Source organism: Bubalus kerabau, chromosome 8, assembly GCF_029407905.1.
Source record: "Bubalus kerabau isolate K-KA32 ecotype Philippines breed swamp buffalo chromosome 8, PCC_UOA_SB_1v2, whole genome shotgun sequence".
Classification (NCBI taxonomy): Eukaryota; Metazoa; Chordata; class Mammalia; order Artiodactyla; family Bovidae; genus Bubalus; species Bubalus kerabau.
This window is the reverse complement of record NC_073631.1, coordinates 13,197,787-13,269,875: the sequence shown is the minus strand read 5'-3', so window position 1 is coordinate 13,269,875 and position 72,089 is coordinate 13,197,787. Positions and strand designations below refer to the sequence as shown.

At 40.6% G+C, this 72,089-nt stretch overlaps 1 long non-coding RNA gene across 1 annotated transcript; it reads left to right on the top strand.

The window, feature by feature from the left end:
• Positions 1–14,467: 14,467 nt before the first annotated feature.
• Positions 14,468–48,448, top strand: LOC129658883 (uncharacterized). Its single transcript, XR_008717557.1, has 2 exons — positions 14,468–14,708; positions 47,681–48,448. It is a non-coding gene; the product is annotated as an uncharacterized LOC129658883 (long non-coding RNA).
• Positions 48,449–72,089: the final 23,641 nt, after the last annotated feature.

Here is a 72,089-nt window from a genome sequence, read left to right as displayed (position 1 = left end):
TGCCCTCTCTGCTGGGTCACTGACCTTTATAAGTGCACAGTCATGGCCACCGCCTGACAGGCATGAAAAGAAGACAGACAATGGGCGAGAAGGAGACATGCACAGAGCGGGGAAAATGCACTCATTCAAGGGATTTACTGGTCAGGGGTGTCATGTCCTATGTCTAACTCCAGAATGTAAGCGATGGTGTTTAAACCATGCATATCAAACTGAATAAATATAAGGAATGATTATTATCCACATAAAAAATATCCCTGAGAATTGTGATCAGTTTTATGGCAGCACAGAACAACGTAGAAAGTTGCTCTTCGCTATGAAAATTTTCATCAAGTTCTAAAAGCTTTACATCATTAACATTGATTAGAGCATCCTACAGCCTGATTTCAAAGGCATTCCAGACTTCAGAGACAGCATCATATAGCAGCTTCAAGTGGGGGGAAAATAATTGAATTTGGATCCTGAATTCATCGCAAAGTAGCTGTGTAACCTTGAACTACTTGCTACAAACCACCATTCTTCATCTGTATATCAAGTAGGTGTTCTTCTAGTAGAATGATCCATTTCCCTGGTATCTTAGGATATCTGTGTTTACTGTCCGCTTGCAGTCTCAGATGATTCATACAGCTTCTTGTTCAGGAAGTTTAAAAATCATGTTAACCCAGTGATTTTCAAAACAAGTTCCTGGAACCCTAAATGCTTCCTCAGTTCAATAATATGCCCTAGTATTATTTTACATATTAGAATTGCATGTAGGCTTGTATTTATTTTTATTTTTAAAAAGGTCCATTAGTAGGAGGAAAAAGCATTTGAAAATCCATTCTCAAGGATGTTTCTTCTACTTCCAAAGGCCTGTAATTTTTGTAATGAAAAAGGAAGGCATAAATGTGTACCTCTTACTGATAAACTTTTTTCAGAGGCTTCTATCAGTCACATTAAATGACACATTACTCCTATTGATTCTTGACCAAAATACCAAAATACTCTTCTGACAGAGAAATAATGTACTACAGATACATATGGAAAGACACACGTGTTCTGAGAGGCATGATCTAGAATGGGGACACTGTCCTAGCTTGCACGCACACCCTCCCCACTAAAGAGACAGTCCCGTAGAGCGGTGGTGGCGAACGCTGGCTCTGACTGCATTTCATGGCCTCTCAGTGCTACTGCCCTTATCTGAAAATTACATCAACCTACAGGGGCTCAGCAGAAAGAATTCTACAGGTAAAGAATTCGCCTGCAAGGCACCAGAAGTGGGTTTGATTCCTGGGTCAAGAAGATCCCCTGGAGAAGGAAATGGCAACCCACTCCAGTATTCTTGCCTGGGAAATCCCATGGACAGAGAGTAGCCTGGCGGGCTATAGGGCATGGGGTCTCAAAAGAGTCAGACACAACTTAGCAACTCAACAACAACAAATCTAACTTTAACATTAACTGAACCTGAACATAATTACATGCAAAAATTTGCAGAAAGAATAAGTGTATGATGCATTTCAAAGCCAAATAAAAATGATTTCTACTATTGATCACTGAGAAGTAATCTTTCTCACTGCTACCTTCTATAAATACAAGGCAACTAAAGAGGTGTTAAAGTGAAAGTGTTAGTCATTCAGTTGTGTCTGACCTTTTGTGATCCCACGGACTGTAGCCCGCCAAGCTCCTCTGTCCAAGGAATTCTCTCAGGCAAGAAGTAGCCTGGAGCCACTAGCAAGTAGCAAGGGTAGCCATTCCCTTCTTCAAGAGATCTTCCCAACCCAGGAATTGAACCTGAGTCTTCTGCATTACAAATGGATTCTATACCATCTGTGCCACCAAGGAAGCCCAACTAAAGACGTTAATGTGTGTGAATAACCTGCAAGTGGGTTCCTAACTACAAAATATATATTCAATATTTACAGGAGCTTTCCCTTCCAGAACCTACTCCCTCCTGTGGTAACAATTCTACTCCCTCTTTGCAAAAGTAAAGAAAGGAGAGAATGACATCAAGGTTCATTTTAATAGTCAGGATAATTGTCCTTGACTGCTGAAGACCTGAGCTCTCTGAGAGAACAAAGTGTCTGATTAGGTATTAAGGCGAAAGCCTTGTCCATCTTCTGGAAGAAGAGGGTGATACTTCCTGTGAGTCTCTAAGCCTTTGTGGTTGAAATAACTGTTCCAGGGGCTTCATGAGAAACACTAGAGGAGCAATCATTGTGTTTATTATATTTATCCATGCCACCAAATGCAAAGGTGCTGGAACACCCTCTAGGAGTCTTAATTTTGTTGAGTAAAGACTCACGAATCATTCCCATAGCCTAAAATATCATAGATGCTGAACAGTACTCAGTTAGATTTTTAGATGTCTTTTTAGTTCTTTATTTCTCTATTCCTTCATAAAAGGTTTTCTTGCTAGAGGGTGGAAGGGGGCCCATTTAAATGTAACAGCGACGACTGTTAGAATTCTGAGGGAAGTTGAGTGTGGTCACCCCACCCATTTCATCCCATTTCTTCCCGTGTGAGGTAGGATTTGAGTCATATTAATTTGCCCCAGACCACACCAAAATTAAGCTGTTCACGTCCGAAACATTCCATGAATTCAGTTGCGAGGAGGAATTTGTTCAGCCATGTTATGGATTCATATTTCCCTTCTCTTCCAAGAAGGTCTGGGTGTCCTTATAAGGGAGAACGCCTCTGTTTCCCACAGTGTGGAGAGCTAAATAAATACTCTCTCACAGTCAATGCAGAGGTAACTTTTTTTTTTTAATGGATTAAAAAAAAAAAAAGCAGTTCTGAGAGTCCATCACTGTTTCAGCATCCCCATTCAGAGAGGGGGCTTTTGTCTCTCTCTCAGTGGGAGCTGCCATTTTAATGGGGCCTCCAGCAGGGCCTAGTTTGATCATGTGAAGTAGGCCTGCAAGAATTGAGGAATTTTTTTAAATTTAGATTTTGGTTAATATAACCATACTGGCTTTCAAATGAATTGCAATTTTAAAAGGTGAATCCATGGTAAATGTCTCTGAGAAGTTGCTACAAGAGAATTTCAGCAGTTTCTCATTTAGGAAACTTTTTCACGTGAAAACCAATCCCTCGAAGTCCTAATAAATATCACCTCCCCCCTCCCAATAGTCCCCATCTGTGTGCAAAGATGAAAATGGGAGGAGAATTCATTCTTTAAATTATGCCTATATTTACACACACATAAAGTGGGCACAGGCATGCACTTCTAAGTGCTAAATGAAAGCATCTTCCAAAAATTGCTTTTAGCTGATTGGTGACACCAAGTCAGGATTGGGGTGGCTTGGTGGTAATTCTGGGGTTTCCCTTTGGCCTGAGTCGGGAGCACAAAGGTACAGGGAGTACTCCCCCCCACCCCCATACCTCCACTCCAGTTCCAAAGTTCCTCTCCACCCCACAGGGATGCCAACCTCCCAAAGCACACTTTCTAGATACAACTGTTGCTCTCAGTAATCAGGATGAGGCTGCAGAGCCAAACTGGCCCACGGGCCGCTTTGCACAGACCTGCTCTGCCCCTGCCCTGCGGCCCCACGGCCACACACTGGCTGCGTCTGGCAGCTGCGAGCCCAGATGCCAACCGCTGGAATGTGTTTCATGTTCCCAAGTCTCTGCCTGGCGGCCTCGGGGAAGGCGGCTCCCTGGCCTTGCTGGGCTGGGCCAGCAGGGGAGCTGCTGTTAGATCCCTTTACAGATGAGCCTTCAGCCCTCCGCGAAGGGTTTGTCTGCACCAAATCCATGCAGGACGTACACTGAGCTCCTCTGAAGGGCTGACTGCATGGGCCTACTGCACCCTCTGAGCTCCCAGGTATTCCTGTGTGCGTGTGGGTATGTGAGCTCATATTCTTACATAGAGGCACTCACTTGTTGCAGAAACAAATGAATAGGTGAACGAGTGAATGAGGTTTTTAAAAAAGCATGGAAAAAGGGATGTATTTCTGAAAAAAAAAAAAAGCAAATATCTGAGAAAGAACCACAGGCCTGTATATGTTGTCACGTGTATCTATCTTTGATTCCACTATTGGGGAGTTTACATAAAGATGTCTTACAGTCAGTAAGTAAGTAAAGTCGCTCAGTCATGTCCGACTCTTTGCAACCCCGTGGATGGTAGCCTACCAGGTTCTTCCATCCATGGGATTTTCTAGGCAAGAGTACTGGAATGGGTTGCCATTTCCTTCTCCAGGGGATCTTCCTGACCCACGGATCGAACCCAGGTCTGCGGCATTGCAGGTAGACGCTTTACCACCTGAGCCACCAGAGAAGTCCTAATAAAATGAAAAAGTAACCAGCAAACAAGAAAAGCACTCCTTGATGAAAGTGGAGGGGCACGGAATTGTCCCCACAAAATAATTTTAAATTCAGCTTAAATTGTTCCATAATGAACTTCTTTTTACTCAAAAGTATCTATCACGGACAACCCTGCATGCCAATATATACATTCTTTCTTTTTTTTTCCAGTATATTCTTTTTAGAGGTCTGTAATATTTCAGAATACCAATATATGGTGGTGTATTTAGTCCTTCCAAAATGATTTATGGTCATTTAAGTTGTCCCCAAGTTTTCAGTGATACAAATAATGCTGCCATAAATATCCTTACATGTACACCATAAATTTTAAGCATATTGTATTTACTATAATCTCTTTATTTTTTGCCACGCAGCTTGCAGAATCTTAGTTCCCCTGCATGCGTACACGCTAAGTCACTTCATTCGTGTCCCAATTCTTTGAGACCCTATGGACTGCAGCCCACCAGGCTCCTCTGTCCATGGGATTCTCCAGGAAAGAATACTGGAGTGGGTTGCCATGCCCTCCATCTTCTGGATTCAGGGATCGAACCTGCATCTCTATGTCTCGTGCACCGGCAGGTGGGTTCTTTACCACTAGTGCTACCTGGGAAGCCCCTTGGAATTCCCCTTGGGAATCCCCTACCCAGGATTAAACCCGGGCCCCAGACCACCAGGGAATTCAAGCATGTCTTATTTAGATTCAGTTGCCTGAAGCTATTGATCGAGCAGACAGAGGCAGCAGGTGAAGCACAGGTGTTGTATCAAGTGTGAGGCTGCGAGTTGCAAAGCAGTGAGTTACAAGTGGCTTAGAGAAACAGAGTACGCTCATCAGCAGTTGCCCTAGGGTTTGAAAGGTATGATTTTTCACAGTCATGAGACTATTTTCGTAAACTCTCCTTTCATATATCACACCTGTAGATATATGAAACTCTGTCTCCAACTTTGTAGCTATAGTGGGTATGGAATCCCATCTGCCATAATAATCATGAGGACAAGAATAGTTGTAAGGTTCTCTGTAGCTAAAATGACTTTAGAGGTTACTGCAACCTATAGCCATTTTCCCCTTATTTCTCAAGGCCTGAAATTAAACATTAAAATTTATTTTTCCTTCAGTTTGATCTCCTCTCTATTGTACAGTTTCTTTTATATATTTTTAAGATTCCCCCCCACATCTGTATTGAGTCTAGATTCATTCCTTTATCCATTCAATTATTGATATAGATTAGAATATAATAGAGCTCAATAATCTTCGGTGTTCCAGGACAAAGTCATCACAACTTAACCAGCTGGGCCAATGAGTCCTTTTTATTCATTTATGTTTTATATTTTTAAGTCATTTTATGAATTATTTCTAGAAATAACAGGATAGTTAAAATGATTTTGTTAGAAGTGATAAGAACTTAAACATAATAAATTCAAATTTACATTCCATACTTTCCTGGTTTTGAAGGTGTCTATGCCCAAAATTGAAGAAAGTAGGGAAAACCACTAGACCATTCAGGTATGACCTAAATCAAATCCCTTATGATTATACAGTGGAAGTGAGAAATAGATTTAAGGGACTAGATCTGACAGACAGACTGCCTGATGAACTATGGACTGAAGTTTGTGACACTGTACAGGAGACAGGGATCAAAACCATCCCCATGGAAAAGAAATGCAAAAAAGCAAAATGGCTGACTGGGGAGGCCCTACAAATAGTTGTGAAAAGAAGAGAAGCAAAAAGCAAAGGAGAAAAGGAAAGATATAAGCATCTGAATGCAGAGTTCCAAAGAATAGCAAGAAGAGATAAGAAAGCCTTCCTCAGCGATCAGTGCAAAGAAATAGAGGAAAACAACAGAATGGGAAAGACTAGAGATCTCTTCAAGAAAATTAGAGATACCAAGGGAACATTTCATGCAAAGATGGGCTCGATAAAGGTCAGAAATGGTAGGGACCTAACAGAAGCAGAAGATATTAAGAAGAGGTGGCAAGAATACACAGAAGAACTGTACAAAAAAGATCTTCACGACCAAGATAATCTCGATGGTATGATCACTCACCTAGAGCCAGACATTCTGGAATGTGAAGTCAAGTGGGCCTTAGAAAGCATCACTACGAACAAAACTAGTGGAGGTGATGGAATTCCAGTTGAGCTATTTCAAATCCTGAAGGATGATGCTGTGAAAGTGCTGCACTCAGTATGCCAGCAAGTTTGGAGAACTCAGCAGTGGCCACAGGACTGGAAAAGGTCAGTTTTCATTCCAATCCCAAAGAAAGGCAATGCCAAAGATTGCTCAAACTACTGCACGATTGCACTCATCTCACACGCTAGTAAAGTAATGCTCAAAATTCTCCATGTCAGGATTCAGCAATATGTGAACCGTGAACTTCCAGATGTTCAAGCTGGTTTTAGAAAAGGCAGAGGAACCAGAGATCAAATTGCTGACATCTGCTGTATCATGGAAAAGGCAAGAGAGTTCCAGAAAAACATCTACTTCTGCTTTATTGACTATGCCAAAGCCTTTGACTGTGTGGATCACAATAAACTGTGGAAAATTCTGAAAGAGATGGGAATACCAGATCACTGGACCTGCCTCTTGAGAAACCTGTATGCAGGCCAGGAAGCAACAGTTAGAACTGGACATGGAACAACAGACTGGTTCCAAATAGGAAAAGGAGTATGTCAAGGCTGTATATTGTCACCCTGCTGATTTAACTTCTATGCAGAGTACATCATGAGAAATGCTGGGCTGGAAGAAGCACAAGCTGGAATCAAGATTGCCGGGAGAAATATCAATAACCTCAGATATGCAGATGACACGACCCTTATGGCAGAAAGTGAAGAGGAACTAAAAAGCCTCTTGATGAAGGTGAAAGAGGAGAGTGAAATAGTTGGTTTAAAGCTCAACACTCAGAAAACGAAGATCATGGCATCTGGTCCCATCACTTCATGGGAAATAGATGGGGAAACAGTGGAAACAGTGTCAGACTTTATTTTTTTGGGCTCCAAAATCACTGCAGATGGTGACTGCAGCCATGAAATTAAAAGACGCTTACTCCTTGGAAGAAAAGTTATGACCAACCTAGATAGCATATTGAAAAGCAGAGACATTACTTTGCCAACAAAGGTCCGTTTAGTCAAGGCTATGGTTTTTCCAGTGTTCATGTATGGATGCGAGAGTTGGACTGTGAAGAAAGCTGAGCACCAAAGAATTGATGCTTTTGAACTGTGGTGTTGGAGAAGACTCTTGAGAGTCCCTTGGACTGCAAGGAGATCCAACCAGTCCATTCTGAAGGAGATCACCCCTGGGTGTTCTTTGGAAGGAATGATGCTAAAGCTGAAACCCCAGTACTTTGGCCACCTCATGCAAAGAGTTGACTCATTGGAAAAGACTCTGATGCTGGGAGGGATTGGGGGCGGGAGGAGAAGGGGATGACAGAGGATGAGATGGCTGGATGGCATCACCAACTCGAAAGATGTGAGTCTAAGTGAACTCCGGGAGATGGTGATGGACAGGGAGGCCTGGCGTGCTGCGATTCATGGGATCGCAGAGAGTCGGACACGACGGAGCGACTGAACTGAACTGAACTTAACTGATGCTCAAAATGGGCACTGTGTTTAAAATTCGACACTCCATTGCTTGTTATGTGGGAGCCTGGATCATATCTACACTGTAAATACTTATTCCAGATTTCAAATACCTCTTTTATAAGTTTTAATGTATCATTATTCCTGGTTCTTATTGAGTCTGGCATTATCAAAATGCAATTCAGGTCTGGAACATATAGCTAAGATAAAACTGGCCCATCACAATACTTTGCAGAAAGCACTGAATAGAAATGGAAATTAACAAATTGTTGTCTGCTATGCATGCATGCTCAGTTGCTTCAGTTGTGTCTGACTCTTTGCAACCCATAGACTAGACTGTAACCCGCCAGGCTCCCCTGTCCATGTGATTCTCCTGGCAAGAATACTGGAGTGGGTTGCCATGCCCTCCTCCAGGGGATCTTCCTGACCCAGGAATTGAACCCATGTCAGAAGCATGGCAGAAGCATGGTGACCAGAGGCAGGGCTTTGGGGTCAGCAAACTGTTTGAAAGCTTAGCCTTGCCACTGATTAGCTGCATGATCTTGCAGCAGTTCCTTAAAGTCTATAAGCCTCAGATTCTTTATCTGTCAAATGGAAATAACCTCTTTATCTAGTGTTGGTGTGAAGGTTAAATGTCTATCCTGTAGTTAGGACTCAGTGAAGTCATTATTATTATTGGATTTCCCTTGTATGATTATCCTTCCCAAAATGCCCTGTGTCCCCAAAGCACATCCCCAGAGATAAGCTTTCCTTTCCCCCTGATCTCAGAAGAACATCAGAAAAATTATTTTCTAAAAACCATAACTGCTAAGTGCATTTTGCAGAGGTGACTAGTATGGTTTTGGCGTATAGCATCCATCTAAATATTTTGAGTCAATTTTAGCAATTGATATTACTACAAGTATCTGCCCTATTAAATCATAAGAAAAAAATATTTCATTCATTCAACAATTATGGAGCACTCATACTGAGTTTCAGGCACTGTGCTAGATACTTGTTACATGTATAGTAGTATTCCAAGCTGATAATGTACTACATTTGTAGAACTTTGACTCTAACAAACCAGAACATAAGTAATAGCTGGATTTCAAATACTGGTGACTGTGTAAGGTGGGAAGTAAATTTCAGGCATCCTCCTAATCACAACCCACTATATTTTATTTTATAGTTTAGTGAGCATGATGGAGAAGAGAGTTTTAGGGGCATTAGGAGATGAAGAAGAATGACGGGGAATAATAAATTAAATGAACAATTTAAATTCCAAGAAAAAGGTCATTTTACCAGGTGAAAATAATCACACAAGCAGCCCTAATTTCAAACGGTTTCTTGACTGAGATCCAACATGGCAGACTTCGTTGCTGTTGCTCAGTTGTGTCCAACTCATTGGGACCCCATGTACTGCAGTACACCAGGCTTCCCTTATTAAACTATTTATAGTTTATAATGGTGCACGTATAGTTTATTCTCTGACTTACAATCTACAAAGGATGTGGATTGAGTTATTCCATGGAAGCAAGTAGTCTGGCCCTGAAGGGACTTGGCATCACCTTTTGGTACAGGAGCAAGGAACAGGAGACTCTGATTCTTTCTCATCAGGAACTTGCAAATGAATGAGGGAGAGACGCATGCTCAGTCCCACACATCTTAATACTGAGAATGCTCCTAGTGTGGTGGTGGTTGTTCAGTCATTCAGTCATGTCTGACTCTTTGTGACCCTGTAGACTTCAGCCCGGAGAAGGCAATGGCACCCCACTCCAGTACTCTTGCCGGGAAAATCCCATGGATGGAGGAGCCTGGTAGGCTGCAGTCCATGGGGTCGCTAAGAGTCAGACATGACTGAGCGACTTCACTTTCACTTATCACTTTCATGCATTGGAGAAGGAAATGGTAACCCACTCCAGTGTTCTTGCCTGGAGAATCCCAGGGATGCAGGAGCCTGGTGGGCTGCCGTCTATGGGGTCGCACAGAGTCCGACACGACTGAAGCGACTTAGCAGCAGCAGACTTCAGCCCGCCAGGTTCCTCTGTTCATAGGATGCTCCAGGCAAGAATACTGGAGTGAATTGCCATTTCCTTCTTCAGGGGATCTTCTTGACTCAGGGATTGAACCCATGTTTCCTGTGTCTCCTGCATTGCAGGGGAATTCTTTACCACTGAGCCACTGGGGAAGTCCAAGTAATACTCATAGAGTTTAATCATCCAACTTTACTCCTTCCAACTGAAAGTCCCTTGGGACAACCCAGGATGTTAGACAACATGTTCATCTTTGGAGGCTCATAACTAAACCCTGGAATATGTGCAGGAAATGCCACAGATCCTGAGATGTAGAACTGTCTTAGCAAACACATATCACTCATAGTATGAGACTCATAATGTTCCCTACCTCCAAAGTTAACTGGGGCTGCTTACCTCGGCTGCTTCCCCATCTTCTGAGAAAGCAACGGCAGGTGCTAGTAAGCTACTTGTGCATAGGACAGTGAGTGCAAGGTGTTCCATGCTTCAGCACAAATTCTGAGGCTTCAAACCAAGCCAACCAATGTCTACATAGGGGAGGGAACCTCAGCAGCAGAGGTGTGACCTTCTGCTCCATGGGATGCAGCCATACCAGGCACGTTCAGTGAACCAAGGGAGCTGGTCCTAGCACTGGTTTGTAAGAGGGTTTGTGTCTGAAGAACCAGAGGAGAGAGCAGGCTTTCAGGTGAAGGAGATCGCAGAGAATGATGTACTCTGGGTTACAGGTTCTGGTTCCTCACCTCAGCCCCATGGCCTCATGTCTGAGCCCTGTGGAGACAGAAACTGAAGGAAGAGTTTTCCTGAGGAACTCTGTGAGGCAGGAAATATGAACCTCACTGCTTAGGGCCTGGAGACCAGGTACAACAGCCAGATAGCAAGAACTGTGGTCCCCATGCTGGCGTTGGACGCAGCAGCATTCTCACCAGGGCTCAGGGGGACGCTGCCCTGTCCAGCATGGTAAGGACATGCACTTCAGAAGGCATCATGGGACCTTTATCCCAGACAAGAGCATCCATGGGATGGTGGTACCATTTAATGCCGTCAGGGGTGGCTGAAACCAAGAGAGAAGCTGTAGCAAAAATCACTTGAGGACATTGGGTGGGAGTTTCCTTTAGAAACCCAAGGTCTCCTGTGAATCAACAGGTAAGATTCCAAGCCTGTGCTAGCTTCTGTGTTTGGAGGTAGTCAGAAGAACAAGATGCTTTGAATAGTTTCTTAAAATGTGACCCACAAAGGCTTTCATTGTCCAGAAAATGGAATTTCATATCTCTAAAATTGAGTTCTGAGAATCCCAGACCCACTCGTGGAGCAATGGCTTGGACCCTCTCAATTCTTTCTTAGCTTTCTTGTCAGCTCCTGCCTACTCGTATCATCCTGGCCTTTCTTCTTGTTCCTGGCTATCCACACTGCATTTTCTCTGATGATGGATGCATTGGGCTTCTCCTGACCTGACCTTCTCTTTCCTGAACACTGCTTACTGTGGGTTACCCCACCCCTCCCCAACGTAGGGCCTTCTCAGGAGGAAACTCATTCGTCCGCCCAGCTTTGCCATGCCTCTCACAAGTGTAGTCAAATACATAGAGAAAAACTCTTTGCACACTATGGGTTTAGTGAAAGCAGACACCAAGTAATCGAGACCCTCCACATAACAAAAAAATAGACATCTGTAGTTTACAGGATACATGCTTCTAGGTTAAAGGACAATATATTACAAACATAAATGACACTTTCAGGGAAGCATATTGTATATATTATAATTCCTAACATTGTAAAACAAGAATGTCAGAAGTCCCCTAAAGAAAGAAGAGAACATCTGTGGGTTTATGACATGAAGCAGATGGACCAGCATCTGAGAGGTGCTTAACCGTTTCTCTTCCTGATGTTGTCATCAATTCAGTTACAACTGGAATAGTCTGAGAAGGGTATTTCCAAATCCCAAACTGACACAGTTTGTAGGCGGCACTGTAGAAATGATGGGGTGCCCCAGAATTCACCCCAGTGATTAAGCATCCACTATGTTCCTGGCATACATTGATACATCATGTCATCAAATGTAACTCTGTACCCTACCAAGAGAAAAACAGCTGTGAAAACCACACTTTTTCTTTTCTTTCCTGATTTCTCCCTGATGTCACTAGTCCCATTACTGTCTAGCACAAGACTGCCTTAAAAGTTTTGCATAGCATTTCAAGGTCTTCAAATGGAAAAAATCAAATAAAGGGAACAAATAACCTCACCCTTTTATTAAAAGAGACTTTGGCTCTATAATGCAAGCTGCGGTTGTCTCAAAGCACAACAGTCAACCGTACGCCCCCTGAGTGAGAGCCCCAGGGGGGCCTTGGAACCTGCATTTTAATATACTCTATAGGTACTTTTGGGGCTTCCCAGGTGGTGCTAGGGGTAAAGAACCCACCTGCCAATGCATAAGAGACGCAGATTCAATCCCTGGCTGGGGAAGATGCCCTGGAGGAGGGCTTGGCAACCCAGTCCCGTATTCTGGTCTAGAGAATCCCACAGACAGAGGAGCCTGGTGAGCTACAGTCCAGAGGGTAGCAGAGTCTGACATGACTGAAGCGACTTAGCATGCAGGTATCTTTTGCACACTGAAATTGGAGAACTAACCCAGAATATTCTAGTTTGCTCTAAAACTATGAGAAAATGCTCCACATACACTATGTCATGTTCTCCAGGTACTCTCAGAAGCCAAAATGAATAAAATCAGGATGTTTGTTGTTTTGTTTGTGACGTTTTGCTTAAAAGGAATGAAAGATATGCAAATAGTTCAAGAGGAAAGCATGCATGATAAAGATTTAAGGAAATGAATTATACATATCTCCCAAAGGGGAATTAAGACAGTACAACCTATGCATTTTTACAACCTGGGTTAAGCCTGTTCTATGGCATCATACAATTAGAATTTGTGAGAGAAGGATTACTTTGCTGGGAAATCAAAGCAAAACAGCTTCCCAAATATCATATGTCTTTTCTCACAGACATAAAGCACAAAAAAACTATTTAGGCAAATTCACCCGGTGGACCCTGTTTATTACAACATACTTTTAGTAAAGCCTCTTTGGACTAGATCAGCTCATAGCAGCTTGAAGTGGAATGCCCCAACACTGGAACAGCTGCTCTTTAAGTAAAATATCTTGTTACAGCTTCATTAACCAACCAACTTTTCAGAATGTGTTATCAGTGCTATCACACAAACATACACAGCGCTGTAAAACTATCCAAAATCTACTAAAATCCAATGAACAAGAATGGATAGTTCTCCAAAGACAGTTCACATTCAGTCAGAAAGCCCTTCCCAACATCCTTTGTTCAGGTTTGCAGAGTAAATTAGCTAATTTATTTTACCGTGGGCTACAGCTAGCTTCAGATGCCTCTTGAAGCTCTTGTGATGGCCTGTCCTATCCCTGGATCTGCCAGGCCTCAGAGCGGCATCTGATTTCTCCCTCACCAAATGGTCTCACCAGCCCAATACCAAATCGAGAAAATTTAGGTTGCTTTCCTGGGAGCTTCCTGGAAATACATGTGACTAGCCAGGAAACCCAGCCTTGTTCTAAACTTCTCTAAGAAAAAGACTGAATACAGAGCCAAGCTAGATTTAGTGCCTTCTTTTCTACATTTTGAAGTAATTGTAACCAAACACAGAAATCCTTAACAAGGGTTCCCTGGTCGGACTTCCCTGATTCCATAAAATGAGGTAGTCTGTAAGGATTTCCTGTGTAAATGTGTATGTGCATTTCCCTAAAGAGTTTGTCTACAGCATCCTCCGGTTTCTCAAAAGGGTCTGTGACGTTTAAAGGTATGCCAGTCACATCTAAAGGCTGAATGTAATAGAGGTGGGTTGGAAGCTACCTCTAGTGTTTACTATGACTTACTTTACTATTTGAGCAGCCCCTTCTTTGTGTCATGAGGACTACCCACGTACTGAGAAAAAAGTAAGCAGCTTGCCTTCTGCATCTGTTCGGAATTGGCTTTGCCTGCTGGTAACACAGACCCTGTCACAGTGGCTTAAACAAACTAGAGATTTTCTTGTAAAAGAAATCCGGGAAAGGAAATCCAGAGTCTTTATGCAGCCAACAAGATGCCATTAGAGACACCCGCTCCTTCCATCTTTCCATTTTGACATCCTCAGTCCCTAGCTTTGCATTTTACGACAACAAGAGAGCTGCCATCTGTCTATTTTTCAAGGACCTTTCCTGTATGTTTCCCCAAATAAAATTTACTTTACATACTACTGGCCAGAACTTAGCAACAAGGGAGACTGCGACATAAAAGCCTAGATAGGCAACTTACCTCCCACAGCCCCCGTCCTCAAATTAGGTTTTTGTTAGGAAAGAAGAAATGGAAAACATATTCGGTAGGCAACTAGCAGTCCTTTCTATCTTTTATGAAAACAAGTATTAATGACGTTATCTTCTGCCTATGGGTCCTTGGGCAGACGTTCTTTGTAACAGCTACTCCTTCAACAAATCAGAAGCAAGTCTATGAAGCACACTGCTCTGCAAGTGAGTGGATCTTGCGAACGCACGCGCACGTGCACGCATGCGCCCTCCCGGCCAGCACACGTGAAAGTCCTTAAAGGAGCCGCTGACCGACTCTGGCCTGGCGGCCGTGTTCACCTGTCCCATGCTTCCTCGCGTCACGCGGCATCTACCTGGTGGCGCACATACCTGGGAGAGAACAAGGGGGACCCTCCTCTTCCCACTGCTCTATTTCTCTCTCCGTCTTTGAGAAGAATGAGCAAAGAACCTGTCTCTCCATCCAGAACTCCTTTGCTTTTCTCCCCATGCCGTGGCTGCGCGCTGCCCTTCCGGGGATCTACCTGAGCCTTTCTGGTGAGTCGGGTTCTCTTTATTCGAGTCCAGTTCACTGTTTGTAGAGTGGAGGTCGGAATCCCGAGCTCTGGATCCTTGTCCATATTCTACCTCCCTTCCTGTGATTTACACGATGAGCCCGACGGGCAGCTTTCCTCTCTGACGTGAAAAAAACACCCAGAACCGCATTTGTCTTTCTTTCCTGAAAAGGATTCTGACTTATTACCCAGCATGAATTCTCAGAGGGACCTCAGCAGGTCCACCGGAGCCGTGTGCCTGTGTCCTCCCGTGGTCAGATGGAATAGGAGTGTTCTAAGGCAGTCGTCCCCAGCCTCTTCGGCACCAGAGACCAATTTCATGGAAGACAGTTTTTCCCCGGACAGGGGGGTGGCCTGGGGGAGTGGATTGTTCGGTTCCCCGCTCACCACCTGCAGTGCCGGCCGGTTCATAACAGGCCACGGACCAGTACCAGTCCCTGGCCCCTGCGGGGGCGGGGTTGGGACCCCTGTTCTAAGGCCAGGTCTTTCTGTGTCGTTGCCCCAGTAACTTCTGCTCACTAAACCTGCGTGGTCACCGAAGTCAAATGGCAGTGACTGTGACTTCCTCAGACTTGGACAGACAAGCTCTTTCACCTGAAAGGTAGTGCTTTCGCCAGTGATTTTGCCCTCCTAACTCCTTCAGCACCGAGAGAACATCCCTATTTGAGTGCTAGCCGCCTGCGGTGCTAATATTTGCACTGCAGAGTTTCACTTCCGGTCCCTGGAAGTGAGCGGGGCTCAGGGTCCTGCGGGGGGAACCGGGGAGTGGCCAGACCCCGCTCCGCTGAGCAAAGGACCGACAGCGTTCTGAGCTCTGTGGATGGTCTGGCGCATCCTTTCAGTCAAGAAAAGCTGATGGCTGCAGGATGAGCCCGGAACTCCAGGAGAGGTGCTGGTGGGGAAGGAAATGGGCTCCCCCCCGCCCTCCACAGGAGCTGATGCGGTCATCCTTAGGACTAGCTAGGGGACGGCTCTCGTCCAGAATGGTTTCTCTGTTTGGTTTTCCTGCCTTGAGAACTGTATGTGTTATAGGGTCACAAATGCTGTGTGGAAGGGGGCTCTTTAAAAACAATTAAACTGAGAAGCCCTGGCTGCTGCTGGCTGAGCAGTCTCCCTCCTCTGCCTGCCAGAGACTACAAGCCCTGCCTGACTTCCTGTGAAGCTAGTCAGGGCAGAACATCTTTTCTCCGGATCCTCTTCTCAGCAGCAGCCACTGCAGTAAATCTTCAGAGAGGCCTCATTAGGCAAGTTCCTTTTCGAACTCCCTCCACCCACAGACCTCTCGAAATCACCACCGCCATTCTGGCATGTTATTATTTTTTCCTCCTCAGCTTGCCGTTTTCCTCGCTCCTGGCACTCAGGCCTCCCGCCACCGCTCTCACTTTCCTTAACGGACTCTTCTCTAGCTGGAATCTCTCCAAAGGGTGTGTTCGTGCAATCAGAAACTTCCCTTTTTGTTTTATCGCATCACTGAACAGGCCAGATAAGGCCCAGCTGAGGGAGAGAGGGAGGGAAGCAGGGGTCTCGACAGGGTTGGGCTGGTAGGGGAGTGGGGGGCAGGTGAAGGGGGCAGATGAAACCTTCCCACCAGTTCTTAGAAATGTATAGGAACAGCAAACACAGGCACATGGATATACGGTATAGCTGGTCCCCATTGGAGCCCAGCTGCCTTTCAGGAAGCCGCGCAGCCGCATTCAAACCTATAGCAAATGACCATCCACGACTTGAAAAGAGCATCATATAGAGCAAACCAGACCCAAGACACCGTGAGCCCCGGAGACCAGGGCATTAAATAGTTAATTTTTAGCAAACCCAAATTGCATTTCCATCATGTGCAAGCAGTCAGCTGCTATTGTAGGTCACCAAGATACAACGCATTATTTCTACAGTTTGTGGAAAACATTAGGCAGCTGTAATAAAGTCGATGGTATTTCCTTCCTTACTGAAACATGACTTCAGTAAATCCCTGTTTAAATTTTTTCCCCTTTCTAAACATTTCTCTCCATCTGCACGATAAGTCAATAAAAGAAATTAAAAGTTAAAATGCCTAATGAAATTTTATCAGGCATGAAATGGCATTTAAACCAGAGTTGCCACTCGGGCTTCGATGCATGAAAACTGACCCGAACTTCAGGGGTTATAAAAAGCAGGGGGAGGGTAACGGCAAGATTTCAGTGGCCTTTATGTATCGCAGCCACTGGGGGGGAAAAAGATCATTCCAAAGAGGCATTCCATGAAACCGAGAGTCTCTGAGCAGTTAAGATTTTTACAGGAGGTACATCATTTCTGTAAACCTCTGCATTCTTTTAGGCCACCATTCTTTTTTCTTTATTCACTTCTTTGCACTGACATGCTTGTTTTGAACTCAGCCTTCATCTGTGTACATCTGCCATGATCTCAGGCAAAATGACAGGAAGAAAGCCTGAGAACATTTTTAAGAAGAAGGAACAGATAGAGTAAGGGACTTAATTCTTAATCTTCCTTAGAGAAGAGCTTTAGGATGTTCCATGGAGACTCAGAAAGAGTTTGAAATATATGGAAGGAAAAAACTTATTCTTCCCTATATGAAATGGTTTATTTTCATGATTACTGACTGCCTCATCCTTAGGTCAGAATTGTGCTAAGTCACTTCAGGTGTGTCCGACTCTTTGAGACCCCATGGACTGTAGCCCGCCAGGCTCCTCTGTTCATGGGATTGTCCAGATAAGAATACTGGAGTGAGTTGCCATGCCCTCCTCCAGGGGATTTTCCTGACCCAGGGATCAAACCTGTGTCTCTTAGGTCTTCTGCATTGGCAGGTGGATTCTTGACCACTAGCGCCACCTGGGAAGCCCTTAGGTCAGAATAGGCATCTAATTTTCATAGAAGCCTGAAAAGAAAAGAAGCCAGTCAATGGGTATGTGGATACTCCCCAGCTTTACCCATTTAAAACAGTAAACTTCTTTTAAAGTGAATCCTAGAGTCCTCCCGCATATAGGACATCCACTGAAGTCAAGAGACATTATGTCTAAGAATGGACAGCAGAGACAGACCCTCTAATGAGAAAGCATATTTAGAACTTCCAAGTAACTGCCTAGAGTTTGTAACCAGAGGGCTGTACTTCAAAGTCATTGGCCTTACTGATTGCCTGGGTAAGAAGGAAGTTGTCCAGCCTACAGATCCAGGAGAGGGACTCCATCCATTTCTAATGGCTCCGGAATTGGGCACGGGATGGTGCTTTTCCCACAGTGTGTTCCATTCAACTGCACACTGAAAAGTCAGCTGTAGGGGTGCTGAGCGCAAGCGATGCAGGAGTGAGTCCTTGCCTCCGTCTAGAAACTGGCATCAGGTAGGCAGGAGAGTGTGTGTGTAAGCTGTGGGCACCTCAGTTATGAACAGATCTTACCAGTGCCCGTACAACTGGACAAATATATTAAAATTCAGGCAAGGTGATGCCATTTTCAAATATTTACTAAGCTCCCAGTGCCCCCCAGGCTTTTGAAAAGTTATCCAAGAAAGATGGATTGGCAAGTTCAGGAACGAGCACATTCACTTTTATTTTTTTTAAAGCGTGACTTTCTGTCATAATAAAACAATGTATCCTGAATTTTCAAGCTTTTGCCTTCCCAGTCTAACCTTAGAAATCCTGTAGTAATAGAGATCCATGACACTAAAATGGAGGCTTCCCAGGTGACTCAGTGGTAAAAGAAGCCACCTGCCAACGCAGGAGACACAGGTTTGATCCCTGGGTTGGGAAGACCCCCCGGAGGAGGAAATGGCAACACACTCCAATATTTTTGCCTGAAGAATCCCATGGACAGAGGAGCCTGGTGGGCTACAGTCCAGTGGGTTGCAAAAGAGTTGGATATAACTGAGCACGGAGCAAGTGAATGTAAAACCAACCCAATAAACGTTGAAATGAAGACTATTACAATTACTATTAGAAGTAACTGGTCCTTCATGGATCTAGACCCCAAACATCATTAAAAACAGACTTTAAAGTTAAAACCATTTTTAAAGCAACTATCGAATAGAATATCTTCATAGTAGAGACAAGCCAATCTTATTAGTCCTAATTTTTTTATATCAAATAAAATCTGTGAGATGTTGAGTTCAATATCCTTTTCTCCACTCTCAGATCAGCTGGTTAACTGATTGACTCCCAAGAGGAAAATGCAGTTAATGCTTCTAAACCATTAAATTCTGCTTTATTTACTTGATTCTCAAAAGCATTAGCAGTTAAAGAATGTACTTCCCTTCAGCCCCAAAGCAGTGTGAATATCTTGGGGATATTAATATCAATATTCCAGATAGCATTTTTCTATTAATAACTAGAAAATGGCTCTTTTTTGAGGAAAATTAAACTGGGGGTGCCCCTAGTCCCTAGAAAGGGGTTTTGAGTGAGTGAGCACAGGAGATAACACCCTTCTAAACAAAACTGGTTGCCTGGGAGTTTAGTCCCAAAAGCTGGAGTGGCCAGTAGTCCTAGTGACGCTATCAGAATAACTATCTCTTCTAAAAGGATTGGGGGTCATTCCAGTGGACGTGACCCATTTCCCACAGTGCAGCATGAATTATAAAATTGTCAGAGTTGCTATGGCTATCCTGTATCAATAAACACAAAGTCTATGTGTTTTTCCACCCCCAGGAATTCAACAAACATTTATTGAGAGCTTAATTTATACCAGCCCCAGGTATATAGAGAAACTCTTCTGGAACTTAAAATATATATGATACGTGTATACATGCATCAATATTTACTTCTTACATACTTAGCACATAGACGCCACACCAGACCCCCTCCTCTCTCTCTCTGTCACACACCCACACACACACTCACACACACATAAACAGGAGAAGCCTGTGGGCCCATTTGCTTGCTTTTCTCACAATTCCAGGAAGCTAAATTATCATTTCTAATGTAGTGGTTCAGTAATGTCATTGCAAAACAAAAGGCATACCAGCAAGAGTGGAGGGAAGCTATTAAACGAACAAAGGAAATGCAATAATTTAGAACCATTTCATACTGGGGCAAACAACACTAGATCCTCAATAGTCTCTGAGATGCCAGGTTAAATCGGTTCAGCATGTTCCATTATCAATACAAGGAATGTACAGCTCATTTTAGAAAAATATTTTAGTTTTAAGGTGATACTTTGTTACACTTCTTCAATAATATTGCTAAACACACGAGCTGCTATTATGCAAAGACGCTTGTCTCTCTCTTCACTAGTTTGGGAAGAAAAAATTACAAGTAGGAAACTAATTATAGAATGGTGAGTGTGATATAATGCACACTTCTTCCTCTGTGAAAATAACAATATTTCTGTCCCCAAACTCCCTTTGGTGACAGAAGAGAGGGTCTCTGCATTTCAAGGACAAGAACAGGACTTTGTCTTCAGCATAAATCCCCTTGATTTGTGACATAACAGTTCACATGACTAATGTTGTTGATTTCCCATTTCCACGGACTGAATTGGGGAAAGATTTACTTTCCCTGAAATTCCCAAGACTTAAAAGCCAGCTGTTTGCTATTTTGAGTGCAACCTGCACAACCTGTTTTCAAAGCCTCCAAGAAGCAGGGAACCATGGGAGAGCAAGATAACATGGCAGCAAAGTAGAGCTGTTCAGTATCACTGCCCCCCCTCGCCTCTCGTGGTGCTGGAGACCTGGCCTTCCTGCCCCCCATGACAGATAACACATTTCATGGACACGAAGTGATCCATTCAAGGGCTTCATGTGCAATACAACATGAAAGCTAGGCTTTATAATGAACTCTTAAAATACTTAAGACTTACAGCCGCTGATGTAAACTGTTACAGGAAATAAAGAGATGCTTCCAAAATATGTACAAGCGGTCAGTGTGCTTACGTGAGAAAAAGAAATATCTTCTCCGAGTATTTCCACATTTGAGCATCTATAAATCATGTAGTGAAAGCTGGAGGTCTCCTACCACCTGATTTCAAGATTTAGTAGAGAGCTACAGTAATTAAAGCAGTGTGGTGTTTGCATGAGGATAAACATAAAAGAGAGTCAGAAATAGATTCACACGTTTATAGCTGATGAATGTTTGACAAAGATGCCAAGGTTATTCAGTGGGGCAAAATAGTCTTTTCAATAAATGGCACTGGAAAAAATGGACATAAAGTATGAACTTTGATCTTTGCCTTCATATGCAAAAATTTATTCAAAATAGCTTACAGAATTAAGCATAAATGCTAGAACTATAAAACTTTCAGAAAAACTAAAGAACAAGAGAAAATCTTTGTTACCTTGAGTTAAGCAGAGATTTGTTAGGACACAGAAATCATGAACCATGAAAGAAAAAATTGGTAAATTGGACTTCATTAAGTTAAAAATGCCTACTCTTTGAAACATAATGTTAAGAAAATTAAAAGCAAGACATAGACCGGGAAAAAAATGGTTTAATGTCACATGTCTGATAAGGATCTTGTATCCACGGTATATAAAGGAAATCTCAAAACTCATAGGAAAGCAAACCACCCAATTTTTTTTTAAAACAGGCAAACAATTTAAAATAGTTCACTAAAGATATAAATGGCAAATAAGCACATGAAAAGATGCTCAATATCATTAATCATTGTGGAAGTACGAATTGGAACCCTGATGTGATACGATTACACACTCATCAGAGTGGCTAAAATTTTAAAATATTATTGCAGTTGTTGATCAGGATATGGAGGCCCTTGAAACTCTTGTACGTTGCCAAGGGAACGTAAAATGGCCCAACCACACTTAAGTGAGTTTAGCAGTTAAACATCAAATATAAATTGACCATACAGTGTAGCAATTCTATTTCTGGGAAGAGAAAGACTGACTTCTACACAAAAACCTATATACAAATGTTTATGTTTATGACATCTTTATTCATAGGCACCAAAAGCTGGAAACAACCTAAATGGTCAACAGCTGGTGAATGGATAAACAAATTGTGGTACATGCATAGGATAGAATACGACTCAGTAACAAAAAGTAGCAAACTACCAATACATACAACAGGTGTAGTGAATCTCAAGAAGGTTGTGCTGACTGAAGGAAACCAGTTTCAAAAGGCTTTCTACTACTATTTGATTTCATGGCTCATAAACTTAACCTCTTTAATGCAGCTAAGATTGTAGCCAACACAGAGGGACATTACAGAATACAGAGTTTTCATGTGCATTTTCTATTTGATTAAATTCGTAGTTATTCCCCCTTTAACTACTTATTAAGTAGAGGTTAAAGAGCTTTTCTTGAAAGTCAGGCAGAAGCTTTTTACCATCAGATGTTCAGTGTTTGAAAGATAGTTCTTGGTAACGCTTGGCTGGTTTAAAACAGCTTCACCACACTTTGAAAGTGCCCTGAATTCTACCTTATTTCTGAGTCTACTCATACTGAAAAAAAAAGAGACTGGGGAGAATATGACTGGTAAGGATCTGGAGGAAAGGAACTTAGAAACTGAACAGAAAGATGGTAGCTGGTCCCCAGGTGGAACCTCACAATTAAGAACTGAGAGGTCTTACTTGGGGTCCTGGTACCTAGCCCCCTACCAAACCTTCAGTAAACCATCCATTTCTGTTTAACGTATTGTGCAATTTAACCCATTTCTACACGACACCTAAGAACTTGGTCTTCCTTCAGAATAGGAGTAGAGGGAAATAAGGGTTGCCACAAAGAAGTAGCCAGGTACCGATTGCAAGGCTAATATAATTGGATTCTCTAAATTATTCTGAGAATTAAATAAGTTGTTAAAGTATCTTCTACAGGACTCAATATATATTCACCAAATTTTTATTTTCCTTCACTTTCTTTATGGAAGGAGAATATTTTTAGAACTGAAAAGAACTTGGAAGTTATGTTTTTCAGTGTTTTAATTTCACAAATAACAAAACTAAGTTCAGTGAAATTAAGGGTATTGCTCAAGCTCACACAGAGTTAGAAGTCCAACTTTCAGTTCTCATAGATCTTTCTCCTGAAGCATCTGCCTTCAACTGTGATGTACCTTGGCGCAGAGCCTGAGGAAGTTTTAAGAGAGAGGAGAGTTTTGATCTGTATATTGAGGGATCCATGGACTCTTTGTTTCTGGTTCTGTGTTCGTTTTAGCTATTTTCATTTTTTTTTTTTTTTAATTCCAAGAATGAAAGTTACTGAGAAGCCTTTCTGTTCAGAGACTATGATTGCCAGATTTAGCAAATAAAATACAGGGCACACAAATAGATTTGAATTTCAGATGAACAACATAATTCTTTAGTCTAATGACACCTTTGGAACATACTTATATTGGCACTTTATCTGTGCACCTTACCGTGGACCTAACCGTAGGTAGTTCCCAACTATGAAAATTTCTTTTTACCCTAAAACAAGTAAACAATGGAAGATTGTTTGCATAAATCTTGACTGACCATTTTCTTCCCCATAACCATGTTTTCCTCACCTGAGATCAGGACAGCTGTTGTGAACAGCCTCTGTGACCAAGGCTAAGGCTGATGAAGACGGTGATGGGATAGGAGGAAGTCAATGATGTCCCCAAGCAGCCCGAAGCAAAGACATGCTTTGCCAAACAGGAAGTGTACAATTCTAAGCAGAGGGACTGAAATTCAGATCCTTCTCTCTCACTAACTCGTGACTATATGGCTTTGAATAAGTTGCTTATGCTCTCCTGTACCCATCTACCTTTGGATTCTGCCTTTTTTTCCCTATAAAATAAGGATACATTATGTTTTAGTTAAGATCAAATATGATAACAGGAAGAAAGCACTGACCACTGTGCTTGGAATATAATAGCTACTCTTATAGTCTGTCATTTTTTAAACCATAAAGTTTTGCATGCTTTTCTGTGTATATCACAATGAAGATTGTTTGACTGTTTAAGCAAAATTGCCTGATGCTAGGAAAGATTGAGGGCAGGAGGAAAAGGGAGTGACAAGAGGGCGAGATGGTTGGAGGGCATCATTGATTCAATGAACATGAGTTTGAGCAAACTGGGAGATGATAAAGGACGTGGAAGCCTAGAGTGCTGCATTCCATGGGGTGGCAAAGAGTCGGACATGACTGAGCGACTGAATGACAAGGAGAAGACTGGTGAGGGTCTTAAGGAAGTGCTGGGATGTAGAGTTTGAATGCTAAATTTTATTCTGTAGTTTGTAGGGGAACCATGGTTACCCAGACAGTGTGTGGGGCCTTACAGTCAGACAGCCTTTCTCTAAGTTCCCCTAAAAACTACCTGGGAAATTTGGTAGCATATCATTTCCTACTGGGTCAGGCATGCATTAACCAACATAGAATGAACTGACCTGCCTTCTCTAGGCATCTTCTTCAGTTCCTTAGGTCCAGCCTTGACAGAGAAGAAAATGAGAAGTCGTAACTCTTCCCATCGATCTACTTTGTGGGGCATGAAAAATGGGCACGGTCCGGTCAGAAGTAATTCCTGCTTTGGCATTTGTTTCTTAGTGTCGATGTTGTTCAGTCGCTGTGTTGTGTCCGCAAGCCCATGGACCGCAGCACGCCAGGCTTCCCTGTCCTTCACTATCTCCTGGAGTCTGCTCAAACTCATGTCCATTGAGTCAGTGATGCCATCCAACCATCTCATCCTCTGTTGCCCGTTCTCCTCCTGCCCTCAGTTGGAGCGGCCTTCTCCAAATTAACCAGCCCCTTTTGTGATCCATACAATAGGGATAAGATCACCTAAAATGGTAGGGTCTGAGAATTAAGAGTGTGGCAGAGTGTCTGGTTATAGGACGTGCTCGATATCTGGGTTTTTATTTTCTGCTTGGGTTAGAACACTATACTTAAACTTTCTGAATCATACATAGGTCCCTGGAGTGCTCTTTCTCACACTTATCACAAAAATCTTGTGACTCAGTTTCAGAAGACTGTCCAAAATTGAGGACCAGTTGCTCAAACCAACTTTGTTTAGAAAATTGTTTTACCAAAATATCTTAGACAGTTGACACCTGAGCGAGTCAGACTCTTGCTCAGCCTTCCACTTCACGCCGTGTAGGCTGCAGTTCTAAGGTTCACCGGTTCTCCCACTGAGGCCTTGCGAACCTGCAGATGTGTGTTATCTGTGCCTTCTGTTTGGTCAGCTTCAAGTGCTTCTAATCTTTTTATAACCAGTTCTGTTAGCTGTTATCTGGATTCCTTTTAGTGCCGGTGTCTATTGTACACTTTTAACAGGTCTCCACCCTCTTCCCTGGCAATTAGAAGGGCAATATAATTATTTTACAATGTGTCTTCTATCGAATAAGCTCCTTAATTGGACCTTTTCATCCTTTGCCATTTGTGTGTGTCTGTGTGAAAAATATCACTGAAAGGTTTTTCTGAAAGTGCGATTCTTACACAGTTTCCTGAATTAAATGCCAAAGGAGCACCACAGAATCTTTTAGCCAATGACAGCCCCTCTTCCTTCTCTCTCCATGCTTGGAGACATAGCTGTTGTTTGTTACAACCTAGAAAGGTTATTTGGACTTACTATTTTTGTTTTGCAACTCTGTTGTGTGTTATTTTCTTATATAATCTTACCACTCTTCCTATTCTGGTGTCCTTCTCTGTGTGTGACACCATAGCCAGTGAAATCTCCAATTCCGTAGTTAATCATAGAATAACATGGGATAGTGGGGAGAAAATGAACTTTGAGTCAAGGGAGGTTAGTGTTCTTCCAGGCTCTGCACTAACTAGCTATGTGTCTTTGCCAGGTTGTCAGTTAATTGCTTTGGGTTTCAGATTCTTTATCTAGAAAAGAATCTTTGTATTCTAGAGAATACACACTTTTCCCTTAAGATTTGAGCTTTGTACACCTTCACCTCTGAAGCGACATCTATGGGTTTTCCTATTCATTCCCAACCACCCAGCAAAGAACTGTTTTTATTTTATTACAGTTCTGACTTTTGTTGTTTAGTTGCTAGGTTGTGTTCAACTTCTTGAAACCCATGTGTGTAGCTCGCCATGCTCCTCTGTCCATGAGATTTCCCAGGCAAGAATACTAGAGTGGGTTGCCATTTCCTTCTCCAGGAGATCTTCTGACCAGGGATCAAAGCTGTCTCTTGCATTGTAGGTGGATTCTTTACTGCTGAGCCACCAGGGAAGCCCATTTACTTCTAAGTTTTTACTGAAAGACTGTGCTATTTTAATAGCTCCAAGTGGCTCAACTAAAACCCAACATAAAGCACTTCAATGATTTATTTATATCATTTCCCCATATACATCCACCAACCTAACTATAGTTAGAACTACTAATAGTAGTTCTATTAATATTCTGTAATATTAAAATATTAAGTCATATCAGTTTTCCCTAAACCATAACATGAATTTATAATTTAAAAGTGAAATTGTACATATCCTAGTCAAGTTGTGAAATTCCCTCCTCTTTTTCTTAAAAAAAAAAAAGTGGGGGTTGCTGGAGAAGGGTTAACTATAAGCGATGTTTGTTACCCTCATGAATTAGAAGAGCAGTAACCAGATATATTATGTTCCTGGAAAGGCAAAAAATAAATTCCAGATGAGAATTTGAAGACCCTCTCCATCTTTCCTGAGACTTGTCGGGTTCTTTTCTTCTCAGAGCTCGGGTCTCTCCCTGGTTGCCATTTTGGGTAGAGCTGATTAACATATAACGAAGAGCTCAGGCTTCCAGGAAACCCCCCTAGGGTGTGGGCAGGAGCCTTGAGATAGGAGTTCCCTACAGCTTGGGCCCAAATCCTTGCATTATCAGAACCCTTCAGCCAGTGTGAGGACATGCAGAAAGCAGCCCACAAATTTACTGACCACAAGCTACGCCCAGCTCTGGGCTAACAGCCTCTCCACCCCTGACCCCCGGAGTCACATCGGTGAAAACAAACCGGGGGACATCTTAGCTTTGAAGGTGAAGCTGTGCTAAAATGGAAAAGAAGCCAAGTGTGTCCTTGCTGGTGTTTTCCTTTGAGTGTAATTGTAGCTCATAGGCTAAACCCTTAGACTCAGGGAAGGGTGCCACAGAAGGTGCTTGTTGCTCTCCTCTTAGCCTTTCTTTCTTGGCTAGGTTCAGGCTTCCCCATCTCACTGGGCCACCTGTTGTGCTTGAGTGATCATCCTGTCTTCAGCCTCACCCTACCTGCAGGGTCAAAGTGATTTTCCTAAAACTCGAATTCAATTGGAATTTCCCCTGTAGAAAGTCCTTACTGGATCCTGATCATCCTCAGGATACAAAGGTCTTTACCATTCCCTACTCAATATCCTCCATAATCCTGACCTTCCTACTTATCTTGCCTCACTCTTCACTCTCCTCCCCCTTGCATACTCATCTCTAGCAGTGCTGAACTTTTCACGTCTCTGAACACAAGAGTACAGCTTCACACCTCTAGAGTGCCCTTCTCTCAGACCCTTACCCTCTTGTCCACTTGATTAATTTACATTCAACCCGTCTGATAGATGGATGGATAGAACTCTTAATGCAGTCTTCAAAACCCAATTCATAAAAAGTTAACAGGAAAAATTGTATTTTGACATCGTTTGTAGGTGCAAACATTTTTATTACTAATAACATTCAAGTTTTTCTTTTTTTTATCAGCCACTTATATTTCTTATTTGAATAATTTAATTCTTCTATCTTTTTCTATTTTTACAGTGCTTTTTAGAAGCAGTGCATAAGATATTTTGCTATAAGGAAGACCCATTTGCTTGTCATATTTAGGGGCAAAACTTGTCTTCCGATATATTGATTATCTTTTAGTATCCTATTTCAGTAGACAGTTTATATCATTGTGAAAATTTTATCTGAAGTTAAATTCTACCAAAGTTCTATTATTGATGTTGGCTGCTTTGAAGTCTTGATAGTAGCCATAATTAAGAATTATTTCTAATTTTAAATTTCTAAATGTAAAAATACACTAAATTTAAAAAATACACTGTACTTAACAAAACAATAACAAGCTTGTTAGTCACAGCCCCCAAAATAGAGCAGGTGTTCAATAAGCCATTTCTGAGTGGAATTGTACACAGAAAGCTTCAATATAAGTGGTAAAGTTAGAACCTTTCTATTTTCCTTTAAATTCCATATTCCTTCTGACTTCCATGGTTTCAGAGGTGTCAGATACAGGATGCTAAAAAGTCATCTAAGAAAGTACCATTTCCCCTCCATTACTTAGTCTCTCTCAGAAGATACTAGTTCCACAGACCTGAGAAAACCACCAAACCCTAAATCTCCTTCATTCCAGAAGAAAAGGGAAGAACTATTGCAAACCTTACCTGGGATGGTCAGTCAAATGATGTAGTCACTTCACTTGTTCTTTTGATTGACCCTGGGTCCAGAAGTTGTAAAGCCATTACCTGCTAGCATCTGTGCCCAGATGTGCTGTGATGGTTCCAACCCCTGGAGCATTCATGTCGTTAGTCTTGGGCTGACTTGGCCCATTTCCATCTGAAACATTAGCAGGACCTTGGTCCTACTTTAGGTCATGACTGGTGTCCAGACCAGGGTAGAAGGAAGATTCAGTACTGGTCTCTGGCATTAGTTTTCCTCACATGATAGAATCCTTGAGTTCCTGAATTGTATTTTCCCAATACCTTTTATATAATGTGAGAAATTATATAACTTTAAGATTTAAAATATTCACCAATCATTCTTAACAATAGAGAGAAACTTTTAGATTCCATTTTAAAGATAACATAAGGTCATACTATTTATGCAGTGGCCAAATATGTATTAAATGCTTCTCTGAGCTAGACACTGAGAATAGAGTTGATATGGAAATACTTAGAGCATAGATACTTGTAACAAGTAATAGTAAGTATTAAAGATTAAATTAAAACTGTGATTGAGAGAGTTGCATTGAAATATATACACTAACCTGTGTAAAATAGATAGCTAATGGGAGATTATTGTATAGCACAGGGAGCTCAGTTTGGTGCTCTGTGATGACCTAGAAGGTGGTATGGGAGTGGGGCAGGAGGGAAGTTCAAGAGGGGTGGATATATGTATACTTATGGTTGATTCATGTTGCTGTATGGCAGAAACCAACACAACATTGTAAAGCGATTATCCTCCAATTTAACTTTTTAAAAAGAATTAAAACACTGAAAACTTTTAAAGGAGAATGTGCCACAGCCTTTGACTTTGTGGATCTACAGCAAAGCCCTTTGACTGTGTGGATCACAACAAACTGAGGAAAATTCTTAAAGAGATGGGAATTGCCAGACCACCTAACCTGCCTCCTGAGAAATCTGTATGCAGGTCAAGAAGCAACAGCTAGAAGTGGATTGGTTCCAAATCAGGAAAGGAATACATCAAGGCTGTATATTGTCACCCTGCTTAGTTAACTTATATGCAGAGTACATCATGAGAAACACTGGGCTGGATGAAGCACAAGCTGGAATCAAGATTGCTGGGAGAAATATCAATAGCCTCAGATATGCAGATGACACCACCCTTATGGCAGAAAGTGAAGAACTAAAGAGCTTCTTGATGAAAGTGAAAGAGGAGAGTGAAAAAGTTGGCTTAAAACTCAGCATTCAGAAAACTAAGATCATGGCATTTGGTCCCATCACTTCATTGGAAATAGATGGGGAAACAATGGAAACAGTGACAGACTTTATTTTTCTGGGCTCCAAAATTACTGCAGATAGTGACTGCAGCCATGAAATTAAAAGACGGTTGCTTCTCGGAAGAAAAGCTATGACAAACCTAGACAGCATATTAAAAAGCAGAGACGTTACTTCACCAACAAAGGTCCAGTCAAAGCTATGGTTTTTTCAGTACTCATGTATGGATGTGAGAGTTGGACTGTGAAGAAGGCTGAGCACCAAAGAACTGATGCTTTTGAACTGTGGTGTTGGAGAAGAATCTTGAGAGTCCTTTGGACTGCAAGGAGATCCAATCCGTCCAACTGGTTCCTTTCCTTTAGTTCCTTTCCAACTAAAGGAAATCAGTCCTGAATATTCATTGGAAAGACTGATGCTGAAGCTGAAGCTCCAATACTTTGGTCACCTGATACAAAGAACTAACTCATTTGAATAGACCCTGATGCTTTTCAAAGATTGAAGGCGGGAGGAGAGGGGGACAACAGAGGATGAGATGGTTGGATGGCATCACCGACTCGATGGACATGAGTTTGAGTAAGCTCTGGGAGTTGGTGATGGACAGGGAAGCCTGGTGTGCTATAGTCCATGGGGGTCACAAAGAGTCAGACACGACTGAGTGACTAAAATGGATAAATGAATGAAACTTTTAAAGTGTGATCACTCACCTCAGTTAATGGCTGCTGTTATTTTGGTTGTTGCAAATCTAAAACCTTATACTCTTGACTCCTTCCTCTCTTTCTTTTAGATGTCCAATTCATCACCAAATCCTGTCACATCTAAATTTCAAAGATATCCATGATTCTGTGACCTCTCTCCAGGTCCACCGTTATCAGCCTGGTCCAAGGTACATAATCCCTTTTAACTATTGAATACTCAATCTGATCTTCCTGCTCTGCCCTTGTCTCCTACAATCTGTTCTTAACCCAATAATCAAGGTGATGTCACTTCTTTACACCAACCCCTCCAATGGCTTTCCATATTACTCAAGGTAATAGTCAGTCTTTGCCACAGCCTGCCGTGACCTCCCCTCAACTGTCTCTCTAGCCTTTTTCACTCCCATTCTCTGCCTTTTGAAGAAGCAGTAAGACCTCGGCTCTTCACTCTGCTACTATACACTATGCACTACTTACTAGAGTATAAAGTTCGTCTTTCGACTAAGACTAGCCATGTAACATGGAATTGCATATCACAACAGGGAGCACGTATCAACTGAAACTAACACTCCTGGCACAGGTGTGTAAATGAAGTTGCAGCTTGTGTTGTCCAGTAGTGTTTCATGTACATCCTGTCCAGTCAAACCTTATGGTGACCTTTGGAGCTTGATAGGAAGAACTCATCAAAATATATGACAGATTTTAATTTTATTTTTTAACAATATCATCTCCTTAAATATATATATATATATTCAAAACCAAAAACAAAAGTGAAGATGGTTGTGATGATATAATGACCTTAAAAATTAATTAAAAAGAAGCTCACCATTGAAAACATTTACTTTAGCAACTAATTGTGTAGTCTATAATAATTTAATCTATAAGACAGCTTTATATGTTCTTTTTTGGCAAGAGAAGGGAAGGAAAGAAACTATTTTTAAAAAAAGGCATGTTTCTTTTATCCCTTGATTTCCAAGAAAATTAAAGGCAAATCCATTTCCCAGATGACATACGCGACTCATCCCAAATTCCTAGTAATATCCTTTCCTCAATTTCTATTGAGTAGCCCAGGTTCTGTTTTAATGTTAACTGTAAGGCAGCGGCACCCCACTCCAGTACTCCTGCCTGGGAAATCCCATGGACGGAGGAGCCTCGCTGAGGGTCAGACACGACTGAGCGACTTCACTTTCACTTCACTTTCATGCATTGGAGAAGGAAATGGCAAGCCACTCCAGTGTTCTTGCCTGGAGAATCCCAGGGACGGGGGAGCCTGGTGGGCTGCCATCTATGGGGTCGCACAGAGTCGGACACGACTGAAGCGACTTAGCAGCAGCAGCAGTACTGTTTTATACCATAGTACACCTTGTAAACTACGGTAGATCTTTTCGGGGTTTGTTTTTGTTTGTTTCTTTGTTTTTTAAAGTCTTCACTGAATTTGTTACATTATTGCTTCTATTGTTTATGTTCTAGTTTTTGGCTGCTAGGCCTACCATCTTAGCTCCCCCGGCAGGAATCAAACCCATACCCCTTGCATTGGAAGGCGAAGTCTTAACTACTGGACTGCCAGGAAAGTTCTTACCATAGGTTTTTCTGAAAGTGGGCAGGAAAATGCACCTCCCTGATATTTTAAAACTTCACTGTGCATCATATTTTTAAAACTCCTTTACCAAAACTATAATTCTGAATTTCAGAATCAGTCCAAGATTTCCTCCCTTCTATTCATGTTCTTGGAATCTAACTCTTGCCTTCAGGTTTGAGACTTCCCTAGTGGCTGAGATAGTAAAGAATATGCCCTTGGAGAAGGGCATGGCAACCCTCTCCAGGATTCTTGCCTGGAGAATTCCATAGACAGAGAAGCCTGGCAAGCTGTAGTCCTCTGCTGTGTGTGCTTAGTCGCTCAGTCATGTCCGACTCTTTGATACCCCATGGACTGTAGCCTGCCAGGCTCCTCTGTCCATGGGGATTCTCCAAGCAAGAATACTGGAGTGCATTGCCATGTACTCCTCCAAGGGATCTTCCCAACCCAGAGATTGAACCGGAGTCTCTCACATTGTAGTCATATTCTTTACCATCTGAGCCACCAGGGAAGCTCAAGAATACTGGAGTGGGTATCCTATCCGTTCCCCAGGGGATCTTCCCAACACAGGAATCAAACTGGGATCTCCTGCATTGCAGGCTTGTTCTTTACCAAATGAGCTACCAGGGAAGCCCAGCTCGTCTTTGGAGTGGCAAGGAGTCGAAGACGACTGAGCACATAACACTTTAGGTTATCGGATTGCTAGGGTCTTTTTCTATTAATACTTACTTTACTTTTCATTTATTTTTTGAGATATAATTTACATATAACTTTGGGCAAGTTTATTGTGATCCACACAGTCAAAGGCTTTGGCATAATCAATAAAGCAGAAATAGGTGTTTTTCTGGAACTCTCTTGCTTTTTTAATGATCCAGCGGATGTTGGCAATTTGATCTCTGGTTCCTCTGCCTTTTCTAAAACCAGCTTGAATATTTGGAAGTTCATGGTTCATGTATTGCTGAAGCCTTGCTTGGAGAATCTTAAGCATTACTTTACTAGCGTGTGAGATGACTGCAACTGTGTGGTAGTTTGAGCATTCTTTGGCATTGCCTTTCTTTTGGATTGGAATGAAACAAACTTTTTCCAGTCCTGTGGCCACTGCTAAGTTTTCCAAATTTGCTGGCATATTGAGTGCAGCACTTTCCCAGCATCATCTTTCAGGATTTGAAATAGCTCAACTGGAATTCCATCACCTCCACTAGCTTTGTTCGTAGTGATGCTTTCTAAGGCCCACTTGACTTCACATTCCAGGATGTTTCTGGCTCTAGGTGAGTGATCACACCATCGTGATTATCTGGGTCATGAAGATCTTTTTTGTACAGTTCTTCTGTGTATTCTTGCCACCTCTTCTTAATATCTTCTGCTTCTGTTAGGTCCCTAGCATTTCTGTCCTTTATTGAGCCCATCTTTGCATGAAATGTTCCCTTGGTATCTCTAATTTTCTTGAAGAGATCTCTAGTCTTTCCCATTCTGTTGTTTTCCTCTATTTCTTTGCATTGATCACTGTGGAAAATTCTGAAAGAGATGGGAATACCAGACCACCTGACCTGCCTCTTGAGAAACCTATATGCAGGTCAGGAAGCAACAGTTAGAACTGGACATGGAACAACAGACTGGTTCCAAATAGGAAAAGGAGTACGTCAAGGCTGTATATTGTCACCCTGTTTTTTTAACTTCTATGCAGAGTGTATCATGAGAAACACTGGGCTGGAAGAAGCACAAGCTGGAATCAAGATTGCCAGGAGAAATATCAGTAACCTCAGATATGCAGATGACACCACCCTTATGGTAGAAAGTGAAGAGGAACTAAAAAGCCTTTTGATGAAAGTGAAAGAGGAGAGTGAAGAAGTTGGCTTAAAGCTCAACATTCAGAAAACGAAGATCATGGCATCTGGTCCCATCACTTCATGGGACATAGATGGGGAAACAGTGGAAACAGTGTCAGACTTTATTTTGGGGGGCTCCAAAATCACTGCAGATAGTGATTGCAGCCATGAAATTAAAAGATGCTTACTCCTTGGAAGGAAAGTTATGACCAACCTAGATAGCATATTCAAAAGCAGAGACATTACTTTGCCAACAAAGGTCCGACTAGTCAAGGCTATGGTTTTTCCAGTAGTCATGTATGGATGTGAGAGTTGGACTGTGAAGAAAGCTGAGCACTGAAGAATTGATGCTTTTGAACTGTGGTGTTGGAAAAGACTCTTGAAAGTCCCTTGGACTGCAAAGAGATCCAACCAGTCCATCCTAAAGTAGATCAGTCCTGGGTGTTCATTGGAAGCATTGATGCTGAAGCTGAAACTCCAATACTTTGGCCACCTTGTGCGAAGACTTGACTCATTGGCAGACTCTGATGCTGGGAGGGATTGAGGGCAGGAGGAGAAGGGGACGACAGAGGATGAGATGGCTGGAAGGCATCACCAACTCGATGGACATGAGTTTGGATAAACTCCTGGAGTTGGTGATGGACAGGGAGGCCTGGCGTGCTGTGATTCATGGGGTCGAAAAGAGTCGGACACCACTGAGTGACTGAACTGAACTGAACTGAACTTGGGCAAGTTAAAATGTACATACAACCTGTTGATTTGATACATCTGTGTCTCTTTTGCTGTCTCACATATAGGGTCACGTTACCATCTTTCTAAATTCGATATATATGCGTTAATATAGTGTATTAGTGTTTCTCTTTATGACTTACTTCACTTTGTATAATAGGTTCCAGTTTCATCCACCTCATTAGAACTGATTCAAATGCATTCTTTTTAATAGCTGAGTAATATTCCATTGTGTATGTGTACCACAGCTTTCTCATCCATTCGTCTGCCAATGGACATTTAAGTTGCTTCCATGTCCTGGCTATTGTAGACAGTGCTGCGATGAACATTGGGGTACATGTGTCTCTTTCAATTCTGGTTTCCTCAGTGTTTATGCCCACCACACCAGGTCGGGTAGGATTGCTGGGTTGTATGGCAATTCTATTTCCAGTTTTTAAAGGAATCTCCACACTGTTCTCCATAGTGGCTGTACTAGTTTGCATTCCCTCCAACAATGTAAGAGGATTCCTTTTTCTCTGCACCCTCTCCAACATTTAGTATTTGTAGACTTTATGCTAGCAGCCATTCTGACTGGCATGAGATGGTACCTCATTGTGGTTTTGATTTGCATTTCTCTGATAATGAGTGATGTTGAGCATCTTTTCATGTTTTTGTTAGCCATATGTAAATCTTCTTTGGAGAAATGTCTGTTTAGTTCTTTGGCCCATTTTTTGATTGGGTCGTTTATTTTTCTGGAATTGAGCTGCAGGAGCTGCTTGTATATTTTTGAGATTAATTCTTTGTCAGTTGCTTCATTTGCTATTATTTTCTCCCATTCTGAAGGCTGTCTTTTCACCTTGCTTATAGTTTCCTTCATTGTTCAAAAGCTTATAATTTTAATTAGGTCCCATTTGTTTATTTTTGCTTTTATTTCTATTATTCTGGGAAATGGATCATAGAGGGTCCTGCCATGATTTACGTCAAAAAGTATTTTGCCTATGTCTTCCTCTAAGAGTTTTATAGTTTCTGGTCTTACATTTAGATCTTTAATCCATTTTGAGTTAATTTTTGTGTATGGTGTTAGAAAGTGTTCTAGTTACATTCTTTTACAAGTGGTTGACCGGTTTTCCCAGCACCACTTGTTAAAGAGATTGTCTTTTCTCCATTGTATGTTCTTGCCTCCTTTGTCAAAGATAAGGTGTCCATAGGTGTGTGGATTTATCTCTGGGCTTTCTATTTTGTTCCATTGATCTATATTTCTGTCTTTGTGCCAGTACCATACTGTCCTGATGACTGTAGCTTTGTAGTAGAGCCTTAAGTCAGGTTGGTTGATTGCTCCAGTTCCATTCTTGTTTCTCAAGATTGCTTGGGTTATTCAAGGTTTTTTGTATTTCCATACAAATTGTGAAATTATTTGTTCTAGTTCTCTGAAAAATACCGTTGGTGGCTTGATAGGGATTGCATTGAATCTATAGATTGCTTTGGGTAGTATACTCATTTTCAGTATATTGATTCTTCTGATCCATGAACACAGTAAATTTCTCCATTTATTTGTGTCATCTTTGAGTTCTTTCATCAGTGTTTTATAGTTTTCTGGTCTTTTGTTTCTTTAGGTAGATTTATTTCTAAATATTTTATTCTTTTCATTGCAATGGTGAATGGAATTGTTTCCTTAATTTCTTTTTCTGTTTTCTCTTTGTTAGTGTATAGGAATGCAAGGGATTTCTGTGTGTTAATTTTATAACCTGCAACTTTACTATATTCATTGATTAGCTTTAATAATTTTCTGGTGGAGTCTTTAGGGTTTTATATGTAGAGGATCATGTCATCTGCAAACACTGAGAGCTTTACTTCTTCTTTTCCAATCTGGATTCCTTTTATTTCTTTTTCTTCTCTGATTGCTGTGGCTAAAACTTCCAAAACTATGTGGAATAGTAGTGGTGAGAGTGGGCATCCTTGTCTTGTTCCTGACTTTAGGGGAAATGCTTTCAATTTTCACCATTGAAGATAATGTTTGCTGTGGGTTTATCATATATGGCTTTTATTATGTTGAGGTATGTTCCTTCTATGCCTGCTTTCTGGAGGGTTTTTATCATAAATGGATGTTGAATTTTGTCAAAGGCTTTCTCTGCATCTATTGAGATAATTATATGGTTTTTATCTTTCAATTTGTTAATATGGTATATCACATTGGTTGATTTGAGAATATTGAAGAATCCTTGCATCCTTGGGATAAAGCCCACTTGGTCATGATGTATGATCTTTTTACTATGTTGTTGGATTCTGTTTGCTAGAATTTTGTTAAGGATTTTTGCATCTGTGTTCATCAGTGATATTGGCCTGTAGTTTTCTTTTTCTGTGGTATCTTTGTCTGGTTTTGCTATTAGGGTGATGGTGGCCTCATAGAATGAGTTTGGAAGTTTACCTTCCTCTGCAATGTTCTGGAAGAGTTTGAGTAGGATAGGTGTTAGCTCTTCTCAAAATTTTTGGTAGAATTCAGCTGTGAAGCCATCTGGTCCTGGGCTTTTGTTTGTTGGAGGATTTCTGATTACAGTTTCGATTTCTGTGCTTGTGATGGGTCTGTTAAGATTTTCTATTTCTTCCTGGTTCAGTTTTGGAAAGTTATACTTTTCTAAGAATTTGTCCATTTCTTCCAAGTTGTCCATTTTATTGGCATATAGTTGTTGATAGTAGTCTCTTCTGATCCTTTGCATTTCTGTGTTGTCTGTTGTGATTTCTCCACCTTCATTTCTAATTTTGTTGATTTGATTCTTCTCCCTTTTTTCTTGATGAGTCTAGCTAATGGTTTGTCTACTTTATTTATCTTCTCAAAGAACCAGCCTTTAGCTTTGTTGATTTTGGCTATGGTCTGCTTTGTTTCTTTTGCATTTATTTCTGCCCTAATTTTCATGATTTCTTTCCTTCTATTAACCCTGGGGTGCTTAATTTCTTCTTTTTCTAGTTGCTTTAGGTGTAGAGTTAGGTTATTTATTTGATTTTTCTCCTATTTCTTGAGGTAGGCTTGTATTGCTATGAACCTTCCCCTTAGCACTGCTTTTACTGAATCCCATAGGTTTTGGGTTGTTGTGTTTTCATTTTCATTCATTTCTATGCATATTTTGATTTCTTTTTTTATTTCTTCTGTGATTTGTTGGTTATTCAGAAGTGTGTTATTTTAGCCTCCATATGTTTGTATTTTTAATAGTTTTTTTCCCTGTAGTTGACATCTAATCTTACTGCACTGTGATCAGAAAAGATGCTTGAGATTATTTCAATTTTTTTTAAATTTACCAAGGCTAGATTTATGGCCTAGGATGTGATTTATCCTGGAGGAGGTTCCATGTGCACTTGAGAAAAAGGTGAAATTCATTGTTTTAGGGTGAAATGTCCCATAGATATCAATTAAGTCTAACTAGTCCATTGTACGGAGAAGGCAGTGGCAACCCACTCCAGTACTCTTGCCTGGAAAATCCCATGGATGGAGGAGCCTGGTAGGCTGCAGTCCATGGGGTCGCTAAGAGTCGGGCATGACTGAGCAACTTCACTTTCACTTTTCACTTTCATGCATTGGAGAAGGAAATGGCAACCCACTCCAGTATTCTTGCCTGGAGAATCCCAGGGACAGAGGAGCCTAGTGGGCTGCCATCTATGGGGTCGCACAGAGTTGGACACGACTGAAGCGACTTAGCAGCAGCAGCAGCAGCAGTCCATTGTATCATTTAAAATTTGTGTTTCCTTGCTAATTTTCTGTTTAGTTGATCTATCCATAGCTGTGATTGGGGTATTAAAGTCTCCCACTATTATTGTGTTACTGTTAATTTCCCCTTTCATACTTGTTAGCGTTTGCCTTACATACTGCGGTGCTCCTATGTTGGGTGCATATATATTTATAACTGTTATATCTTCTTGGATTGATCCTTTGATCATTTTGTAGTGTTCTTCTTTGTCTCTTTTCACAGCCTTTATTTCAAAGTCTATTTTATCTGTTATGAGTATTGCTACTCCTGCTTTCTTTTGGTCTCCATTTGCATGAAATATCTTTTTCCAGCCCTTCACTCTCAGTATGTATGTGTCCCTAGGTTTGAGGTGGGTCTCTTGCAGACAGCATATATAGGGGTCTTGTTTTTGTATCCATTCAGCCAGTTTTTGTCTTTTGGTTGGAGCATTCAACCCATTTACATCTAAGGTAATTATTGATAAGTATGATCCTGTTGCCATTTACTTTGTTGTTTTCCGTTAGTGTTTATAAACTTTTTATGTGTTTCCTATCTAGAGAAGATCCTTTAGTATTTGTTGGAGAGCTGGTTTGGTGGTGCTGAATTCTCTTGAGCTTTTGCTTGTCTGTAAAGCTTTTGATTTCTCCTTCATATTTGAATGATATCCTTTCTGGGTACAGTAATCTGGGTTGTAGGTTTTTCTCTTTCATCACTTTAAGTATGTCTTGCCAATCCCTTCTGGCTTGAAGAGTTTCTATTGAAAGATCAGCTGTTATCCTTATGGGAATCCCCTTGTGAGTTATTTGTTGTTTTTTCCCTTGCTGCTTTTAATATTTGTTCTTTGTGTTTGATCTTTATTAATTTGATTAATATATGTCTTGGGGTGTTTCACCTTGGGTTTATCCTTGGACTTGGTGGCTATTTCCTTCCCCATTTTAGGGAAATTTTCAATTATTATCTCCTCAAGTATTTTCTCATGGCCTTTCTTTTTGTCTTCTTCTTCTGGTACTCATATGATTTGAATGTTGGGACATTTAACATTATCCCAGAGGTCTCTGAGGTTGTCCTTATTTCTTTTAATTTTTTTTTTCTTTTTTCCTCTCTGCTTCATTTATTTCCACCATTCTATCTTACACCTCACTTATCCTATCTTCTGCCTCAGTTATTCTACTGTTGGTTCCCTCTAGAGTGCTTTTGATCTCAGTTACTGCATTATTCATTATTGATTGACTCTTTTTTATTTCTTCTGCTGCTGCTGCTAAGTTGCATCAGTCATGTCTGACTCTGTGTGACCCCATAGATGGCAGCCCACCAGGCTCCACCGTCCCTGGGATTCTCCAGGCAAGAACAGTGGAGTGGGTCACCATTTCCTTCTCCAATGCATGAAACTGAAAAGTGAAAGTGAAGTCACTCAGTCATGTCTGCGTGAGTCATCTCTGCGACCCCATGGACTGCAGCCTACCAGGCTCCTCTATCCATGGGATTTTCCAGGCAAGAGTACTGGAGGGGGTTTGCCATTGCCTTCTCCTTTTATTTCTTCTAGGTCCTAGTTAAACTTTTCTTGCATGTTCTCAGTCCTTGTCTCCAGACTATTTATCTGTAACTCCATTTTGTTTTCAAGATTTTGGATCATTTTTACTATCATTATTCTGAATTCTTTTTCAGGTAGACTCCCTATCTCCTCCTCTTTTGTTTGGTTTGGTGGGCTTTTATCATGTTCCTTTACCTGCTGAGTATTTCACTGCCTTTTCATCTTGTTTAGGTTGCTGTATTTGGGGTGGCCTTACTGTATGCTGAAAGTTTGTTATTCCTCTTTATTGTGGAGGTTCCTCCCTGTGGGTGGGGTTGGACGAGTGGCTTCTTGGGATTGGACGAATGGTTTCCTGGTTAGGGAAGCTTGAGTCAGTGTTCTAATGGGTGGAGCTGGATCTCTTCTCTCCGGAGTGCAATGACGTGTCCAGTAGTGAGTTTTGAGGTATCTATGGGTTTGGTGTGATTTTTGTGTTCAGGGTTATGTTCCTGCATTGTGGGAGAATTAGCATGGTATGTCTTGCTCTGAAACTTGTTGGCTCTTGGGTGGAACTTAGTTTCAGTATAAGTATGGAGGCTTTTGAATGAGCTATTGTTGATTAATGTTCCCTGGAGTCAGGAGTTTTCTGGTGTTCTCAAGTTTTGGATTTAAGCCTCCTGCCTCTGGCTTTCAGTCTTATTCTTACAGTAGCCTCAAGACTTCTTCATTCATACAGCACCAATGATAAAACATCTAGGTTAATGGTGAAAAGATTCTCTATAGTAAGGGACACCCAGAGAGGTTCACAGAGTTACATGGAGAAGAGAAGAGGGAGGAGGGAGATAGAGGTGACCAGGAGGAGAAGAGGGGGAATCAAAAGGGGAGAGAGCAATCTAGCCAGTAATCAATTCCCTATGTGCTCTCCACAGTCTGGACCCCTCAGAGATGTTCACGGAGTTCCGTAGAGAAGAGAAGAGGGAGGAAGGAGATTGAGATGACCAGGAGGAGAGGAGAGGGAGTCAAAAGGGGAGAGAGCAATTTAGCCAGTAATCATTTCCCTATTTGCTCTCCAGTCTGGAATACCCAGAGAGGTTCATGGAGTTACATAGAGAAAAGAAGAGGGAGGAAGGAGATTGAAGTGACTAGGAGGAGAGGAGGGGAAGTCAAAAGGAGAGAGACCAATCTAGCCAGTGATCAGTTCCCTAAGTGTTCTCCACAGCCTGGAACACCCAAAGAGATTCATAGGATTAAGTAGAGAAGAGAAGGCGGAGGGAGGAGGTAGAGGTGACCTGGGGAAAAAAAGGAGAGTCAAAAGGGGAGAGTGCAATCAAGCCAGTAATCATACTCCTAAGTAAAAATGGGTACTGAAGATTGGATTCTTAAAGGTGTGAAATTGATAACAAATACCAAAAAGCAAAGATTAAAAATCTAGAGTAGAGGTTATACTCTCAAAAATACAATATTAAAAAAACAAAACAAAATTGCAAAAGTTATTTAAAAATATATACGAAGTTTGCTTTAAAAATAGGGTCTTTTTTTTTTGCAAGGCAGGAGAGGTTTTAAAGATGAAAATTAAAGGAGTAAGAACTTAAAAATAAAAAAAAATTAATTTAAAAATGATAATAGTAAAATATATCTAGTAATTTCTCTGGAGCTGTTGAGAGCAGTGTGGGGTCAGTTCAGTTTCAGATAGTTCCTTGTTCCAGCTTATACTTTTTCTCAAGGTCTATAGGTCCCTTCCAATGTAGTCAATGCTAACTACAGGGTTTTAATCTGTTGCACCTGTCACTTCCAAAGCAGTTCCCTCTTCTTTGTTTATTTTGGCTTCCTCTGTTTGCAAGTCTCTTCAGTATCTAACTTCCACCCTGACACAAGCAGGTGAAGGTGGTTATTTATTTAGGTTCACTGGTTCAGTTTTGCTGCGGGGAGGGAAGAACACTGCAAACAAATATCACTGGCATGTGTGGGGAGTGCTCGCAGTGTCTGGGCCACACTGGGTTTGCCCCCACTCACGGCGTGTGTGCTTTCCCGGTCTACACTGCTCAGGCTCCAGGTTGCTCTGCAGGGGAACTGTAAAGCGGGCCCTGGGTTGTGTGTACTTCCCAGGTCTAAGCCGCTCAGGTTCAGGTTCTCAGGTACTCAGGTTCTTGGGTACAAAGGCACAGACTCGGTTGGGCCTGCATTTTGTGCCCTTCCCAGGTCCAGGCATTCAGGCGACCAGGTGGTTGGTGAGCACACTCTCCCCAGGTGGGCTATGCGTCTTATCACCTCCCTGGTCCTGGGTGCAGTGGGAGCGCCATCTCAGGTGTGCCATTTGTTTCCTCTGGGGAGCTGATCTCTGGCTGTGACCCTCCTGGCAGATGTCAACCATCCAGGATCCCAGGAAGACTTGGTTAGAAACTGGGAGCCTGCTTGCAGTTTGGTAGAGGATGCCATCTCTAGGGCCGAGTTTGCCCCTTGCCTTCCAGCTCTGGCTGTTGCCCACCTGTAATGGCAGGACTTCTTTCAGCCTTTTTTCTCATGGCCAAATAATATTTCATTGTATATATACCACATCTTTAGCCTTTCATCCCTTGGCAGAAAGTTAGATTGTTTCCATATCTTGGCTATTGTGAATAATGCTGCAGTATACATGGGAGTGTAGATATCTATTCAGTGTCTTGTTCTCATTTCCTTTGTATGTATATCCAGAAGAGGGTCAGTTAGATCATATGACAGTTGTATTTTAGTATTTTTGTAAAACCTCCACATTAGTTTTCCAAAGGGGTTGAACCAATTTTCACTCCCACCAACAGCAGACAGGGGTTCCATTTTCTCCACACCCTTCATATAGCAACTAGCTATCTCTTATCTTTTGATGGTAGCCATTCTAACAGGTGTGAGTTGATATTTCATTGTAGTTTTGATTTGCATTTCCTTGAAGGTTAGTGATGTTGATCATCTTTTCATATACCTGTTGGCTATTTGGATGTCTTCTTTTAAAAAATGTCTATTCAAGTCCTCTGCCCATTTTTAATTGGATTATTTGGTTTTTCCTGTAATTGAGTTGTATGATTTATTTCTATATTTTGGATATTCACCTCTTATCAGATATACGGGTTGCAAATATTTTCTCTCATTCATAGTTTACTTTTCATTTTGATTGTTTCTTTTGCTGTGCAGCTTTTTAGTTTGAGCTGATGCCACATGTTGATTTTTTCTTTTGTTGTTTATGCTTTTGATGTCATATGCAAAAAACTATTGCCAAAATAAATGTCAGGGAGCTTCCTCCCTATGTTTCCTTCTAGGAGTTTTATGGTATCAGGTCTTCTGTTTAAGTTTTAATTCATCTTGAGTTAATTTTTGTGAGTGGTATAAGAGGAGTTCATTCTTCTTTTTTCTGTTATCAATCCTTCCTTCTTTTCTTCCTTCTCTCTTCTCTCTGTCTCTCTCATTCTTCTTCATCTTCTTGGCTTTCCTGTTTTTTTAAATGCGTGTGTGCCAAGTCGCTTCAGTCATGTCCAACTCTTTGTGACCCCATGGACTGTAGCCTGCCAGGCTCCTCTGTCCATGAGATTCTCCAGGTAAGAATACTGAAGTGGGTAGCCTTTCCCTTCTCTAGGGGATCTTCCCAACCCAGGGATCAAACTCCCATCTTTTATGTCTCCTGCACTGGCAGGTGGTTTCTTAACAACTGGCACCCTGGGAAGCTCCTTTTGTTTATAGATTTTTCTTTTTAAATCAAAACTGTGTGTGTGTGTGTGTGTCTGTGTCTGTGTCTAATGGGAGGAGGAGAGGGAAAAAGAATGAAGTAGAGGAATAGAGGGACTGGTAGAATGGCTCTTTAAAGGGGTTTTCCAGTATTTACTTTATGAAAAAAAAAATATGAAGTTTTTCTTTAACTTTTAATGAAAGCCAAATGTTAGAAATAGTAATTAAAATGTTTACATTGAAGTAGATTGCTATATCTGCAATGTAGCCAAGCCTGGCAGCTTTTGATAAATTTGAATGAGCCACACAGGCTGGCCTTTTTTCACTAAAATGCCACAGTGTCTGGAAAGCAAAGCCTCCTCACACACTACTCTTGTTTCAGATAAACTGAGCCAACATAGCAAAATGTGCACTGTGCAAGAGAAACTGGGAGTTGCTGTCAGTGGGTGAGAGTGGCTTTGCAGAACATGAAGATAAGGGTTTTGATGTAAGGTTTGATCTTTGGGCTTCTGCCAAACTTCCCTTCATTCAAAGAAGCATCACTCTGGGTCCTTAAGGTGACCATCATTATAGCTGGATCAGCCCAGATACCACTGACACATTTGAGAAAATAGAAATGAAGAGAAGGGAGACAGCTCTTCTGGCTCACTTCCTCTAAATGCCCTTATTTAAAAACCTCTCCCAGACCCCAGAAAAACACTTGTTTCACTCTTCCCTGAGTGAATAAATCTGCGGCCTGCAAAGTTGCCACAGATATCTGGCAGGATAGTTTTGGAACTTTCACATGATTCCCCCACACAGCAGTGCCTTCTAAATGAAAGAAAGAAATTGCCAACGAACACACTTTGATGACTGCCTCCCATATTTAAATCAGACCTTCTGATCAAGGAATAAATAATTCCACATGTCCGCAGAAATTGCAATGTATTTAGAAATTATCATGCAGAGTATGGTTCTCAACACTGGCTGCATGTAGAGATTGTCTGGGGAGCTTTTAAAAACACTGATGCCTGTGATCCACACCTAGAGACCTGGGAAAGGACTGGACATCCGTGTTTATCAAAAGCATTCACACACAGTCAAAGCATTCATATACAGTCCCTGTATATGGGACTGTATTCTAATAGACAGCCAGGTCAAGAACCACTGGCTGTGGAAGAATGGCTGATGTTTAGAAATTTGTGTTTTAATTATTATGGAGTTTTGTTTATTGGAGCCCACTGATGGAAGCATCTCACTTGGTCAAGTAACCTTCACTTTTGTGTGGTATGTCAGAGACCTGGAGCTCTTGCTTTTTAAGTGATATTTGGATATACATACCATACAGTGTCTGTGGAGTTTCTCAGACAGTAGCTACCTTCTGTAAAAGAAAAATATGTAATTTGATTGCTTTGAAAACAATTCAGTAAGTCCAAGTGTTAACATACAAATAGTTCTCCGGGCCATGTTTAACACTTTAAAAAATTTATCATTAGTTGCATGAAAAATAAAAGTAGCCAAGACTTGTTCCCATATATTAGAGAGCTTTTTCTCTTCAAGAAACTCAAAAAGAAAACCACAGCCATGGTGGTTTGGGGTGGGGTGGCAGAAGAGCGAGAGAGAGATTTGGATTCTTTTAAAAAAAAAAGACAGTATCAGCAATAGTCACACTTTCATAAATATGGAAATAATGCAGCCTTACCCTGCTGACTCAGATGGTAAAGAATTCACTTGCAATGCATGAGATGTGGGTTCGATCCCTGGGTCTGGAAGATCCTCTGGAGGAGGAAATGACAACCCACTCCAGTATTCTTGCCTGGAGAATTCCATGGACAGAGGAGCCTAGCGGGCTACAGTCCATGGGGTCGCAAAGAGTCAGACATGATTGAGCGACTAATGCACACACACACAATAAAGATAATGATACCTGCTTTGTAGAGATGATCTGTCCTTTGCAGGATTAGGACTAAAATATGTAGCTACTTTTGTTTTTACAACTCTTGTAAAGAAAAGTAACCTGGCCTATGGCCCTTAGAAAGGTACTCCACAAAAATAATTAGTTGTTTCTTAAACACATTTGTCTAAAATACTTACTCATGCTTTTTGAATCTGCCATGTAAGTCTGTTAAATTTACAGATAACTGAAATTAAACCAGATGAAAAGAAACAGAAAATCATGTAAACTTATAAAAATATGTGGTGGGAAATCCTTAATAGGACATGAGCTCTGATGAAATTCATTTTAGCAGCAGAGCTTGAAAGCCAACAAAAGAGAAGTAGATCCTTGGACTCTCTCTTCTCTTCACAGCTGTCCCTCGTGGCTGTGACATGAGAGTAGGCACAGGCAGTTACCAAAACCAACAAGCAGACGAGAATTTCACCTTGGATTTAGAACAACCACATGAGGGAGGTACCAAAAGCTTCAGTCCAAGGAGTGGCTTAGGGCTGAGAGCTGAGAAGAATGACTATGATAATGAGAGAGACAGAGAAGGAGGAGAGGGAGAGGAAAGGAGGGAACTCACGGAGCCACAGGCACCTTGCTCATTCTGAATGCCTGTTTCACAGACTTGTTATGGCAGAGTAAAACATAGAAACCCAAAACCACACAAAATCATAGCTTAACGAATTATTACAAGGGGAGCACCCCGTAACCACCACCCAGTCAAGAAATAGAACTTTGGTAACGTCCGTGAAGCACCTCTGTGTGTCCCATCCAGATTTAACACCTTCCCTCATCCCAGAAACACACACCAACCTGACAAGCATTGTAATCATCCCTTCTGTTTCTTCATTTTTACCACCCCCAGGAGGCACCTCAGTCACTCTGATGAAGACTTCCCTAATTTAAAAACATTATTTTTAAGTTGTCTTTATTCTAGAGAGTTCCTCTCTGTTTCTTTTCTTTGCAGTTGATCTGTTGAAGAACCCAGGGCATTTGACCTGGAGAGATTCCCATAGTCTGGATTGTGCATGTTGCACGGAGTTTAACATCTCTCCTGTCCTCTCTGTTTCTGGCAAATTGGCAGCTGGAGCCAGAGGCTTGGTCAGACTTGGGTTTGTCAAGTTCATAGGTTGTGGCGTGTTTTTTCATTAGGAGGCACAGGATGTAGCTCTTTAGGTGGTGTTAGTAATCTTTGACGGAGAAGGCAATGGCACCCCACTCCAGCACTCTTGCCTGGAAAATCCCATGGATTGGGGAGCCTGGTGGGCTGCAGTCCATGGGGTCGCTAAAAATTGGACAAGACTTGGCAACTTCACTTTCACTTTTCACTTTCATGCATTGGAGAAGGAAATGGCAGCCCACTCCAGTGTTCTTGCCTGGAGAATCCCAGGGACGGGGGAGCCTCATGGGCTGCTGTCTATGGGGTCGCACAGAGTCGGACACAACTGAAGCAACTTAGCAGCAGCAGCAGCAGCAGCAGTAACCTTTGATGCTTGATGCCTTAATAGGTTCATTGGTTAGGGACTGTAAAATGGTAATTCTCTGTCATTTATATTATATTCATTAGCTGGAACACTTATATAAAGATATATTTCTCTCATCTACTTTAGATTATGCAGTAGTATAATGCAGCTGAAAAGACAGGATAATTGCTTGATTCTTTCCTTTTATTTAGCAGCTTTCAAAATAATAAATTGATTCTTTATCATCATTTGAATGTGACTGGGGCTTTTTTTGTATTATTTTGAACCCATGAATTTAAACATATTCAACAGTTTTGCTTGCTTTTATCAGTCATGTTGGTATGTGATGCCAAGTATTTATTTCTTATGCCTTTTTTTGTATGTACCATCAGAAAATTAGAGTTGAATAGATTTGCTAATCCTTGGAGAAGGCAATGGCACCCCACTCCAGTACTCTTGCCTGGAAAAGCCCATGGATGGAGGAGCCTGGTGGGCTGCAGTCCATGGGGTCGCTAAGAGTTGGACACGACTGAGCAACTTCACTTTTCACTTTCATGCATTGAGGAAGGAAATGGCAATCCACTCCAGTGTTCTTGCCTGGAGAATCTCAGGGACGGGGGAGCCTGGTGGACTGCCATCTATGGGGTCGCACAGAGTCGGACATGACTGAAGCAACTTAGTAGCAGCAGCTAATCCTTGATAACACCACCTTGATAAAACTAGTTTTATGAAACTTGCCTATCACAAGTTCATCCTAAACTGATTATTCTCCCCCCAAAATATATACTTTCCAACTTTACTGAAAATAAATAAGCTAATTATTAATTAAATCTGAGATCCTGGGAGAAGTCACGGGAAGAGAAATACCAGTCATACAACCAGCAGAGGGAGTGCAGGTTAACTGACAAATACAGTCTTCCATACTCTGCTTTTCTGTTGGTGAAATCACTGATAATGTTTTGGAGAGAAGAAGATGCCAGGGATAAGACCGGACTGTGTGACTCTATTGTCTGTTGGATGCAGAAGAACTACATTGAGTCTTAACAAAGGGGAAAAAAAACTACAGCAATTAGAGAAAAAAGGATTCTCCTGAATTTCATCAGAGCCACCTTTCCTCAGAATTAAACACATTGTCCACAGCCTGATCGATACTCTATCTTGGAAGATTAAGAAGGAAGAAGATATGATTACCTCATTTTTGGGTAGATTTTCAAAATAGAAACATCCAGTGGTGGTATGAATTTCTTAAAGTAACATAAGTTCAGAGGTAAAGGCAAAATTTAATACAAACCATTCAAGCCCCATCTCAGCTTTTCACATGGAACCTTAGTCAATGACAACTTTTTTTTTTTCTCTTTTAAAGGAAGGAGCGCTTACAGAAGTATCTTGCGGTTTTTCTACCGGTGTTTGCGAATAATGATCCAGTCAAGGCAAGAATAAGAGCTTGAAAATACAGAACACCCAAGCATTCCCTGCTTTCTTTGCAAAATTTCCTCTGGGATTGGTGCTTTAATTTCCAGTCACTCTGAGTCAATAACATATGGGTTCAGTGCCATTATTGACTCTCACAATTTCTTGTCTCAATCCCATAGTTCCTAGAGCTTGGGGCTTGGGGTCACTGGCAGGGGTTTTGATTTGCGGCTTTCTGTGTTTACACAAAAGGGCAAGTCAATATCTCCCCTGTATCGGTGAATTCTGGACTAAACTGATCTATCAAGCGTTGTAAACAAATGAAGACCTTAAAGACAGAAAGAAGCCTCTCTGGAAGTCTCCACTGCCTTTACATTTCATTGAATCCACAGACTCGCTTGCTCCCCACAGAGATCTGAGTACAGCTGAATAAGAAAGAAAGAAAAGTCACATGAGAAGAATGGAATGCTCTTACAATATTTTTAGGCTGCAATGTATACTGAATTCCATTCACACAGTCCTGCAGGAGGTTTCCCCTGTCTTCGCAGAACATGCCACAACTCCTGCTTATTGCAACAGATACTTTCATTTCTCAGGAACTGATAATAATTAAAGAAAGAACAAACTGAGAGCCTCTTTGCATAGGATTGTTAAGGCAGACTTTCCCCTTTTCTTCTATTGATACCTCTTTTATTAAAAAAAAAATGGTTAAACTGATAAACTGGTGTTGGAAAGTTCAGCTCTTTCTTCAACTTCATGGATTCATAAGTGTGCACCTAATTCAAAGCAATTTTGAAGATCACAGAGCAACTTCTAACTTTCTGAGAGGCTAATAAAAAGAAAAAAGAAAAGTTTTTGAACAGTCTAGCTCATTTTTAAAGAGATAATACAGAGATAACTTTTTATGAAAAGAAAGATTTTCCTTGGAGACGTGGATTGAAAAAATGAGGACTTCTTAGTGATGGCTGTAAATGAATGAGTTCAGTTCTGGCTTTAACTGCACTCGAAGGGTGTGAGTTCCTACTTGCATGTTCATTTGTCTTTATTCTGTGAATCTAATCTGTCTAGTCTACACCAACAGACAGCAAGGTCTCCTGAAGCCTGCTTTTTCTCTGTCTAGGAGCCCTCAACCCAGATGCAAGGCTTTAATTGCTGCTGAGTGTTCTGAAACACCCAAGTCTGCACTAAGCTCATTTAGCTCCATGCAATACCAAGTTAATGAAGTCAAGGTCATTGATTCAGTTGTGCATAAGAGGAACTTGCTGATTTTGTCCTCTTTGTCAGCTGAACACATGACTACTGCACACATCCCCACTGGCATTGTATCCATTAGTCAAAAAGAGTAGATAATAGGTATATATAGATGGAAATAGACTGTACTAAACTGTCTCAGCCATTTCATAGCTTTGTGAATTTAGGTAGTTTACTTGGTGTTTCCATTTCCTTATCGTGAAATGGGATAGTAATAGAAAAGACTTCATAGGATTGTTATAAATATTTAATGAGATTCTCCACGTAATGTGCTTAACAAAAAAGTAGGTACATAGAGAATACTCAATAAATGGTATTTTTAGTTCATTTTTTGCTGAAAAGCTGGCTTAAAACCCAGCATTCAAAAACTAAGATCATGGCATCCAGTTCCATCACTTGATGGCAAATAGACAGGAAAAAATATAAACAAAGACTTTATTTTCTTGGGCTCCAAAATCACTGCAGATGGTGACTGCAGACACAGGAAAGATACTTGCTCCTTGGATGCAGATGGTGACTGCAGACACAAGAAAGATACTTGCTCCTTGGAATAAAAACTATGACAAACCTAGATAGTATATTAAAAAGAAGAGGCATCACTTTGCCAACAAAGGTCTGTATAGTCAAAGTTATGGTTTTTCCATTAGTCATATGTGGATGTCAGAGTTGGACCATAAAGAAGGCTGAGCACCAAAGAATTGATGCTTTTGAAATGTGGTGCTGGAGTCTTCTGGTGCTGGAGAGTCCTGTGAACAGCAGGAAGATCAAACCAGTCAATCCTAAAGGAAATCAACCCTGAACATTCATTGGAAGGACTGATGCCGAAGCTCCGATACTTTGGCCACCTGATGCAAAGAGGCAACTCACTGGAAAAGACCCTGATATTGGGAAAGATTAAGTGCAGAAGTAGAAGGGGATGAACAGAGGATGAGATGGTTTGGATGGCATCACTGACTCAATGGACATGAGTTTAAGCAAACTCTGGGAGATAGTGAAGGACAGGGAAGCCTGGTGTATTGCAGTCCATGGGGTCACAAAGAGTCAGACATGACTTAGCAACTGAACAACAAAAAATTGTTTTTATTGAACATTTCAAAACATATGAATTTCATAGTGGCTAATTATATGTAAGTATGAGTTATAGCTTAAATTCCTTTAGCATTGGTACATATTGGTATTAAAACTTAGATCCACAAGGTACATAGAAGAAGCCAACACACCTTCATGAAAATACAAAGGAGTTAGGATACCTCCATTCCCAGAGCAACTTCATACATCACACACTTATATCAGCCAACACAGCTGAATATAAGCAGGAAGTAACTTACTGGTGCTCACAGTGACTTTCTAATCTGCTGAGGACCTCTTCTCTTCCAATGACAAAATCTATATGAGTGTTTAGAAATGAGGAGTGTGGATATAATTCAAGACATGAAAAAGATGGTCTCCTCTTTCAACAAATCTAGAATGCAGCTATTAAATGGTTATAAATGGCTATTTATCTATTTTTGCCTTTGGAGAGAAAAACAATGTTGAATTAGAAGAGTTTTCTGTTTTGTTTTCATTTTTCCTTTCTTTTTAAAATAAAACATGTCATTAGTTGTATACTGTACTAGTCAAAAAAAGGGGTAAATAATTCCTGATGTTTTAGAGAAGTAGCAGTATCTATTTCAGATCATTCCCCATACCAACTGCAAGTGCATATCTGCACAACTTAAATGTGGTCAATGATTCTTCAGTTCTCTTTAGCTTGGATGTATAACCTAAGAAGTATATCTTAAGATGGATGGAAAATGAGAATATTGCAAATACTTCTTTACATTTTGGCAGAAGCAGTGACTAACATGGAACAGTCATTAATCCTATTAAGAACACCAATTCCTGAACAACTCCTCTAAGTGATTCTGATTCAATAAGAATGGGGAAGGGTCTGAGGATCTCTGTTTTTTAACACTCATTTCAGTGATTCCTGTGATCTGACACATCGGAAGCATTGGTCCTCTGTTGTTTTTGCTTGGCCGACTCTCTTCCTTCTTTTGACAAGAGCACCTTAATTTTCTTTTGATAAAATCCTCCTCCCCAACTCTCAGACCCTGTGGATAGTTGGTGCTCGTTCCACCACCAGCTTCTAAAGGGAGTCTAGATCCCAGGTCTGTTCAGTCATTGTATCAAACATTCAGTATCTCTGGTTGAGTGTGAAACTCAATCCTGAAATGGTGAAACCATTGGAAAGAGGAGCTCTCTCTTTCTTCTGTGTTTAGGAAGCTCTATCCATCGCCAAGCCAGGCTTCAACAGTACATAAACCGTGAACTTCCAGATGTTCAAGCTGGATTTTGAAAAGGCAGAGGAACCAGAGATCAAATTGCCAACAACCGTTGGATCATCGAAAAAGTAAGAGAGTTCCAGAAAACATCTACTTCTGTTTTATTGACTATGACAAAGCCTTTGACTGTGTGGATCACAGCAAACTGGAAAATTCTTCAAGAGATGGGAATACCATACCACTTGACCTGCCTCCTGAGAAATCTGTATGCAGGTCAAGAAGCAACAGTTAGAACCGGACATGGAATCATAGACTGGTTCCAAATCGGAAAGGAGTATGTCAAGGCTGTATATTGTCACTCTGTTTATTTAACTTAAATGCAGAGTACATCATGAGAAATGCTGGACTAGATGAAGCACAAGCTGGAATCAAGACTGCCAGGAGAAATATCAATATCCTCAGATATGCAGATGATACCACCCTTATGGCAGAAAGTGAAGAAGAACTAAAGATCCTCTTGATCAAAGTGAAAGAAGAGAGTGAAAAAGTTGGCTTAAAAAGCAACATTCAGAAAACTAAGATCATGGCATCTGGTCGCATCATTTCATGGCAAACAGATGGAAACAGTGAGATACTTTATTTTGGGGGCTCCCAAATCACTGCAGATGGTGACTGCAGCCATGAAATTAAAAGATGTTTGTTCCTTGGAAGAAAAGCTATGACCAACCTAGACATCATATTAAAAAGCAGAGACATTACTTTGCCAAAAAAGGTCCTTCTAGTCAGAGCTTTGGTTTTTCCAGTGGTCATGTATGGATGTGAGAATTGGACTATAAAGAAAGCTGAGTGCCAAAGAATTGATGGTTTTGAACTGGTGTTGGAGAAGACTCTTGAGAGTCCCTTGGACTGCAAGGAGATCCAACCAGTCCATTCTGAAGGAAATCAGTCCTGAATATTCATTGGAAGCACTGATTCTGAACCTGAAACCCCAGTATTTTGGCCACCTGATGTGAAGAACTGACTCATATGAAAAGACCCTGATGCTGGGAATAATTAAAGGTGGGAGGAGAAGGGAACAACAGAGGATGAGATGGTTGGATGGCATCACCGACTCAATGGACATGAGTTTGAGTAAGGTCCAGGAGTTGGTGATGGACATGGAGGCCTGGCGTGCTGCAGTCCATGGGGTCGCAAAGAGTTGGACACAACTGAGCAACTGAACTGAACTGAACTGATCCATCTGAAAGAAAGAAGCTAACACAAAGATGGAATAAATGGAGAAAGGAGAGAGAAAATTAATTTAGATGACATTGTTCAGATTCTTAGACCTGGGTGAATTTTTTTATTATAAAAACTGAGCTCATAATGACAGCAATAAAAGAAATTAAATGGAAACATAACTGAAAGTTTACAAATTCAGATGGAAATAACTTAATCTATATTACCTAGTAATAACTGTTTTCTGAGAGTTTATTAAATGAGGCATAGGAAACTATGGTGATCAGAGATACATCATAAAAATAAGGGTATATTGTGATTTTTATAGAATTTTTCAAACTTTATAATTGCATTTAACATGAAATGGCTAATTATCTTTACCTAAAATGGCGTATTTCAAGTATAACTATGCTTAAAATACATGTATGGGAATTCCTTGGTAGTCCAATGGCTAGGACTTAGTATTTACACTGCCATGGGCCCAGGTTCAGTCCCTGGTCAGGAACTAAATCCCACAAGCCATATGGCACAGTGTGTGTATATATATATACAACACACACATATATATCTCATACTTTATATATATATAGTGAGAGAGAGCAATAGTATCAGAATCCCCAAATCCGCAATACACGAAGCAAAACAGGTAGAAATGCACAATTCAACAATAATAATTGAAGACTTTAATACTTCACTTTAAATAATGAATAAAATAACTAGATAGAAGATCAACAAGGAAATAGAAGACTTAACACTATAAACCAAATAGACCTAATAGACATCTATAGAACATTCTACATAGCAAAAGAATATACATTCTTCTCAAGTACACATGGAACAGTTTTCAAAATAGACCATATGTTAGGCTGTAAAACAAGCCATAGTAAATTCAGAAGGACTGAAATAATACAAAGTATGACCTCCAACCACAATGGATCACAAATAGAAATGCAAAACAGAAGGAGATTTGGGAAGTTCACAAGTATGTGTAAACTAAACAACACACTACTAAATGATCAACAAGCTAAAGGCTAAACCAGGAGCAGAATTAAAAAATACTTTGAGATGAATGAAAGTGAATACAGGGCATACCAAAGTTTATGAAATGCAGCTAGAGCAGTGCTTCAAGAGAAATTTATATCAACAAATGCCCATTGAAAAGGAAGAAAAGTCTCAAATCAATAACCTAACCTTCCACTTTAAGAAACTAGAAAAAGATGATAAAACTAAAGGAAAAAGAAGCAGAGGGAAAATGAATGCTTAGATAGAAAAAAATGAAATAGAGAACAGAAAATCAGTAAATAATCAATGAAAGTTGGTTCTTTGAAAATGTCACCAAAACTGACACACCTTTAGCTTCAGTACCAATAAGAGAGAGAAGACTCAAATTACTAAAATAAATAGTATTTTGAAATAGTAAGTTTCTGATCTTATAGAAATAAGAATTATAAGAGAATATCATGAATTATCGTATGCCAGCAAATTAGATAACCCAGTTGAAATGGACAAATTGCCTGGAAGGATACTAACTACCAGAACTGACTCAAATGGAAATAGAAAATCTGAATCAGCCTAGAACAAGTAAAGAGGTTGAACTAGTAATCCAAAAAATCCCATAAAGTAAAGCATATGCCCAAATAGCTTCTTTGGGAATTCTACCAAACGTAAGATTATCATCAATCTCTCACAATCTCTTACAGAAAATACTAAAGGAGGAAACATTTCCAAATTCATTCTGAGGTCAGTATTACTCTACTCCACAAACCAGGCAAGGACTTATTGAGAAAACAAAAATTCCTCAACAAAATACCAGCAAAGCAAACCCAGCAACATATAAAAAAGATTATAAACCATAATCAAGTAGAATGTAACCCAGTTAATTTAGTTCAGTGTAATATACTGTATTAATAGAATAAAGGACAAAATCACATTATCTCAAATGATAGAAAAAAAAAAAGTATTTGGCAAAATGCAACACTCTTTCAGGATAAAAACATTCAAGCTAGAAATAGAGAACTTCCCCAACCAGATGAAAGGCATCTATGAAAAACCCACACCTAACATCATCATTAATGGTGAAATTGTTCTGCATACCTTAATTCCCTCATAGACTACATTGAAAATGCTATAAGCCCTAGAATTTTCTAGGTCAAGGCTTTGGGTTTTCCTCTGATCTTGATGAGAAGTCATTAGAGGAACTTCAAGCAAGAGTGAGTCATGATTTGATGTTTATTTTTAAAAAACACTTTGGCTGCCATATAGTCAATCATTGGGATTCCATTTATACTGGGAGTGTGGGACAGAAGGGAACCCTGGTAGACTTAGCAGACTATGGAAATAGTCCGGAGGAGAAGGTAGTAGTAGAAACAGAGAAGTAGAAGTTTTCAGAATACTTTTGCAGGTTAAGTTAGCAGGCCTTACTACGGGTTTAGATGTGAGGATAAATGAGGAAAGGAGAGGAATCAGTGTTGAATCCAAGATGATGTTATGTACTGAGGAAAAGACCCATTAGGGTTGGACTTGGGAATGACAAAGGAAAGTTCTATCTTGGGTGCCTTAAATTAGAGATACCTAAACCAAGGCTGTATACTGTCACCCTGCTTATTTAACTTATATGCAGAGTACATCATGAGAAATGCTGGGCTGGAAGAAGCACAAGCTAGAATCAAGATTGCCGGGAGAAATATCAATAATCTCAGATATGCAGATGACACCACCCTTACGGCAGAAAGTGAAGAGGAACTAAAAAGCCTCTTGATGAAAGTGAAAGAGGAGAGTGAAAAGGTTGGCTTAAAGCTCAACATTCAGAAAACGAAGATCATGGCATCTGGTCCCATCACTTGATGGGAAATAGATGGGGAAACAGCGGAAACGGTATCAGACTTTATTTCTGGGGACTCCAAAATCATTGCAGATGGTGACTGCAGCCATGAAATTAAAAGACGCTTACTCCTTGGAAGGAAAGTTAGCAAAGACATTACTTTGTCAACAAAGGTCCGTCTAGTCAAGGCTATGGTTTTTCCAGTGGTCATGTATGGATGTGAGAGTTGGACAGTGAAGAAAGCTGAGTGCCGAAGAATTGATGCTTTTGACCTGTGGTGTTGGAGAAGACTCTTGAGAGTCCCTTGGACTGCAAGGAGATCCAACCAGTCCATTCTAAAGGAGATCAGCCCTGGGTATTCTTTGGAAAGAATGATGCTAAAGCTGAAACTCCAGTACTTTGGCCACCTCATGCAAAGAGTTGACTCATTGGAAAAGACTCTGATGCTGGGAGGGATTGGGGGCAGGAGGAGAAGGGGACGACAGAGGATGAGATGGTTGGATGGCATCACTGACTCAATGGACGTGAGTTTGAGTGAATGCCAGGAGTTGGTGATGGACAGGGAGGCCTGGCGTGCTGCAATTCATGGGGTCACAAAGAGTCAGACACGACTGAGTGACTGAACTGAACTGAAACCTATTTAACGGAGAAGGCACTGGCGACCCACTCCAGTACTCTTGCCTGGAAAAATCCCATGGATGGAGGAGCCTGGTAGGCTGCAGTCCATGAGGTCGCTAAGAGTTGGAAATGACTGAGCGACTTCACTTTCACTTTTCACTTTCATGCAATGGAGAAGGAGATGGCAACCCACTCTGGTGTTCTTGCCTGGAGAATCCCAGGGACGGGGGAGCCTGGTGGGCTGCTGTCTATGGGGTCGCACAGAGTTGTACACGACTGAAGCGACTTAGCAGCAGCAGCAGCAAACCTATTTAAAATCGGTGTGGATAGTTTAGTCTGGAGCTTAAAAGAGACATCAGAGCTGAACATAGAGATTTGGAAATCATCAGCATACAGATCGTATTTAAAGCCATGGTACTGAATGAGGTTAATTGGGAAAACTGCATACACAGAGAAAAGAAGGGAGACCAAGGAAGAGCCCTGGAGTGCTCATACCTTTAGCATTCAGATAGAGGAGAAGGCAGAGCCCATGTAGAAGACTTGAGAAGCAAAGGCCAGTGAAATAGAGAGAAACCAGGAGAGTATGATGTCATGGATTCCAAGAAAAGTAACTGTTTCAAGATGGAAAGTTAATAAGTTCTAGGGATCTGCTCTACAAAATTGTGCTTATAGATTATACTATATTGTACACTTTAAAATCTGAGAGCATATTTCATGCTGTGTTCTTATCACATTAAAAAAATTAAATTTTTTAAAAGAAGGAAAGAATGGTCAACTTTCTTGAATACTGCTAAGAGGGCAAGCAAGAGAGGAATGGCAGAGTCCATGGAGTTGTAGGGACAGGTGTCCAATTGAGGTAGGTTAGGAGAGAATGTGAATTGAAAAAGTAAGAGCAGCAACTCTGGATAACTCCCTGAAGAGAATTTTTATGAGGAGCAGCAGAAAAAAGGAACAATTCACAGGACATACGGATCTGAGATATTAATTAGAGAAATTAAGTCACTAGAAAAGATCTGGAACACAGTGGATGACCTGATCAGGTTGTCCTTTGACTCGAGCCTAGCTACGTCATCTGTAGTAATGAGAAGGAAGCAGAAGAGGAGGAGTGATGTTGCAAGTAGACTGGTAGTTTTCAGAGGCATTCCTGTCTAACTGTTTCTACTTTCCTGATAAATTTATGATAAGCATATGTTAAGTAGTGGGGCTTCTCTGGTGGCTCAGCTGATAAAGAATCTGCCTGCAATGAAGAAAACCCAGGTTTAATTCCTGGGTTGGGAAGATCCCTGGAGAAGGGCTGGACTTCCCACTCCAGTATTCTTGGGCTTTCCTGGTGGCTCAGACAGTAAAGAATTCATTTGCTTGCTACCCACTCCAGTATTCTTGCCTGGAGAATTTCATGGACAGAGGAGCCTGGCAGGGAATAGTCCATGAGGATGCAAAGAGTCAGACACAACAGAGCAACTTTCACACTTTCACTATATGTTAAGTAGTGAGGGTAGGGAAGAAGCTGAATGAGTTTCAGAGCTGAGTGAAATGATTATTTGAGAATTGCTACGAACTGAGTTGTATCTCCCTAAAGCTTATATGTTGAAGCCCTAACTCCCAATGTGTCTGTGTCTTTATCTAGAGATAGGGTCTTTAGGAGGCCTAAAATTTGTGTGTGTGTGCGCGTGTGTGTGTGTGTGTGTGTGCTCAGACATGTCCGACTATTTGCGACTCCATGGACTGTAGCCTGCCAAGCTCCTCTGTCCATGGAATTCTCCAGGCAAAAGTAATGGAGTGGGTTGCCATACCCTCCTCCAGGGAATCTTCCTGACCCAGGGATCAAACCTGCGTCTCTTTTGTCTCGTGCATTAGCAAGTGGGTTCTTTACCACTAGTGCCACCTGAGTTGAGATTAAATGAACCCATAAAGGGGGAAGCTCTAACCTGATAGGAGTGTGGCATTATATGAAGAGGGAAGGAGGGAAGAAGAGAGGAAAGGAGCAGGGATCTTGAGAAAAAGAAAGAATGAATATATCTCTGCACTGTGAAAACACAGCCATTCACAAGCCAGGAAGAGGGCCCTCACGAGAAACTGGAATTGGCCAACACTGATATTGGACTTCTCTACCTTTGGAATTGTAAGAGTGATTTCTGTTGCTTAAGCCACACAGCCTCGTATCCTGTTATGACAGGTTGAGCAGACTATGGTGGGAAAGTAAGATGGTGAAGATGTTATTCAATCTTAGTAGTATTCTGGGCATGTTGTGTGCCCATCTGAGATTTGGCGCTGTGAAACTTAAAGAGGGAGCAAGACACACAGTTATGTGTTTTGATTTTCAGTCATTTCAACTGTTCAGATGCCAGCGCAGGGTAAGCAGACAGATGGATTTAAACCTAGGTTATGACTTTGGAATTAACTCCAGCCTAGAGAATTAGGGGTATTCATAAGGGTGTTTAAATGAGAAGAGATAAAAATATGGAAGGTGGCAGCTTTAAAAATAAGTTTCTCTGTCTCCTGTCTGATACAAAGATGAGCTTTGTTAAGAAAGGTTAGGGTAGATGTTCTTTACCCATATTTACAGTAAAGTATATATCTATTATCTATCACTATCAAATAATGCCACTGCAACTGGTAGTGTATTACTTTAGAATAATTGTTGAAATAATCCATATATATTGATATTTTTGCACTGCAGACATTCAAATAGACTGGAGAGCTAAGTAATCAAGAATTAGGTGAGTACATATTTGTTGAAGAAACTCAGAATAGAACTTACAGTAACTCTGTCTGACCTTACTAATTAGAACTTCCATTTAATTTTTCACTTCTAAAAGGCTGTTTTCTCTTCAGAGCTTAATATGTTTTATCTCAGTTTGGTATCAACATGCATAAGAGGAAGTATGATTGTACAGGTGAAATTTTGCCTTGGAAATTAAACTATGTCCTGTTTTCCATCCTGTTCAAACTTTGAGCTAAAATGCTGAAAATGAAAACCATTTCTAGACTCCATGAATGCCATAATCCTAAATTCTTCCTGAATTGTGAAGTGGAAAGTTAAATCGTTTTTGTTGGAAAACTCCCTGTTCAGTGGGTCCAGATCAGCACTCAGATGATGTCAGCAAATGCTACATTTTTTTCCAATTATGAAATGAATTATGGGGCGCTAGCTAACCACAGTCAGTCATTAAATAAAGCTATTTTGGCTGATACATTGTTGTCCTGCCAGAAAACACAGGTGTTTTGTTTTTAAAGAATTTTTTAAACATTTCTTTAAGAAAAGATTGCATTAACAATCCTTCAACACAAGCAATATAGGAGCATAAATGAGAAGGTGCTATTTATAGAGAATATGTATGGTGGGGGTAGAGATTGTATTTTCATATATGAAATAAAGACTTGCTTTATGTCCAAGGAATTGAAACATTTGGCCTGTGATGTATGAAGACAGTGATATATGACCGTGCATATTTAAATGCATCTGTGCACAGAGTCTTAAGAGTTGAATGAAAGACACCTTATAAACATGAATTATTATTATTGAGAACAAACTTTCTTGGACTGGCATTTTCAAAGAATATTAGTTCATTCGTTCTCTGATGACTCCCAAGGGTTTCAAGTTCATAATCTCAAAATATCTGTCAATATCAAATATGTACTAGTAGAACTAGAGTTGTGTTTTCGTTTGGAGGTATTCCTTGCAAGATGAATGAGCATAAATTTTTTCAATTGGCCCAGTAGTCATATGACTATTTTTAATCATTTTATATTTTTAATGATATCTTTTCACTTATCTCTTTTTTTCTCCCTTGCAGTCTCCTATCTTCAATTTACATATCTCTAAATCTTTCCTAAATGAAGCAGCTGCTTTCAGTTGATTCATCTAAGGAATTTCATTATCTCATCCAAACGATGACATCTTGAGTCATGCATTAATGGCATGCTTATGGAATGAAGCAGTTTTCTGTTTCAAAATGACTTTTTTTCTCTGTGTGTTCAAGAGAGTATAAATATCACATATCTATAATCCTCAGAACTCAAAAGCTAATGCCACAGTCAACTTCTCACTGGGTTAAAATTATGTTTAAAAAGAACAGTGAGTTTTAGCAAATGCTTTTTCTGCATCTGTTGAGACTGATCATGTGGTTTTTGTCCTTTCTTTTGTTGATGTGGTGTAGCTCCTTGATTTGTGTGTTGAACCATCCTTGTGACCCTGGGATGAATCCAACTTGATCATGGTGTACAGTCATCTTTTTTATGTGTTATTGGATTCAGTTTACTAATACTCTGTTGAGAATTTCTGCATCTGTACTCACCAAAGATATTGACCTATAATTTCCTTTTTTGGTTGTGTCTTTGTCTGGTTTTGGTATCACAGTGATGGTGACTTCACAGAGTGACCTTAGGAGTGTTCCTTCCTCTTCAGTCTTTTGGAAGAGTTTGAGAAGGATTGGTATAAGTTCTTTGTATGTTTGCTAGAATTTCCTAGTGAAGCCATCCAGTCCTAGACTTTTGTTTGCAGGGGGTTATTTTATTACAGATTCTGCTTCACTGCTACTGATCAGTCTATTCATAGGTCTATATCTTCTTGATTCGTTTTGATGGAGTGTATGTTTCTAGAAACTTGTCTGTATCTTCCAGGATGTCCAGTTTCATGGCATACAATTGTTCATAGTATTCTCTTAAGGTTTTTTTTTAATATTTCTGAAGTATTGGCCGTTATGTCTTCTTTTTCATTTCTTATTTAGGTTATTTGGGTCCTGTTTCTTTTCTTGGTGAGCCTGGCCAGAGGTTTGTTGATTTTTGTTTACCCTTTCAAAAACACAGGTGTTGGTTTGATTGTGTTTTTTTTCCTATTTTTTTAAATCTCTAATTTATTTACTTCCTCACTAATGTTTATTATTTCTTTCCTTCTGATGACTTTAGGTTTTGTTTGTTTTTCTTTTCCTCCTTTTGATAACTTCAGGTTTTGTTTTTCTAATTCCTTTAAGTTGTTTATTTGGGATTTTTCTTGTTTTTTGAGAAAGGTCTGTATCGCTATGAACTTCTCTCTTACGACTGCTTTTACTGCAGTTTTGTATAGATGTATTTTCATTGTCATTTATCTCTAGGTATTTTTTTTTAATTTCCTCATTGATTCTGTCATTGAAAAAGTCAACATCCATTTGTGATTAAAAAAAAAAAGAAACTCTTGCCAAAGTGGGTATAGAGGGAACATATCTCAACATAATAAAAGTTATTTGTGACAAACCCTTAGCAACATAATACTCAATGGTAAAAAGCTGAAAGCCTTCCTGCTAAAACCTGGAATAAGACAAGGGTGCCCACTCTCACCACTTCTATTCAACATCGTATTGGAAGTCCTAGCCATGGCAGTTGGGCTTCCCTGATAGCTCAGCTGATAAAGAATCAACCTGCAATGCAGGAGACCCCAGTTTGATTCCTGAGTTGGGAAGATCCCCTGGAGAAGGGATAGGCTACCCATTCCAGTTTTCATGGGCTTCCCTGGTGGTTCAGATGGTAAAGAATCTGCCTGCAGTGTGGGAGACCTGTGTTCAATCCCTGGATTGGGAAGATCCTCTGGAGGAGGGCATTTCAACCCACTCCAGTATTCTTGCCTGGAGAATCCCCATGGACAGAGGAGCCTGGTGGGCTACAGTCCATAGGGTCGCAAAGAGTCAGATATGACTAAACAACTAAGCACGGCACAGCATGGCAATGGCAATTAGACAAGAAAAAGAAATGAAAGGTATCCAAATTGAAAGAAAAGAGGTAAAATTGTCTTTATATGGAGATGACATGATAATATATAGAGAAAGTAGAAAGAGTCCCCACAAAAACTGCTAGAACTGATAAATGAATTCAGCAAGGTAGCAGTATACAACATTAACATACAAAAATCACTTGCATATATTCATACTATCAATGAAATATCAAAAAGAAAAAGTTTTTTTTAAGTCCACTTTAAATTCACATTAAAAAAACTTAGTAGTAAACTTGACCAAAGAGGTGAAAAACTTTCATGCTGAAAACAATAAGACATTGATAAAGGAAACTGAATATGATTTAAAGACATGGCAAGATAGTCCATGCTCTTGGATTAAAAGAATTAATATTGTTAAAATTCCCATACTACCCCTAAACAATCTACAGGTTTAATGTGATCCTTATCAAATAATTTATGACATTTTCCATAGAACTAGAACAAATAATGCTAAAGTTTGTATTGTATCATAAAAGACCCATAATTGCCAAAGCAATCCTGAGGAAAAACAACAAAGCTGGAAGCTCTCCCAGACTTCAAACAACACTACAAAGCTATAGTAATCAAAACAGCAGGATATTGGCACAAAAACAGGTGTATGTATCCATGGAGCAAAATAGAGAGACCAGAAATAAACCCACATTCCTACTGGGAAATTAATCTTAGACAAAGAAGGCAGGAATGAATGGAGGAAGAGTGGAGGTAAGATCATCTCTTCAGCAAGTGATGGCGGGAAGACTGCCTCATGTAAATCAATGAGATCAAAACATTTCCTCACACCATACACAAAAATAAACTCAGAATTGCTTAAAGGCTTAAATATAAGACAGGATACCATAAACCTCCTAGAAGAGAACATAGGCAAAACATTCTCTGACATAAATTGCAGCACTGTTTTCTTAAGGTTGGTCTCCCAAAGCAGTAGAAATAAAAACAAAAATAAATAAGTTGAACCTAATAAAACTTACAAGCTTTTGCACAGCGAAGGAAACCATAAACAAAATGAAAAGACAGCCAGCAGACTGGGAGAAAGTATTTGCAAATGATGTGACAGACAGAGGCTTAATTTCCAAAATACACAAACAGCTCATACAAGTCAAGAACAACAAAAACAACCCAGTCAGAAAATGGGCAGAAAACCAAAATAGACATTTCACCAGAGAAGACATACTGATGGCCAGTAGACACGTGAAAAGATGCTCAACATCAATAATTAGTGAAAATGAAAGTCAGTCATGTCTGACACTTTTCGACCCCTTGGACTGTATAGTCCATGGAATTCTCTAGCCCAGAATACTAGATTGGATAGCCTTTCCCTTCTCCAGGGGATCTTCCCAACCCAGGAATCCAACCCAGGTCTCCTGCATTGCAGGTGGATTCTTTACCAGCTAAGCCACAGAGAAATGCAAATCAAAACTACGGTGAGGCATCACCTCACAGCAGTCAGAATGGCCATCACCAAAAAGTCTACAAACAATTAATGCTGGAGAGGGTGTGGAGAGAAGGGAGCTTTCTTTCACAGTTGGTGGGAATGTAAATTGATAAAACCACTATGGAGAACAGTATAGAGATCCCTTCATTCCAGAGTCCCTAAATGCTTTTATTGTAGAATTTAAAAAGTTTTTCTCCTCAAAGTAATTATGATATCTTATTTTTAAGTGCTGGAATATACCATGGTCATTATTTAAATTCTGAGAGTGTCTTAAAAACATATTTTAATCAACAGCATATTCAGAATTTCACTAATTATTCACAAATGTGTAGAATTCACTGGAATAAAATAACCTGCCTCTTGAGAGACCTATATGCAGGTCAGGAAGCAACAGTTAGAACTGGACATGGAACAACAGACTGGTTCCAAATAGGAAAAGGAGTATGTCAAGGCTGTATATTGTCACCCTGCTTATTTAACGTATATGCAGGGTACATCATGAGAAACACTGAGCTGGAAGAAGCACAAGCTGGAATCAAGATTGCCAGGAGAAATATCAATAACCTCAGATATGCAGATGACACGACCCTTATGGCAGAAAGTGAAGAGGAACTAAAAAGCCTTTTGATGAAAGTGAAAGAAGAGAGTGAAAAAGTTGGCTTAAAACTCATCATTCAGAAAACGAAGATCATGGCATCTGGTCCCATCACTTCATGGGACATAGATGAGGAAACAATGGAAACAGTGTCAGACTTTATTTTCTTGGGCTCCAAAATCACTGCAGATGGTGATTGCAGCCATGAAATTAAAAGACGCTTACTCCTTGGAAGGAAAGTTACGACCAACCTAGATAGCATATTCAAAAGCAGAGACATTACTTTGCCAACAAAGGTCCGACTAGTCAAGGCTATGGTTTTTCCAGTAGTCATGTATGGATGTGAGAGTTGGACTGTGAAGAAAACGGAGCATTGAGGAATTGATGCTTTTGAACTGTGGTATTGGAGGAGACTCTTGAGAGTCCCTTGGACTGCAAGGACATCCAACCAGTCCATTCTGAAGGAGATCAGCCCTGGGATTTCTTTGGAAGAAATGATGTTAAAGCTGAAACTCCAGTATTTGGCCACCTCATGCAAAGAGTTGACTCATTGGAAAAGACTGATGCTGGGAGGGATTGGGGGCAGGAGGAGAAGGGGATGACAGAGGATGAGATGGCTGGATGGCATCACTGACTCAATGGACGTAAGTTTGAGTGAACTCTGGGTGTTGGTGATGAACAGGGAGGCCTGGCATACTGCAGTTCATGGGGTTGCAAAGAGTTGAACATGACTGAGCAACTGAACTGAACTGAACTGAAAATAACAATTTTTAAAATAATGAAAAGACTTAAATATGAAAGTCTTTGTATTTCATTAAAATAATTTATTTCATTAAAATTTGTTAAAATAATGAAAAGACTTAAATACAAAATTGAATGATTCTGTAATAGTCAGGTAGAACGTCAGCTGTTGTTCAACTAAATGCTATGGACAGTTTACAAAATGAGATAGTTAATCTCTGTGACCAAATTTTATACTATAGTGACATGTTTGGGTTTTTTTTTTAATTTATAAGCATAGAACTCCTACATCATTTCATTCTTTCAAGCTTAAATGTGGTAACTTCTGTTATCAAGGTTAATTGGAAAGTATAGTCTACTTAATCAAGGTTCAGGTTAAATAAATGGTTTAAAAATTATATATAGAAATACATAATACATATAGGATAATAGATTATAAAATATCTAGACAAATGTATTAGAGAAGGAAATGGCAACCCATGCCAGAATTCTTGCCTGAGTAATCCCTTGGACACAGGACCCTGGTGGGCTACAGTCCATGGGGTCATAAAGAGTCGGACACAACTTAGCGATTAAATAACAACACCACCCAACACGTATTACACCAGCACCATACACGTGTACCAAATTTCGAAGAATTTCAGTGCCTAAGTATGCACCAAAGCTTATTTAATCACAAATAAGTGTTAAACACTGTCATCATCGCATTCTAGAACTTAGTTCACATGTATGACAGTGTCTCTAAGGAAAAAGGCATATATAATTCTTGCCCGTTGTGTCTAGAACTTTGTTCCTAGAGGACTATCATTACTCCCTGCTCCACTTGCCATCTTCGACCCTTAAACAGGCAATAGGAACTGGATTCCCATGTTTCTACCCAGTGATGGTAGCCTCTAAAGCCAGATGATCATTTGAGGATGTGCAGACGCTGAAGGTAAACTCCAGAAGACTGAAAAGCTATGATGGAGTGACCAGAGGTCTTCCTCAAAATTCTAAGGAAATCTGGGTCAGGGAGGATGGAATGCTTAAGAACCTGAAGATAAATTTTCAATCTGATGAAGGGTGCAATTATTTACAGAGGAAAAGCATGACAGTGTGTCCAGGGACATTTGAAGAAACACATTCTCAAGTGTTATGAAATATAACTCTAAATAATTAACAAGGGCAGAAATTAGCTAAAATGTTATAGCTACTGATGATTTGCAAAAGTGCAAATTTGCATATCCATTTTATTTTTTTAATATAAAACTATTGACTATTGTTCACCAGTGTTTATAGAAGGTAAACAATATACAGTTGGGTAACATTCTTTTTATTTTTCAAATGTGCAAAACTCTTAAATAGATATTTTACCAAAGTAGGTAAAGAGAAGTTAAATAATCACATAAAAGATGGTCACTATCATTCAGTTCAGTTCAATCGCTCAGTTGTGTCCGACTCTTTGCGACCCCATGAATTGCAGCACGCCAAGCCTCCCTGTCCATCACCATCTCCTGGAGTTCACTCAAACTCACCTTCATCAAGTCAGTGATGCCATCCAGCCATCTCATGCTCTGTCGTCCCCTTCTCCTCCTGCCCCCAATCCCTCCCAGCATCAGAGTCTTTTTCAATGAGTCAACTCTTCCCATGAGGTGAACAAAGTACTGGAGTTTCAGCTTTAGCATTAGTCCTTCCAAAGAACACCCAGGACTGATCTCCTTTAGAAGGGACTGGTTGGATCTCCTTGCAGTCCAAGGGACTCTCAAGAGGCTTCTCCAGCACCACAGTTCAAAAGCATCAATTCTTCGACACTCAGCTTTCTTCACAGTCCAACTCTCACATCTATACATGACCACTGGAAAAACCATAACCTTGACTAGATGGACGTTTGTTGGCAAAGTAATGTCTCTGCTTTTGAATATTCTATCTAGGCTGGTTGTAACTTTCCTTCCAAGGAGTAAGCGTCTTTTAATTTCATGGCTGCAATCACCATCTGCAGTGATGTATTAGCCATTACTAAATGCAAATTAAAGCAAAAATGAAGTACAAATGTATTTCAATGGTTAGAAGTCATATAAAGTAAATCACAATATAATTCAAATTTGATGCAAAAAAAATACAATCAAATAATTTTCAATGCATGGGCATAATATTTCTAAAATATATTTCCTATATCTTTAATTAATAACCTTTATAAAAGTATATATTCCTGTTTCCTATAACTGAATCTAATATTCTTCTCCATTATATTTTGGAATTTGTCCTTAGGTATTTGTGTGTAGTATAACACCTGGTCATAAGAAACATCCTCTTCCAACAACACAAGAGAAGACTCTACACATGGACATCACCAGATGGTCAACACTGAAATCAGATTGATTATATTCTTTGCAGCCAAAGATAATAAGTTCTATACAGTCAGCAAAAACAGGACTGGGAGCTGACTGTGGCTCAGATCATGAACTCCTGATTGCCAAATTCAGACTGAAATTGAAGAAAGTAGGGAAAACCACTAGACCATTCAGGTATGACCTAAATCAAATCCCTTATGATTATACAGTGGAAGTGAGAAATAGATTTAAGGGACTAGATCTGATAGACAGAGTGACTGATGAACTATGGACAGAGATTTATGACATTGTAAAGGAGGCAGGAATCAAGACCATCCCCGAGAAAAAGAAATGTAAAAAGGCAAAATGGTTGTCTGAGGAGGCATTTCAAATAGCTGAGAAAAGAAGAGAAGCAAAAGGCAAAGAAGAAGAGGGAAGATATACCCATTTGGATGCAGAGATCCAAAGAATAGCAAGGAGAGATAAGAAAGCCTTCCTCAGTGATCAGTGCAAAGAAATAGAGGAAAACAATAGAATGGAAAAGACCAAAGATCACTTCAAGAAAATTAGAGATACCAAGGGAACATTTCATGCAAAGATGGGCTCAATAAAGGAAATAAATGGTATGGACCTAACAGAAGCAGAAGATATTAAGAAGAGGTGGCAAGAATACACAGAAGAACTATACAAAAAAGATCTTCATGACCCAGGTAACCACGATGGTGTGATCACTCACCTAGAACCAGACATCCTGGAGTGTGAAGTCAAGTGGGCCTTAGGAAGCATCACTACGAACAAAGCTAGTGGAGGTGATGGAATTCCAGTTGAGCTATTTCAAATCCTGAAAGATGATGCTATGAAAGTGCTGCACTCAATATGCCAGCAAATTTGGAAAACTCATCAGTGGTCACAGGACTGGAAAAAGTCAGTTTTTATTCCAATCCCAAAGAAAAGCCATGCCAAAGAATGCTCAAACTACTGCACAATTGTACTCATCTCACACGCTAGCAAAGTAATGGTCAAAATTCTCCAAGCCAGGCTTCAACAGTATGTGAACCATGAACTTCCAGATGTTCAAGCTGGATTTAGAAAAATTAGAGGAACCAGAGATCAAATTGCCAACATTCGTTGGATCATCGAAAAAGCAAGAGAATATCAGAAAAACATCTGCTTCTGCTTTTTGACTATGCAAAGCCTTTGACTGTGTGGATCACAGCAAACTGGAAAATTCTGAAAGAGATGGGAATACCAGACCACCTGACCTGCCTCCTGAGAAATCTGTATGCAGGTCAAGAAGCAACAGTTAGAACTTGACATGGAACCACAGACTGGTTCCAGATCTGAAAGGAGTATGTCAAGGCTATATATTGTCACCCTGCTTATTTAACTTATATGGAGAGTACATCATGAGAAATGCTGGGCTGGAGGAAGCACAAGCTGGTATCAAGATTGCCAGGAGAAATATCAATAACCTCAGATATGCAGATGACACCACCCTTATGGAGGAAAGTGAAGAAGAACTAAAGAGCCTCTTGATGAAAATGAAAGAGGAGAGTCAAAAAGGTGGCTTAAAACTCAACATTCAGAAAACTAAGATCAAGGCATCCGGTCCCATTTCATGGCAAATAGATGGGGAAACAATGGAAACAGTGAGAGACTTTATTTTTGGGGCTCCCAAATCACTGCAGATGGTGACTCTAGCCATGAAATTAAAAGATGCTTGTTCCTTGGAAGAAAAGGAACAAGGAAGAGGAAAAGACCAACCTATACAGCATATTAAAAAGCAGAGACATTATTTTGCCAACAAAGGTCCATCTAGTCAAAGCTATGGTTTTTCCAGTAGTCATGTATGGATGTGAGAGTTGGACTATAAAGAAAGCTGAGCACCGAAGAATTGATGCTGTTAAACTGTGGTGCTGGAGAACACTTTGAAAGTCCCTTCGACTGCAAGGAGATCCAACCAGATCCTAAAGGAAATCAGTCCTGAATATTTATTCGAAGAACTGATGCTGAAGCTGAAGCTCCAATACTTTGGCCACCTGATGCGAAGAACTGACTCATTTGAAAAGACCCTGATGCTGGGAAAGATTGAAGGAAGGAGGAGAAGGGGATAACAGAGAATGAGATGGTTGGATGGCACCACTGACTCTATGGACATGACTTTGTGTAAGCTCCGGGAGTTGGTGATGGACAGGGAAGCCTGGCGTGCTGCAGTGCATGGGGTCGCAAAGAGTCAGACATGACTGAGCTACTAAACTGAACTGAACTGATTTGTGTGTAGGGGGTGATACAGGAAATTTGTTCTATAATTTTATAGTATAATTTCTACACTAAGAGGAGCCATAATTAACTGGGTAACATTCTGATTACTATGATGTTATTGGTTTTCCATGCTTCTGCTGAACCAATAATCCAGATACTGAAAAGATTGAACCTATATGTGAAGAATCAGTTGGGATAAAGAAAAACATGTAGATCAATAGTTTAGATTACAAAAACTTATTCACCCATTTATTCTAGCGGGTCCTAAATTGACGTCGCTAACCACCCAGTTAGGTTTTCATGAGCAAAGTCTTAGACATTGAGCTCTTAGTTGACACAGCACAGGGATTTCTACTCTAGGAAAGAAGAGCTTCACTAGAAGAAACCTGTCAATGTCCATTTAACTCAGTCTTGCTTAGCTAATTAAAACACATTAGGATTTTTCTAGTTTTCTCATCTGGGTGGGAAGATTCTTGTTAGTGAGGAAATTTTTCCTGTCAGGAGTTTTGCAAATAAACTTCCTTTTATATGTAGTTATAGATATGGATTCAAATACAACTGCTTTTATTGTCCAATTTAACTTATTTACATTATATTTAAATTTTCCAGATAATCACAGAATCAACTACCTAATTTGAAAGGATAAGGTTTCAGGAAAATTTCCATTTTACTTGGATTGATTTATTTCTTAGGCTGCTCAGAGTAAGAGCATCCCAGAAACGTGGGCTTATCCATGATTATAAATCGGCATTTTTTTTTGGCAAATGTTTTTAAAAAATAAAAATAAAGAAGTGAAAATAATTTACATGTGTTTTATGTATACACACACAAAAAAACACCAAATAAACAAAAAACCCAGAATGGTCTGTAGGCATATATGAGTTAAAAACAAAATCAGATTGAGTAATGACTGTGAAGATTTCCTCCAACATTTAGAAAATATGTTCCCTAATGCAGAGGAAATAATGTATCATGTTAGCAAATGGTTTTTTTATGATAAAGGAAGCAACTAAGAAAGCTTTATTTATTTGTTCAAAGTGACCAGAACTATAGACTCAGTTCAGTTCAGCTCAGTCACTCAGTCGTGTCCAACTCTTTGCGACCCCATGAACCGCGGCACGCCAGGCCTCCCTGTCCATCACCAACTCCCAGAGTTCACCCAAACCCATGTTCATCAAGTCGGTGATGCCATCCAACCATCTCATCCTCTGTTGTCCCCTTCTCCTCCTGCCTTCAATCTTTCCCAGCATCAGGGTCTTTTCCAATGAGTCAACTCTTCGCATGAGGTGGCCAAAGTATTGGAGTTTCAGCTTCAACATCATTCCTTCCAATGAACACCCAGGACTGATCTCCTTTAGAAGGGACTGGTTGGATCTCCTTGCAGTCCAAGGAACTCTCAAGAGTCTTCTCCAACACCACAGTTCAAAAGCAGCAATTCTTCGGCGCTTAGCTTTCTTCACGGTCCAACTCTCACATCCATGCATGACCACTGGAAAAACCATAGCCTTGACTAGACGGACCTTTGTTGGCAAAGTAATGTCTCTGCTTTTGAATATGCTATCTAGGTTGGTCATAACTTTCCTTCCAAGGAGTAAGCGTCTTTTAATTTCATGGCTGCAATCACCATCTGCAGTGATTTTGGAGCCCAAAAAAATAAAGTCAGCCACTGTTTCCACTGTTTCCCCATCTGTTTGCCATGAAGCAATGGGACCAGATGCCATGATCTATAGACTCAAAAAATAAATACATAAAAAACAAAAACCAGCGCCTCTAATACAACTTCAAATTGAATATACAAAACTTTATTTTCCTTAGAATCTAGTTATTTCTTCACACTAATAAACCAAAAACCAAGACCCACCATTTATGTACATCCGTTTATGCATATATGAAATTATATGTATGGCAACGTAGGCCATTATTGAGCTTCATTTTCTGGACAAGAATGTCAAGTTAGTCTGTGCATAAGTAGCAGTTACAATCTGAGCACACCTCATCGTTGCTGCTTCTACCAGCACCAAGTCTGCCACATGGGAATCTCCCTGCCCATTGCACGAGAAACATGGATTCTCCACTGCTGTCTGTGCACCAGTCATTCATTCAGGATCACCCCTGACACAGCCTCTTGATTTGAGAGCAGCATCTCTTTTTCTTTGATTTCCTGGCATCAGATTCACTGCCTGATAAAGATTTTCTTTTTGTACCACCTTTTTCTGTACTAGCTGTTGGAGAATTAAGAAGTGTTTCAATTAACTCTGGGTAATCTGAGTTTCCTTCAGAGTCCCGATATCATCAACATCTATATTTCCTTTTTACTTGAGGAAATACCATCCCCTACCCTTTCACTACAAGTCAGCTCTGTCTTTTTCCATCACCAATTCTTCAGGCTGTTCTCTCCGACTTTTAGTCTTTCCATTCTGTTTCTTTCCCATGCTTTGCAATGTAGTTTTATTGGAGGCTATTTTTATTGCAAACTGGAAGACGTATCATTCCCCACCTTCGCGCTGCCCCAGGTGTCCCTCATCTCCAGTCCTGAAAGCCTCAAGCTCGAGTTCCCTTTAATTCCCATGTGTTGGGTGAATATACAACCCCAGCTACCCTGCAGAGTGGGGTAGGAGTGCGAGGGCTCCCTGTGGGTCTCACCATCATCTTTGCCTCAGGCCCTAGCCCTGTCCCCTCCTGCCACGGCACCCCCCATGGTGAGGACAGCATCAATCATTGCAACTCTCCAGGGGACAGAAAAGCAGAATGGAAGTCTCACTGGACAAATGTCCCCCAAGGCACATCTTTGTGCATGAGAGCTCTCCTAACTCCCCCTCACCTAAGGCCCTCACTTTCACTAGCCTTCCTCAGCTCTCACTCCACGGCTTGCCCTCCCCTGCTTGTCTTTTTGACTCAAAGAGAAAAGAAATGCTCACCATGGATTGGACGAAAGGCTGAGGAGTTTTCTACATTTGATACACAACTGCTCTCCTTTTCTCATCAGGACATCCTTATTGAACATTTCCTGACAGATCTGTACCAGACATAATCTGGGGAATTGATTCTCCGTGTGTTTGACCTGGTTTTATCAAGGGACGGCTAGCAGTGAAGTGATAAAGGTAA